Source organism: Astatotilapia calliptera, chromosome 3 (assembly GCF_964374335.1).
Source record: "Astatotilapia calliptera chromosome 3, fAstCal68.1, whole genome shotgun sequence".
Classification (NCBI taxonomy): Eukaryota; Metazoa; Chordata; class Actinopteri; order Cichliformes; family Cichlidae; genus Astatotilapia; species Astatotilapia calliptera.
Window position 1 is genome coordinate 72,992,280 of NC_137424.1, and position 60,948 is coordinate 73,053,227.

At 41.7% G+C, this 60,948-nt stretch overlaps 5 protein-coding genes across 5 annotated transcripts in view; 3 read left to right on the forward strand and 2 right to left on the reverse strand.

The window, feature by feature from the left end:
- Positions 1–4,975, forward strand: part of LOC113010578 (uncharacterized) — a 14,618-nt gene extending 9,643 nt beyond the window's left edge. The window contains exon 3 of the mRNA XM_080299191.1: positions 1,390–4,975. Within this exon, the coding sequence (XP_080155317.1) occupies positions 1,390–2,304 (915 nt within the window). The 3' untranslated portion in view covers positions 2,305–4,975. The remainder of the gene's footprint in view (positions 1–1,389) is intronic.
- Positions 4,976–39,797: 34,822 nt separating this feature from the next.
- On the forward strand, positions 39,798–42,073 carry LOC145425789 (uncharacterized). Its single transcript, XM_080299185.1, has 5 exons — positions 39,798–40,516; positions 40,648–40,760; positions 40,968–41,125; positions 41,216–41,348; positions 41,422–42,073. Exons 1-5 carry the CDS (start codon positions 40,378–40,380, stop codon positions 41,878–41,880), a joined length of 1,002 nt encoding a protein of 333 aa, XP_080155311.1. The 5' UTR covers positions 39,798–40,377; the 3' UTR covers positions 41,881–42,073.
- Positions 42,074–42,075: 2 nt separating this feature from the next.
- On the reverse strand, positions 42,076–48,427 carry LOC145425788 (uncharacterized). Its single transcript, XM_080299165.1, has 2 exons — positions 48,034–48,427; positions 42,076–43,644 (listed from the first exon to the last, which is right to left on the reverse strand). The coding sequence occupies exons 1-2, from the start codon at positions 48,057–48,059 to the stop codon at positions 42,405–42,407; spliced, it is 1,266 nt and encodes a 421-aa protein (XP_080155291.1). The 5' UTR covers positions 48,060–48,427; the 3' UTR covers positions 42,076–42,404.
- On the reverse strand, positions 44,068–47,447 carry LOC113018134 (E3 SUMO-protein ligase ZBED1-like). The gene is made up of 2 exons (XM_026161193.2): positions 46,015–47,447; positions 44,068–45,464 (listed from the first exon to the last, which is right to left on the reverse strand). Exons 1-2 carry the CDS (start codon positions 46,481–46,483, stop codon positions 44,434–44,436), a joined length of 1,500 nt encoding a protein of 499 aa, XP_026016978.2. The 5' UTR covers positions 46,484–47,447; the 3' UTR covers positions 44,068–44,433.
- A 1-nt stretch (position 48,428) lies between the features above and the next one.
- LOC113018137 (uncharacterized) lies at positions 48,429–60,593 on the forward strand. The gene is made up of 3 exons (XM_080299129.1): positions 48,429–48,922; positions 54,943–55,052; positions 55,751–60,593. The coding sequence occupies exons 2-3, from the start codon at positions 55,035–55,037 to the stop codon at positions 57,587–57,589; spliced, it is 1,857 nt and encodes a 618-aa protein (XP_080155255.1). The 5' UTR covers positions 48,429–48,922; positions 54,943–55,034; the 3' UTR covers positions 57,590–60,593.
- The last annotated feature ends 355 nt before the right edge of the window (positions 60,594–60,948 follow it).

Below are 60,948 nucleotides of genomic sequence, written 5' to 3' on the forward strand. Positions count from 1 at the left end.
TCACAGTTGATGTTATGTGATGTAACTGTACCCAGAATGTAATTTGCCCTGTAATATGTCACAAGGTAAATACAGGTAATTAGAGCAATCAAACTGTTATGTTAATCATAAAGTATTATTTTATGGTATGTAACTCTGAATGGAGTTTAAATATTGTTCAGAGTTCTAATTTTCTGGAGGCCCGTGAAGGTAGCATAAAATGGGACCTGTGTATCTGTTGCAATGGAGGAGGAGAAGAGAACGGCATAGAGAGATGCACGAGGTTAGCTGAACCAAAGTGAGAGACTGGGCTAGTTTTACTGAGGTTAACTAGCACAAAAGAGTGTGTGACTAGAAAGCTAACCGTGTGAGAGCTTCGCAACAGAGTGTGGGTGAAGTGACTTTTTGTTTCAACGGTCGCACCACCGTGGAGTGGATTTAGTGTGGGACTGGTGAACGGTGACCTACCGAGCAACGGAACTGTAAGTCAGACTTTTGTGCTCTTACTGGGGAGAAGAGGATTTTTCTCCATCATCTGGCGTGAGCAGAAACAGGCCTGCAACAAGTGTGAATGTGAGTGTGTGTGAGGCCCATGTGTGAATATTGTGTGTTTAGTGGATTTATATAACGTGTTTTGGAGTGTATATTAGTGAGTCACTTACCAAAAGGTGATAACATAAGTTGGGTTGTGTAATATAATTTGAAAGGGAATTATTTCATTTATACAGTACAGTGTATTTCATTTGGTTAAGGAATTGGAATATTATTTGAGTTTAAAAAAGGGAAGTGTTGTGATGTGTTCAGTAAACGTTTCGTTTGTGTTAAAGAGTTGTCTGGGGTCGTTTCTTTACTACTGGTTAAGTTTAACTTGTGTGTGGTTGAAGTATCGGTTTTTGTACTCAATATCTGCAAGTACTCAGATCCAAGTATCGGTATCGTATCGGTTTGGAAAAATGGGTATCGTTGCATCCCTAGTTACAATATTGCTCCAACTGTGTGCACAGCTGGTGTGTTTTTAAAAACATGTTAACAGCAGCTTTATCTTTTGCATCCTGGGCTCCTCCATATATACAGAATCTACATTCACAACCGAAAACCACAGAAGTTACAAGAAAATACAAAGATCATATTTTATAAGCACACCTTGAAACAACAATATCATCAGTTGAACTTGAAATTTCTTATGCGTAAAGGATTTTCTCTGCTGATCAATATTTCTTCAATAATGTCATTTTCATTACAACTCTCATTGTAGCATATCATTGTAATGTGATACTGTCACCAGAAGGTGGTGGAAACACACCAACAATGTGTTTGTTGACATGTTTGATTCCACTAATGGAGGGAGTTTCAGTTTGTTCCACGACTGCATTTCACTCACTGCCTCTGTTTGTATCTCTGTCACTGCAGGACCAACATGGAGCGAGAAGTCAGCGCTCTCAGGAGGCCGACAAACCTCACAGAAGAAAAGGAGAGAAAACCTACAGCTGTGATGAGTGTGGGAAGTATTTTACCCAGGCTGGAGACTTAAAAAGACACCAACTCATCCACAGTGGAGTTAAACCTTACAGCTGTTACTTGTGTGGAAAGTCTTTTACCGGGGGTGGAAACTTAAAAAGACACCAACTCATCCACACTGGAGTTAAACCTTACAGCTGTGACTTCTGTGGAAAGTCTTTTACCCAGGCTGGAGACTTAAAAAGACACCAAGTCATCCACAGTGGAGTTAAACCTTACAGCTGTGACTCGTGTGGAAAGTCTTTTACCCTGGCTGGACACTTGAAAAAACACCAACTCATCCACAGTGGAGTTAAACCTTACAGCTGTGACTTCTGTGGAAAGTCTTTTACCCAGGCTGTAAGCTTAAAAAGACACCAACTCATCCACAGTGGAGTTAACCCGTACAGCTGTGACTTGTGTGGAAAGTCTTTTACCGGGGGTGGAAACTTAAAAAGACACCAACTCATCCACAGTGGATTTAAACCTTACAGCTGTGAGTTGTGTGGAAAGTCTTTTACCCAGTCTGTAAACTTAAAAACACACCAACTCATCCACAGTGGAGTTAAAGCGTACAGCTGTGACTTGTGTGGAAAGTCTTTTACCGACGGTGGAAACTTAAAAAGACACCAACTCATCCACAGTGGATTTAAACCTTACAACTGTGAGTTGTGTGGAAAGTCTTTTACCCAGGCTGGAAGCTTAAAAAAACACCAACTCATCCACAGTGGATTTAAAGGACACAACTGTGAGTTGTGTGGTAAGGCTTTTGCTCTAAATAGCGACTTACACAGGCATCTAGTTACCCACTCTGGAATTAAGGCGTAGAGCTGCGACTTTTGTGGAAAAAGTTTCAGTGACAAACAGTACCAGAATATTCACCTACGGATTCACACTGGAATTGATGTTTCCTGCTGTGATCAGTGTGGGAAACTGTTTGCAACAGATGCACAGTTACAACAACACACTGAGGAGAGACCTTATAAATGTGACCTGTGTGAGAAGACTTTTAAAGCTCCAAATCAGCTGAAAAGCCACCAACAGATCCACACCAGAAAGTAACTCTAGAAGTGCAGTTACTGTGAGGATGTATTGATTTTTTATCTTGTAATTTTAACCTGATTGTTTGGAACAAATATGATCAGTAAACTTATGGAGTTATACTGAATGAACTGTTTGTAAAAATGACGACTTATTTTCACTCAGTAAGCTGAGTGTTGTAATGTAAACAGTAAAATGTAATTGGACGTTGGCAGAGATGCTCTTTGTTTCAGGCGACGTTCAGGATAAAAACATTGAAGGTATTCCCTGATTTACAATGTCTTTGTTTAGGAGTGGAGCAAAGAACATGGGAAAGCGTTTCTCTTTGACCTTTGTGGAAAAACCTCCAATCACGAACGGGACCTAAAAGCACATCAACGTGTGCCAAAATGAACTACTGCAAAGAATGTGGGAGAGGCTTCCACACACCAAATACTATAAAAATACATGACCTCTTCCACAGTGTGGTCAAAAAGCACATCTGTGACCAGTGTGGGTCATCCTTCACCACTGCAGGAGGGAGACCATACAAGTGCAGACACTGTGACAAAAGCTTCTCACAATCAGGTCATAGTAACAAACATGAACGTACACACATGGAAGTGAACTTCAGCTGTGACCAGTGTGACAAGAGCTTCAGGAATCTCAGTTCATACTCCGAACACAAACGATTTCACACTGTAAATAAACTGTTTCACTGTTACCAATGTGCAAAAACCTTCACTTCATTATCTGCTCTGTGCAAACACCAGCCTGATCATGCAGGACTGAAATCACTGGATCACAATGAATCTGAAGAGAGAGAAAGATCCTCTTCTGGTTTCAGGCTCAGACTTAAAAACCTTGAGATCAGGCTCCACAGAGTTCAGATGGAATCTCCTGTAAAGAGTGTCAGCTGATGCCACACTTGGATCTGATGAGGTAGCTCTGATTTCTGGAGCTGCAGTGAATAATTCTGAATGTTACATTTAGGAAGCTGCATGTATAGATATGCATATGCAATTTCAATCCTTCATTCATATTTAATCTGTTGCTGAGGTAAAATCTTCTCTTAAATCATTTTCTCCCAAACTACAAATATTTTCACAGCAGTTTCTCTTAAAACCTCACAAATGAACTAAATCTGTACACCAGCTTTGAAAAAACACCTGCCGTGACTTTATGTCCAGAAAAAAAAGAAACTCAAGCTGAACTGGTTTTGGGCTGTACTTCCATGTAATACCAGTTTGTACCAGAAGATGAACCAGTGAGGCTGTGTAACCTTTATTCAATTAAGCAAAGAACACAATCTTATTCACAGTGGCAGCAAAGAAATGTTGAAAGTTAAAAACAGCAGCACACATCAGAACCATTTTAAAGATCACAGGTGACTACTTTTACTTACCGTATTTCCTGGACTACAAAGCGCACCTGAATATTAGCTGCACAAGCTAAAATCAGGGGAAAATCCTGTTTTGTACATACATTAGCCGCACCTGACTAAAAGCCGCAGGTGTTTCAATGTTGACTTATCATATGTAAGAGAATATGCACAAAGGGAATTGTCAGGAACGGCTTTAACAAGAAGAAAAGTCAGTCATTCACCACCATCTTCCTGCGCACTAAAACCACCAAAGTCCTCTTCTCCAGTGTCGGAAACGAACAGGCTCAGGATGGCTTCATCATCCACTCTCAGCTCCTTTCCTTCGTTGTCACTTTCAAAACTAAACAAATCCTCGTTGTCAGTGTCGGAGTCGAACACCCTCAGAAGGGCCGTGGTGTCCTCCTCTCCATCATGCAGCAGTCCAGCCCTTCGAAATCCGTTGGTGATCATGGATGTTTTCACACTTTTCCACGCTGTCAGATTCCACCGGTGGAGTTGAGCATAACTTGCTTTTCGCAAGTTTATTGCCGCACATCACCCACGACTCCCGCTGAACGTGTAGCGCTACTTTGAAGTTTGTTTTTCACGCTACTTGTACGGCACTATGTTGCCTGGCGGATGGACATGTGACCAACATACCACTCTTGAACCTGATACTGTGTGTCTGATCACATGCCCTTCCGCCAGGCAACTTAGTGCCCGTACAACAGCGGAACAAACAAAACAAATCGTCTTACGATATGACAAAAATCATGGATAATCCATAGAAAAGCCGCACCTGACTAAAAGCCGCAGGGTTCAAAGCTTGTGCAAAAAGTAGCGGCTTATAGCCCGACAATAACAGTAATTCTAATTCTGTTAAACCTCTATTTTTTGCTCCTCCTTTCACTTTAGTGTATTTAGTCCTTGAAGTCCACATATTGTTTTTTTTAATGAATTTTGATCCACATGTTCTGCAGCTGTTTTCTTGTTGATTTGAAGTTTGTATTATGAAATCCTGATACTGTTAAAGTGTTAGTTATATTTGATGAAGTCTGTGTAGAGTTTATCTTATTAAACAGTTTGGTGTGGAAAAATAAAGAAATGGTCTCAGAACAAGTAGTTTGACCCATTATTTCCGATTCAAACTAATTTAACTGTTTTCAGTGGTTCATGTGGAGGTTTATCACAGGAGGCGACTTGGCTGTTCTCAACTCACACTGAAGAAGGATCCTGCAGCTCATTAAAAACTCTAAAAATGATCTTGAAGGAAAATATGTTTGATTTTTCTTAAAAACATGCTGTTGGCATGAAGCTTTGAGACAGTGTTTTTAAGAGTCATTGTAGTTAACATCTCACACATTCCAATAAAGCAGATGTTCCTGCATTGCAACAGCGGTTTGCAGTTGCAATGCAGGATCGTGCTGCTGCTCGTCTACAGGACTCTCATGGAGCACCACTTTGAAACTTTGTAACTCTCTCTGCAAAATACAATATATAAAGACCAATGCTGGGCAATTAATTATATAGTTACTTCTTCAAAAAAGTTACTGAGTATTGCAAACAACAAAGATTTTTGCAGCTGTTTACCTAAAAATGCTGCTAAGGGATTTTTTTTAAACAAACATTTCAAACTATTTACAGAACAATCAGGTGTTCTGCATCAAATCTGATGCCACACAAATTATTTGTGCCTCTCCAAAAAATAATTTCTGTCCACTATGAGATAAAGGAGAACATCAAAAGCCTGATACCTGCAGGCCTGACAACAGATGTATCACTCCTGTAACATTTAGCAGCCGCCTCATTGTTCTGACACACACAACAAAACTATTGACTACACTACACACTAACTATACAAGATTTGCGCTAAACGTTGCAAATCTCTCACATCTCAAAACACTGCCGTCACTCCTAAATTTTCCTCTTCTTAACAACTTCCATTTCTTAACAACCAAATGCCATGTTTTGATTGGTCGGCATGGTACATTTTTTGACCAATGGGAAAGGGTGGGGTGTTTTGGTTTTGTCTTTGCTCACAGGCGGAGAGTGCTTTATAACGTTTTCTTTATAAAATGCAGTTTTTACCATTTCTTCCCCCAGTAAATATAAACAACAATATTCTGGAAGAAAACCAAACATTGGATTTTTTTTTAATCACAACTCTGTTTTTTATGTGGCCTATCAACACAATTTGAAAACTGGTATAAAGTCCACTCTTTTTACGTCACTTGTTCCATCTGTCCTGCTCACATGTCCAATGGTTGTACACGTTGTCATTAACGTGGCTTCATTCCACATTAGTCACACCACTTTGCTCGCTAAAACACCGGTTTCACTTAAAAAAAAAAAAAAAAAACACCGGTTTCGGCACATAAGGACGCTGTCATAGCCTGTCAACGACGTTGATTAGCTGCGCATATACGAATTTCAGTCACGTGATTGGCTGGACTATGGGATGAGGTGCCATTGTTCTAATCCCATACTGGAGCAGCCAGTCACTTACTGACTAACACTGCAAAACAGAATTGTTAACGTATTTACTCTAATTTTATTATTTACTAGAATTTTATTTTATGTGCAACACGGATTTTTTCTGCACAGAGACCGTGCCAGCAGTGCGCAATTGAGCACACGCGCAGTTTAGAGGGAACATTGGTGATGATTATCAGAAAGTGAACAAGGTCTCATGGTTTGATGCTTGTCCAATGCCTGAGTTGACCTGGACTGGTTAAGCACTGCTTGTCTTATTTTATGATGCTGGATTTAACCAACGCTTACTGGCAGATTCCCTTATCTGCAGAGTCCAAAGACAAAAACGGCCTTCTCCACTCTGTATGGTTCGTACCAATTCGTCACACTTCCGTTTGGCTTATTTGAAGCCTCTGCCATTTTTTAGCACCTCATGGAGCGGTAGCTGCTTCCTCAAATTGCATATGCTGTTTTCTACCTGGATGATGTTGTTGTGGTACCCCTGTGAGGTACCACACAGTTAAACGGTTAAAGGAAACCTCAGAAGAATGGCAGCTAATTCCCTTTTTGCAGCATGCAGCCAACGAGGTATTTATTGATTTATCGTTGATGAGAGATTTTTTAGTTTTGTGATTATGCTTAGTTGTAGCTTCATTTAAAGGAAGAAGAGCTTGTGAATTGGAACCAACACAGGAAGAGAGATTGAAGCCATATGTGTAGAGGAATGCGGTGACATACGATACCATACCTCCTGTTTTAACAGACAAGCTGGCTCTCTCTCTCTCTCTCCCCCTCCTTTTATGGGAATGTCTGAATTTCTATACATACAAAGTTACCTCCTTTTTCAGCAGATAAGCGAAAGGTTTTCTCCTTCTAAGGAAAAATTATCAGTTCCATACATGCCACTCCTACTGCTGTGGAAACTTGCTTTAAGTGTAAATAAAGGATGTTCTGAATGCCCTGGGCGGTTTTTCTGTGTCACATCGGTTGAGCAGTGACCGCCCGTGCGCATGTAAAAAATAGATATCTGAGTTGTAAGTTTCTTTGCCTTCCAACAACTTTCTCCTCACAATCGTGTTTGTTGTACAGTGTTATTTTTAGTGCTGTGTCTTACGCCGAGTTTTATTTTGTTAATGCTGTATAGTTTTCACGGTAGCTTTGGAGAGAAGTCTTCAAATAAACCAGTGACAGAAAACCACTTGCGTCTGCCTGTGCTTCCAGGGAATTATACTCATGATGATGATGATGTTTGCTAGTTCACATTACATGCATTAATGTAATAACATGGATAGCGTACTCAACGTGAATTACACACGAACAACATTAAGCTACTCACGCAGAGAAGAACGGCTGCTGCTGCCATCTTCGTCTGTCATCATTTCTGCTACACTGGCAGGGCTAGGGGCCAGGACTCTACTCTTCGTGTTTTTGGGGGATGTTGCTAATTCCGGGTCCGATAACAGGCACCAAACCTGCAGTAGATGTACACGGTGTGAGGTCTCAGCAAGCTATCAAATACGGCGCATTTCTCGGCTTTTAAAAAAACGCTATGCGTCACCAGGCGTTTCATCAGATTTGAGGTGTTACCTCCTTTGACAGTATTGCAGTATCTGATTAAAGCACTTGTAGCAGGCTGCTGAGTTTGCATCTTTTGCTGTGAAGTACAGCCAGACTTTTGACCACTTCGCCTTGGGCATTTTTAATCTGTAGCTCTGATCTAAAAGAACGTACGTACCTGGACCCGCCTACTATCCTCGGAAACATAAAATGATTGGCTAGAATCTAAAGTGTATCACAGGTCAGGAAAAAAAAGCACCGAAATAAAGCACCGAAATGTGCGCTGCTTTTCTGTCTGGTTACTACCGTTTATGTCAGAAACGGTGCCATGATGGCACCGGATACCGGTATCCATCCCTAGTCATATATTTACTGTTTTGCTGCTTTTAATGGAGACCAGGGGTTCCATTATCTGGTTGGTATTGTTAGTGATTAATTGTTGGATTGGGAATTTAAAATAGTGTAATAAAGAAAAAACACTTGAGTTCTTATGGAGTCTTTTATTGGGTTTATGTGACATACAACTAAAATGACAGCTTTAAAAGGTGAAGAGACAGTGGGACTGGCCATCCTACCTGTGTCAGAGAAGAGCCAAGGTTAAAGCTGTTTACAGTTAATCATTTGTGAGTAACCTAAATAAGGTACTCACCTGTCCTGGTTGCTTCTTGCAGGATGTGGAGCATAAGAGTGAAAGCAGCTTAATCACCTGTTTAAGGGCTCTTGGAGCAGACCAGTGTGCCAGGTTAGGGAGTATGGATAAAGAGGGTTTTAATTTATATAGTAATGGGTGAAGCTTATGTTATTGGTTTGTTTATAGTACGTGTTGGAAATATGAATATGTTTGTGATGTGCTTTAATGTTATTGCATGTTTGTGTGTGTGGAGGGTTATGTTTTCATTTTGATTAGTTAACCCCCATACTTGGGCTATTCCGGAAGAGTACAAAAGTGGTAAATGGCCTGCATTTATATAGCGCTTTTCTAGTCCATAGGACCCCAAAGCGCTTTACACTACATTCAGTCATTCACCCATTCACACACACAGGCGATGGCAAGCTACATTGTAGCCACAGCTGCCCTGGGGCGCACTGACAGAGGCGAGGCTGCCGGACACAGGCGCCACCAGGCCCTCTGACCACCACCAAACATGGAGTTAGTATCTTGCCCAAGGATATTTGGCATGCAGCCAGGAGGCAGCCTGGGATCGAACCACCAACCTTCTGATTACTGGCTGACCTGCTCTGCCACCTGAGCTACAGCCACCCCAAAAGGAAGCCATTTTGTTTAGTTATAGTTAGTGTTCTTGTGCTCCTATCATGTTCCTTCATTAATAAAGTGCCAATCCATGGATGTCTTTTACTCCAGTCTTGCGTCATACTATTGGACAGAACCTATGACCGCCGGCCAAAACTGACACTGTTATTGAACTGTTTAGCCAGTAAGACCCTGTAGAAGACAATGTGATGTGTTTATTGATATGAGTAAGGAAAGTAACTGTTATGAAAGAAGATGTTAATTAGAGAAAATGAACCAGTAAAGAGAGTATATTTCACTGAGGATGTGAAATAAGTAAATGTAATTGATGTGAATGAGGAACCTGCTGAATTATATATTGAAAGCTCATGGTAGTGTTTATATAGCATTTGTTTGTGTAAAATAAATCAGACTCAGACACAATCTGGAGGAATACAGAGACACATGGTGTCTTCCTTACTCCGCTCTTCACCTGCTCTTACAGGTAACATATTTGTCATCATGGTCTTCATCCTTGGGACCCGTAACAAATCTTGGGGGCTCGTCCAGGATTGTCGACACTTTGCAGTTGAGACTGATCCAAAAATGACATCTGGGACAGGACGGGAGCTGATGCGAGCTGAAAGTTGGAGCCGAGACTGATCCATGGTTGCTAAGACGGTGGGTCCAGCGGGCCTGGGTCAGCAAGAGGTCGACGCAGAGAAGGCTTCCCTGATGCAGAGATAGTTTGTGGAGTGCTCAGGATATTAAGGCCTGGAACTTTTAAAGATATGTTAATCAATAAAGACTATTTGACTGTACTTGAACTGAAGGGGTTTCTCCATGCCCACCTGAGAGAGAAAAATAGTACAGAACTCTTTCAAGAATTAATGTGTGCCAGAAAAGATGAAAGTGAGATACCACAGCAGTTTCTCTACCGGGTGACAGGGTTGAAGCAGTGGGTCCTCTTCATATGGGACCCAACCTAACCTTAACAGTAGCAAACCAAGTCTCCCCTCGCCAGTCACATCAGAAGTAGTTAACCAGCAGCAGGGTGAGGCACTCGCTACATCTGGTGTTATGGCACCCCACACTAAATGTGGGGCAGTTGCTAAGCTAATCAGTAAGAAAGCTCTCATACATTGCAATTTGAATGGCTTAGCAGTGAAAGCAGTACTTGACACATGTGCTCAAGTTTGCATCATAAGTAAACATTGGAAAGACTGATACTTGCCTGACTTAGTCATGCAACCTCTATCTGAAATCATCAAGGAAATTGATGAGTTGAAAGTTTGCGCAGTCAACGGGGAAACCATATCATTTGATTGCTGGGTACCCATCATGATCAACTTACCCGGGAGTGAAGACCCCAGCCTCTCCGTCAGTATTCCGGTCCTCGTCAGTACCTTGCCTGTGGACAAACCATTGATCGGTTTCAATGTCTTGGAACAGATCGTTGAGGAGCAACTAGAGCAGTTGATACCTACTCTTGTTACCTTGCTGTGTAATGCCATCTGTCTTCCCCCTGAGAATGGTGAGGTGGTCAGAAGCTTCATTCAGACAGTAGAGCCAAACATTACACAAGGGTACTTGAGAACAGTTGAAAGGGATGTGATTATCCCTCCTGAACAGGTCACCTGGTTAATGTGCCCCGTTCCATCAACCATGAATCCGCTTGATTGTTTAGTGCTGTTTGAGGATGATGAGGGCAACCAGGCCCTAAAGCGGTTCTATGTCTTGACGGGGTTAGTTGAAATACAGAATCCAGCTAACCCATACATCACCATTGCTCTAAGTAATGACACCAAACATGATATGACCTTGACAAGCAAGATGGCCCTGGGCACCTTACAGCCAGTTGAACGTATTGTGGAAGTTGAGGCCTCAAGCGAGTGCCCACCTGCAATAACAGTTCGCAAGATAATGGTGGAGTCAGCTGGACCTCTCCCAATGTCGTGGTATCCGCCAGTGAATCTTGATCATTTGGAAGAGGAACAAAAAGAGATTGTCCAGAGAATGTTGTTTGATGAGTGCAGGGTCTTTGAGTGGGATGGGAACAATATTGGTTGTAATTCTGATCTGAAAATGGTGATAAACCTAAAGGATGACATACCAGTGAAGAGAGCATATACCTCCTTTGCGTGGTCTTGTAGACGGGGATACAACGTCCTCCCACGGATTCCTATCCTATTCCTGTCTAAAAAGCCCATCTGTGTCTCCTAAAGGATGACATACCAGTGCAGAGAGCATATACCTCCTTTGTGCGGTCTTGTAGATGGGGATACAACTTCCTCCCATGGATTCCTATCCTATTCCTGTCTAAACGGCCCATCTGTGTCTCCTAAAGGATGACATACCAGTGCAGAGAGCATATACCTCCTTTGTGTGGTCTTGTAGATGGGGATACAACTTCCTCCCACGGATTCCTATCCTATTCCTGTCTAAACCGCCCATCTGTGTCTCTGTTCCTGTCCGTGATGTGGCCTCCCATGATTTACGCACCGTCTGTGTGGGCCTGGATCCTTGTGTCATCGATTCACAGAGAGTTGGGGAATGGCTTTCAACTCTCTGTGAATGGTACTCATGGCCATTGATCAGTGTGCTTTGGTCAGTGGGCTTTGGTCAGTGGTTGTTCTCAATGGTCATGAGAATTTGTATATTAATGATCAAGGAACTGACCTCCCAGATCATTGTTACTTCAGTGGGCTGGTTTCAGTCATTATGCAAATGTACTGTTTATAAGATTGGGGAATCCTGCAGTCAACTGAGACTGAAGAAGTCACATGGATGAGTGACAAAATGTTTCTCCCACTGAAAACGTTACATCCAGATGAACAGAATCAGCTTTTGGAGATTTACTTAACTGCTTGATTGAGCATGTATTAAGACACTTTAAAATTTAGTTTTTACTATTACTATTACTAGGATATTACCAGGAGAAGCTCACAAAGCTTTCTGCTATACTTCAGTTTCTCATTAAAATAAATAAATAAAACTTTCAGATCTTGGTACATCACAAAAACAGACATAAAAAAGGCCATTCATTTGGTTTACATGTAAATATTTATTTAGCCGCAGCTATTTTATTTATCTGGAGATGCCCGGGGAAGAGGTTCATCACGTTGTGGGAAAGTGGCTTTGTGGTTTCCCCTTGGGTATTACACATTTCTTAATTAACTCCACCTCCTCCCTCCAATCAAGGCTGCTCACCGGCCCGGACAGCTGGTAAATTCACAGCCTGGTACGCCGGTCCCGTCGTCTACACCACCATTACCATCTGTTCAATCGTCTGCAGCTGCAATGACGCCGGAGGGACCCGCTCTGCCCGAGCAGGAAGTCAGCACAACGGAGGGTCCTGCATGTCGATGTACGGCACAGCGTCCAGCATGCAGGGTACTGTCAGGGACCTGGGCTCAAGCAAACCTGGTTCCCTGTGCACTTATTGAATTGAATTGAATGAATGCTTTATTGGCCATATGCAGGTTTCCCCACAGAGGAATAGGACCCCCCCCCCCTCCCCCCGACTTACACACACAACAAAGACATCACATGGGAATACAGTCGGAGATCGGCAGCGTTACAGAGAAAACACTGAAAAAAATTACACAACAATGGGAAAAGTACAAGAGGAAAAAAAGAGACCTCTTCTCATGCTGGGCACCTATGGGAGGACAGCATGAGAACAGGAATAAAAAAAAAACCTCCTCTGCACAGAGAGCACATTAATGTCCACATCACAACATTAGAGCACGTGACAAGCCACAGGGGTTGGATAGAGGGGTGGGGGGTAACACAGCAGTCGTCCTACACAGCGCTACCATTTCAGCACGGCACACAGACCCGCCGTCTTCCCCCACAGGAAACAAGCATCGAAGGCGTTTGGAAAGGGAGGGGGATGAGTGCGTGCTTATCAGTGTAAGTGTATGTGTGTGCGTGTCCAGAGTCCAGCTGAGACAGTGTCCTTCGCTCTATCAGGCTAAGTAAACAGTCTGCCAGCCAACCCAGGTGGCCTTGCATGGGATGGGAAGAATAGTCATCGCACAGTCGTTATCAGGGAGCTGTTAGGATGGGCTCCAGCCTTGGGCCTGAGCAGCTGGCGCCGTGGTGTTGTTACGGCTGTGGCCATAAGAACACTGTGTGGGCTGTTTGTTCTGTGTCTCTTTACTGTGTTTAAGACTCTTTACAGGTCCCTCCCCTAATGAAGAGTAGTGAGCAGCTGATTGGACCATGGAACAGGTGACCACATTCAAAAAGTCGCTCTGACAGCTCCAGGGGAAGAGAGAGAGAGAGTGTGGAACGAGCGAGTAGCCTGACAGCCGTCGCATTCCTGACCCTGGTTTTCCCAGCCTGTGCTTATCTTGTGTATTTGTGGGAGTGTGAATTGTGAAAGCCGCTCCTAGTGCATTAGTTGGGAGCTTAGGCACTCGTGGGCTGAAGCGGAAGGGGTGAGCTGCCTTTTCTTTTGGAATCGTTTTCTCCTGTTTTTCTTGGTCAGGGAGCGAGGGATAGCTCTGTCATTTGTTTGTTCTTTTTCTTTCCTAGGGTTTAGTTAGTCTTTTCTGGTGGGACTTAGTTGGTTTTGTTTATTATTTTGGCCTGGGCTCACCCTGGAGCTATGCTTCTTGTCCTTAAATAAAATCACCTTTCTTTACTCACAACTGGTTTGGATGTTTGGCTTGGGAAACAGGGCGGGGATTTGTCTCTCTCTCCTCCAACCTTATGTCTGTCCCTACACGCCTAGACTAGGGGCGTAACATAAATGGGGGCTTGTCCCTTTTCGTTCGTGTGATTGGTTCGTTTCCTTTTTGCGTTTGTGGTGGGGGGAAACGTTGTGCGCGAGTTTTGCGGCTCTGGAGTGCGCGGATGCGGTTGGGTGTCTGCGGAGTTGTGTTTTCCTTTTTTGCTTTGCTCGTGATGTCGTTTGACATGGATGATTTTGCACAACATCCCTCCATTGAAAAGTTGGAGCGGTGCACAAAAGCAGATTTGTTGGTAGTGGCTAATTTATTCAGGGTGGATGTTCCGTTGAATGCTAAGAAGGCGGATATTAAACAATGTTTGGTGGAGAGACTGGTGGACAGGGGAGTGTTTGGGGGGCAGAAAACCTCGCCAAGTGGGTCTGGGAGTTTGGAGACGGCAGTGGGGGCGGAAGCTGCTGGGGCCGTCCCGAAGCCTTCCAAGGGGCGGATGCCGTCGGGGGCGGAAGCTCCTGTCGCCGTTCAGTCTCCTGAATTTGACCCGGCTGGCCAGGTTGGGGCGGGTTTGGTGACGGAGGATCTCAGGCTTGCCCTTCGCTTGAAGGAGGTGGAGCTGGCGGCTAAGGCTAAGGAAGTCGAGCTCATGCATCTCCGCATTCGAGCTATGGAGCTTGATCGTTCTCGAGCGAGTGACGCTGCTCCCGTTCCTGTAAGTACACTCCCCGACACTCCAACCATAGACCAGTTTAACGCTAGCAAACAGATTGTTTTGGTACCTCCTTTTAGGGAAGGAGAGGTTGACTCATATTTCACTGCTTTTGAGCGCATCGCAACCACTTTAAAATGGCCAAAGGACGTCTGGAGTCTGTTGCTGCAATGCAAATTAATAGGAAGAGCGCAGGAGGTCATTGCGAGTCTTTCTATTGCTGACAGCTTGGATTATGAGGTTGTCAAATCCACTATTTTGCGGGCTTATGAACTAGTCCCGGAGGCCGTGCCTGTCGCAAGTTTGATAGTCAGACGTTTGTGGAATTTGCACGTGAGAAAACTGTCTTATTTGACAAGTGGTTGGCTGCCAGTCATGCGGAGGACTTTACTCAGCTAAAGGAGTTGATCCTGCTGGAAGAGTTCAAGACATGTCTCCCTGAAAACATTGTGGTGTATCTTAATGAGCAGAAGGTGGGGTTAACATCTAAAGCCGCGGTCCTTGCCGACGAGTTTGTGTTAACTCATCGTGCTGCACTTTCGACAGAGCGCCGTGAGTACACTTCCTCAACTCGTCCTGTCAGAAGTTATAGGGTTTCCCCTAAGCGCCAGACACGTTCTGCTGCTATTCCTATGTCAGATCGCAAATGTTTTTATTGTCATGAAATCGGGCACCTCGTTGCTGCTTGCCCATCACTACAGCGCAGGGAGCAGGCCAACACGGTGAGGAAGCCGAAAAGTGTGGGTTTCGTTCGTTCTATGTCAGCTTCCACTTCACCTAGCAATGGAGTGGGAAGTGAAGGCTTTGATGAGAGCTACCGCCCTTTTGTGTCGGAGGGGTTTGTTTCGTTGAATGAAAAAGAGTTGAATATTGTTGATTTCTCCTTTATGCGAGCAGCTCCGAATTTAGCACTCTGACACTGGTCTCTCGATCTCGCGTTGGAGAGCCGCGAGCCTCCCCATGATGGTATCAAACTTCTGTTCCGTGGTGTTGTCATTCTTTTGATTCTGAGACCCCACGACTGCAGCGATCCGTTCTGCGATGTGATCCAACTTTCGCTCAAGGGTGTCATTGTGAGCAGGCCCCTCTCTGATGTATCCCATCATACGCTCAATGGTGTTAGTTTGAGTCTTCACAGCAGCTGTAAGCATCTCCAAGGTGTTAACCATGCTGCGTTCGGTGTGAGAGGTCGCGCCTCGTCCCATCGCTTCAATTCCAGCGGTCAGCCTTGGTGGGGTTTGAACAGCTTTCACAGGGCGGAAACTGTGAAGAGAGTGACTGTGGTGGTACAGGCCAGGTACATGGAGCGACACAGAGACAAGGATCTGGAATTAATTGCAGGTACATTGGGAAAAGTGATAGAAAAGATCAAAAATGGATCAGGAAATTGAATTTCTAAAATGTTAATATTTGTCAGAGCAAAATCAAAAAATTCATCTAAGTGCTGCTCATATCTACCTGTAGCTGGAGGAGAGGTGACATTCACTGGCCCTGAAAGAGTGTCCTGTTTTGAGTCAGGTATCTCTGCTGCACCATCCACTGTGTTAAATAAACTATGGCCTGCTTCAAATCATATCAAAAGAACAACAATTATTACAAAACAAATGTCCCCTGACAAACAAAAAAGTGTTGATGAGGAGGATTTTTTTTGTCTAGGCTTTAAACCACATGTCTGTTCTTCTGAGCACTAATATACACACAAGAAATAGGCTTTTATCAAAACACTAAATCAAACACTGCTAACAGTGGGAATAAAGGAATTATTTTAGTACATTAACAATATGCCTATCGCTCTGTGCCCCGGGCAGCTTTGGGACATTCTGATCATTGCATGGTCCATCTTATTCCAGTTTATAGGCAAAAACTCAAACGTGCCAAGCCTGTAGTCAAAACTGTGAAGAAGTGGACTAACGCAGCAAAGCAGGAACACCACCACCCTCTCCAATCCAGACTCAACGACCTCCACCACACCTCTCACCCCCCTTTCCTCCTCCCTGAAACTCAGAATACACACTCAGGATGTGAGCCGACTATTCCAGAAACAGAAGCCCAGGAAAGCCCCCGGACCAGACGGCGTCTTACCCTCCTGCCTCAAAACCTGTGCTGAACAGCTGGCTCCCATCTTTACTCGCATCTTCAACAGATCCCTGGAGCTGTGTGAAGTTCCCTCCTGCTTCAAACGCTCCACCATCATCCCTGTTCCCAAGAAACCCACCATCACAGGACTGAATGACTACAGACCTGTCGTCTTGACGTCTGTGGTCATGAAATCCTTCGAACGACTGGTGTTAGCCCATCTGAAAGACATTACAGGCCACCAGCTGGACCCTCTGCAGTTTGCCTACCGGGCAAACAGGTCGGTGGATGATGCAGTGAACATGGGGCTGCATTACATCCTGCAACACCTTGACCGTCCGGGAACTTATGCCAGGGTCCTGTTTGTGGACTTTAGTTCGGCTTTTAACACCATTGTGCCTGAACTTCTTTCCTCCAAACTCTCCCAGCTCAGCGTGTCACCAGCTACCTGTCAGTGGATCACCAGCTTCCTGACAGACAGAAAGCAACAAGTGAGGCTGGGGGAGATCACCTCTGAAACCTGGTCCCTCAGTATTGGTGCCCCTCAAGGATGTGTGCTCTCACCACTACTGTTCTCCCTCTACACTAACGACTGCACCTCCAAGAACTCGGCTGTCAAACTCCTAAAGTTTGCAGATGACACCACTGTCATTGGCCTCATTCAAGATGGTGATGAGTCTGCAGTTGAGCGGCTGGTACTCTGGTGCAGTCAGCACAATCTGGAGCTGAACACTCTTAAGACTGTAGAGATGACAGTGGACTTCAGGAGACATCCCTCAACTCTGCTTCCCCTCACCATATCAGACAGCCCTGTGTCAACTGTGAAGACCTTCAAGTTCCTGGGTACAACCATCTCCCAGGACCTGAAGTGGGAGACCAACATCAACTCCATCCTCAAAAAGACCCAGCAGAGGATGTACTTCCTGAGACAACTGGGGAAGTACAGTCTTCCACAGGAGCTGCTGATCCAGTTCTACACTGTGGTCATTGAGTCTGTCCTGTACTCCTCCTTCACAGTCTGGTATGGAGCAGCCACTAAACAGGACAGGAGCAGACTGCAGCGGACTGTACGGGCAGCAGAAAGGATCATCAGCGCCCCCCTGCCCTCCATCCAGGATCTGTACCTCTCAAGAACCAGGAAACGGGCAGGGAAAATCATCACAGACTCCTCACACCCTGCACACAGACTTTTTGATCTGCTGCCCTCTGGCAGACAGTACAGAAGCCTGCAGACCAGGACCACCCGACACAGGAACAGTTTCTTTCCCCTCGCCATCTCCCTTCTTAACAGTTGACCTGCCACACTGCTCCCACTGCCAGACTGCAGCTGCACCTTATGTACATTTTGTAGTATTCATTCCACCTCATTCATTTCTGTATTTTATGTATATAAGTTTAGATTCGTTATTTATAGTTGGTTTACACAGCTTTGTGTATGTATGTGTAATGTGTATATATAGACTAGGGATGGACCGATCCGATATTCAGTATCGGTATCGGTCCGATATTGACGTAAATTACTGGATCGGATATCGGAGAGAAATTTAAAATTTTTATCCGATCCAGTGAATATCACAAAAGCACCTCAAAAACTCGCTAACATGGTATAACCCAGGTCATGACCTTAGCACGTCAGAGCAGTATGCGTCACGTGATCGAGCGGTTATCGTGTGGGAGAGCTCAGAGCCATCATGTCAGCAGTGTGGACTTATTTCAAACTAAAAGACGAAAAAAGCAAGACTGCCGAATGCAACTTATGCGATGCAAGTGTTTCGCGAGGTGGTAGCAGTGTGGGGAATTTTAACACCACAAACATGATTAAACACTTACAGAAACACCACGCAAAGGAGTACGCGGAATTTAGCCTGGCCTCCAAAGCTAAGCAGAAAAGTGTACCATATCAACAAACGCTTTTGGAAAATATTCAGAGACGTGAGAAATTCCCTCCGGAAAGCAATAGAGCGAAGCTGATAACGGAGAAAATAGTTGAATTTGTTGTGCTTGATGACCAGCCCCTTTCCGTTGTGGAAAATGATGGTTTTCGACGCTTAATTGAGCATTTAGAGCCTCGCTACATGCTGCCAAACCGGCATTTCATCTCGGAGGAAGCTATCCCAGGCAAGTACAAACAGGTGCGCAAGTTCATCTCCGAAAGTTTGGAAATAATTCCCACGTTAAGCATGACGACTGATATCTGGAGCTCGGACGTTTGTCCGTTGTCCCTGCTAAGCCTGACTGTACACTGGATAGACTCGAGTTTTACAATGCAAAAAGCAGTGTTGCAGGCCAAAGAGTTTCGTGGTTCACACACAGGAGAGTCCATCGCTGCAGCTATGGAGGAAATGTTAAATGCGTGGAAAATTCCGAAGAATAAAGTCCACGTTGTTTTGCGAGACAATGCCAGCAATATAAAAAAGGCAATGAGCCGGCTAGGTGTTGCAAGTTTGGGATGCTTCGCGCACACTTTGCAACTTGTGGTGAATGAGGGACTGCTTGCACAACGTGGTGTATGTGATGCTGTGACAGTGGGCAGAAAAATAGTGGGTCACTTCAAACACTCACCACAGGCATATTCGCGTTTGGAGGACATTCAAATGGAGCTGAACATGTCACCCAAACGTCTGATACAAGATGTGCGAACAAGATGGAATAGCACATATTATATGATCAAGACCCTCACAGAACAGAAGCGAGCCTTGTGTGCATATTCTGCAGAGTATGATCTGCCTGCCACACTTAGTGCACAGCAGTGGGGGTTACTGGAAAAGGTCCTGACAGCTCTAGCTCCCTTTGAGGAGTTAACAAAGGAGGTAAGCGCATCATCCTCATCTGCATCTGATGTCATCCCTATTGTCTGCGTCCTTAAGCGCGTGCTCTCCCGAGAAAATGAGGCCGACGATGGAATAAAGAAAATGAAAGGCACTCTTCTCGAAGCAGTTAACAGACGCTTCAGAGACGTGGAATCCGAGCCACTATACACAGTTGCAACACTGCTGGATCCAAGATATAAAGACAGGTATGTAAGGCTTCACTCATGTTATTTTAACAGATCAACTTGTTGTGTGTGTGTGTGTGTGTGTGTGTGTGTGTGTGTGTGTGTGTGTGTGTGTGTGTGTGTGTGTGTAAGTGATAGTGCATTAGAGAGAGTGTGTCAGAAAATGGTGAGGACATTCTAGATTAGTTGTGATAGACTTGTCATTCAGTCAGGACACCACCATTGCGCATTATAACATGTATTGTCTGATTCAGAGTAGTACAGCAAAGTATGTTGAGGTCTTTATAATGGGCATGGAATAAATAGCAAGAATGAAGAATGATAGTTTAATCACACTGCTGAATGATACTAATGATAAATTTAATGATTGTTTAATATTCAAGTTTGGACTTTTTTCATTTCAGGTACTTCACGAGTGTAGAAAACTCAAAACAAGCTAAAGATGCTTTGATGGCAGAGGTGAGGAAGATGGAGTTTTTGAGAACTACATTAAACTCCTCAGAGCCAGCAGAGGGGACATCAGCAGTCTTGGAGCCAGCAAAGAAGACTCCACGGGTGGAATCTTCCAGCCAAAGCAGACTTGAAAGTGTTTTTGATGAAATCCTGAAGGAAAACGCTCAAGATCCTGTTCCTCAGTTAGCCACGACAAGTGCACGCGTTGAAGTGCAAACTTACCTTAGTGAGCCAACCATTCAACGCTCAGATAATCCACTGCTGTACTGGCAAGTCAACAAACTTAGATTTCCCACTCTGGTTTCTACAGCAGCTAAATTTCTCTGTGCACCTACCACAAGTATTGAGAGTGAGAGACTCTTCAGTACAGCCTCTATTATCATTGATGAAAGGAGAAGCAGGCTGACAGCTGAGAAGGTTGAAATGTTGATCTTTCTGAAGAAGAACCTACCGCTCATGTTAAAGTGAAAAAAAAAGTTACAACTGCATTATTACAAGAATGTTGTTTGCTCTGCTAAAATTGCACCTTTTTTCAGTACCAAAGGGGTTTTGAAATTTGCATAAAGTTGCACTTCTATTTACTTGAATTTTACTTTAAATACTTCAAGATTTAAAATTCTGCATAATGTTGCACTTTTATTTTGATGAATGTTACTTTAAATACTTTGAGATTTAAAGTTCTGCATAATGTTGCACTTTTATTTTGATGAATGTTACTTTAAATACTTCAAGATTTAAAATTCTGCATAATGTTGCACTTTTATTTTGATGAATGTTACTTTAAATACTTCAAGATTTAAAATTCTGCATAATGTTGCACTTTTATTTTGATGAATGTTACTTTAAATACTTCAAGATTTAAAATTCTGCATAATGTTGCACTTTTATTTTGATGAATGTTACTTTAAATACTTTGAGATTTAAAGTTCTGCATAATGTTGCACTTTTATTTTGATGAATGTTACTTTAAATACTTCAAGATTTAAAATTCTGCATAATGTTGCACTTTTATTTTGATGAATGTTACTTTAAATACTTCAAGATTTAAAATTCTGCATAATGTTGCACTTTTATTTTGATGAATGTTACTTTAAATACTTTGAGATTTAAAGTTCTGCATAATGTTGCACTTTTATTTTGATGAATGTTACTTTAAATACTTCAAGATTTAAAATTCTGCATAATGTTGCACTTTTATTTTGACGAATGTTACTTTAAATACTTTGAGATTTAAAGTTCTGCATTATGTTGCGCACTTTCAGGATGGATATTTTGATAGTGGTGACAGCTAAACAGTGCTAAAGTTTAAATAAAGAGATATGCATTGTTGAACTGAGCAATATTTTGGGTGCAGTCTTTTTCTTGCATGCAAGTATAAGAGAATAGTTTTAGTGTTCTGTCTTTTTAAATTTGACTTTGAACTTATACAAAAACAGTTTAAAAAATAGATATATCGGATTCATATCGGTATCGGCAGATATCCAAATTTCTGATATCGGTATCGGTATCGGACATAAAAAAGTGGTATCGTGCCATCTCTAATATAGACGTGTGTGTGTGTGTGTGTGTGTGTGTGTGTGTGTGTGTGTGTGTGTGTGTGTGTGTGTGTGTGAGATTTACATTGCTGTGCTTGAGAGCCACCATCTACCGGAACCAAATTCACTGTATGTGTCTGCACATATACTTGGCCAATAAACACGATTATGATTCTGATATAACTTTATCATTAAATTGCATTAAACTGTTTATCACAGCTACTGGCATCAGATTAACATTTTTATTGCATGTGCAGCCATAATCATTGTATACACACATTTGCATATTGTGCTTAGTGATGGGCAGATGAAGCTTCATGAAGCACTGAAGCGTTTCATCCAATTGGTTCATCCCAGCGCAAAGCTTCTTAAAGCTTCATTTGCTCTAGTAGGACATCTACTGGACATAAAAATATTAGTTGGCATGAATTTGAAGAGTGTGGCCTTTTGCACACAGCCTGTAAATGTCAACAACAAAAGGAGTGTGTAAAACATCTATATTGTAGTGATGGCAGTACACTGTGTATATTTATACTGGCAGTATGGAAAATGATTATTTGGAAATGCTTAAAATGGAAATGATCATTTACTGTGAGGTGAGGTGTGGTTGGGGTGTGGACAGTAGTTGTGCTTTTGTAACGTTGAGGTATGGACAGCTACACACTGAGGCTTTGAGCCTCAGTCCTGCCTGTTCACATTTTATTCTGTAAAAACTAAATTTTCACTGCTTTTATAACCTTTATTGGGGAGAACGTAGCTAGGATTTAATGATTTAACAAATCTTTTGACTCCTTTGTCCTCCACAATGCTAAATGGCTGGGAGTCCTCAATCACCATGCTAACCAGGTCTTCATCTATTTGAGATTGTTCTCCTGAGGAAAGACAATAAAGATAAAGCACAAATATAAATATCACACACGTAACTTATAATAGCTGTATAATATTGTTATATCATTTAGTAACATTACTGCATGCTATATTATCATGGCATTTGATGGCTCACCTGGTCTTGCTCCACAATCGGTGTTCTCCTTATTCTCATGCAAAGCTCTGTAGTGCCTAAGCATGGATGAGGTGTTGTTGTTATATCCCAGCTCCCTGGCACATAGCAAACACTTCACCTTGTACAAAAGTAAAGCCGCTTAACATAAATTGTATTGCACCATCAGTATTATGAAAATACATCTTCTGTAGAAATTTACATACCTTGTTGGGAGGAATAAGATCAAAATGTTCCCACACAGGGGAGGACATCCTCCTCTTCTTAGCTGGCTCCATTCTCTCCAGACTTTCTCTCCTCACTCTCATAAACCTCCAAACTGTCTCCAAACTCTCACTAACCGCAACTCTCCATCAAACACCTACATTTTGAATGAAGTCTGAGGGGTTTATATCGCTGTCATATCTCGCGGCAAAGTTCGAACCACTTCATGAACCAGTCACGTGGTACAGCCGGGCAGCGAGGCTTTGGACGTCATCATTTTCAGCTCCTCCCATAAATGAAGCAAGCCTCGATACGCGCATCGTAGAAACGCCCCCTCCATTACTCGACACAAGCTTCGAAGCCTCGATACAGAACGTCACATCAGTAGTTGTGCTCATAAGAGTTGATTCTCAGTCTATTGAAGGTTTCAAGCTTTGTGAAGCGCGATGTCTTCGCAATCTATTGTGTAAGGTGATTTGGAGCAATGGAAGGTTAAAACAGCATTCACGCTTACAATTGAGTTGAATTGAGTTGTTTGGAGAAGATCTATGCTGATGAGTTGCATTGTACATCTTCCCACACGTGTACTCAATAAATCATCATTTGACTGAACTCTTCTGGGCCAGTGTTGGTTTGTTCCTTGCCTCAATATTTCGAATCGGGACACTACCAATACAGATCATTCACAGCTAGGCTAAAATAGAAGGATCTCAGTGATTGTGAAAACAGAGCTATTTAGGAGCAATAAGGCAGCGCAGCTAAAAGAGCCGAAGATCTCAAACACACTGAACACTCCTCACTCACTTGGAGAACCAACTTTCAGATTGATGAGCTTCAAAGGTTTTCCAGCTCTCTTGATGACATGACACTCGTATGTTCCAGCATCATCTTGTCTCACATTCTTCACTTCAAAATCAAAGACACGTCTCCATCAGCTATCTGTCTGTCCTTCAGATCCACCTGGTTCTCAAAAGATGGATGCTGGTAATCTGGAACAAGTCATCCATGCTGATATAAAAGGACAAGTTCTTCATCTTCCAGGTCAGTTCTGCTCCACTCTACAACTATGACGATGTGAGCTTGAGCTTGACATGTCAGAGTGACGTCCTGTCCAGACTCAGCTGTGATGATTTTGTGATCTGAAAAAGAGGAAACAACACCGCGCAGCGAGGTTAAAGGTCAAAGTAACACTGTTCACTCCTACAGCAGTCAATCAGAGTGATGATCAGACAGCACTAAACTGTACTTACACACAGAGAATTTTCAATAAACTTATCACAAAATTAATGTGTGCAGGCTCATGTTGCCTGCACACACACAGACAAACGGAATGAATATGAAATAATCCTACTCAATTTCTTTGTCTTTATCTATCATTGAAATGGCATTTATCTCCTAACAGGTAAAACTCACCTGCAGAGGTAAACATGCAGAGGCTGAATAACAACAAAGCTGAGCAGAGTGATGCAGTCACAGCAGACATTTCCTCTACCACAGATGGTCTTAGTTTGTTCTAAATGTCTGTATTTTCAGTGAATAACAGAACGTGAGTTTAAACCTGATTGCATCAGATTAAATTTAACGTTTACATAAAATTCAGTTTCCATAGAAATGATTCCAGGTTCAGATACTAATGCTGGATAATAATCACTAAGGCTTTTGAAATCTGTGAGCGAACTGGGTCCTCAGCAGTTCTGTGTGATTAGTAAGTATGTGTCTCTCAGCTTTCTACTCCAACTGGTCCTGTAATGATTTTTGCTGCGTGCGCATGTGTGTGTGTGTTTGTCTGAAACCATTTTTTCCCCTCTCTCTGTTCTTGTTTTTGCATGATCTGTTTGGTTGATAAGTGATTTCAAAGTTTCATGTGAGAGATAAAATAGCTGCGGTTAAATTAAGCTGTCTAAAACTGTCAAGGTTCAGCCCAGAGAGAAGAGCAGTTTTATTTTAAACAAGTTCCTCACACCAAGGGGTTTCAGAGGGGAATATTTCTGAAGCTGACACTGGACTCAGCACCCACAGAGAGAGGGGAGAAAATAATTAGGCTACATTCACACTGCAGGTCTTAATGCTTAATTCCGATTTTTTGATCAAATCTGATTTTTTTGTCTGCTTGTTCACACTATAAATAAAATGCGACAGCAAACGCGCTCTAGTGTGAACCCTCAAAGCGGCCCGCATGCGCAAAAGAAGACGTCACACACAACACACTCTGTTTAGACCCAGAGCAAACAATATTTCGTCTTGATGCATTCTCAATCATCCAGCAAAGTAAATCTCCAAAAGTTGAATCTGTTCATCTGGACGTAGCGTTTTGTGGGAGAAACGTTTCGTCACTCATCCAAGTGACTTCTTCAGTCTCAGCTGACTGCAGGTTTCCCCAAATCTTATAAACAGTACATTTGCATAATGACTGAAACCAGCCCACTGAATCAACAATGGGCTGGGAAGTCAGTTCCTTGATCATAAATATGCAAAGCTCTCATGACCATTGATCAACAACCACTAACCAAAACCCACTGATCGAAGACCACCATCATTTCCATCAGTAATGGGGAACATCTAAAAGCTGACGTGTACCGTAAACCTACGCATACGGATCAGTATCTAAGGTTTGACTCTCATCATCCACTGGAGCACAAACTGGATGTCATCAGGATCAGGACGCTACAATACAGAGCGAAAACCATCCCCACTGACACAGCGGCCAGGGATGCAGAAGAACAGCACATCAAGAAGGCCCTGAGCCTTCTTGATGTGCTGTTGGCTATCCGATTGGCCTCCCTGCTGCTGCAGAGCCTGGGACGGTCTGCTTGCCTCCACCCCGGGGGGAAGGGTAACATCTCTTGGGTCTGGGTTCTGTTTCCCCCTCTGGGGGCGAGGGTACCTGGACCCGGGGTGTAGAGTATGTTTGGGGAGTGTGATTGTGTGTACATGTCCATTTATGTCAGTCCTTACGTTGGGTGAGTGCTGAGTGTTTGTATATGTGTGCATGAGGGTGGGAACGCATGTTTGTGTCTGTGTGTGCCTGTTTGTCTGTGTCTATATGTCAGGTCGGGTCTTAGACTCCACCTCTCTGGGAACTCCCAGGCCTATGGGCAGAAATCTGTGCCATCAGAAACTGAATTTGAATAAGTTAAATTTGAATTTGAATTGCTCAGATTGAATCTGAATTGTAACTTGAATAAATGCTTTTGAAAACTGAATTTGAATTAGTCTAATTTGAAATTGAATTTATGGTTTGAAAATGAATTGACTTGCTTCGAAACTGCATTTTATCCTTTAAAAATTCAGCTCTCGAATAATTTCAGATTCACTTCTCACCATTCAGTTTCAGTTCTACAATTCAATTTCAGTTCCAAAATTCAGTTTTTTGGAACTTACATCCGGTTCCGGTTCAAGCGCAGATTAATAGAACTACGTTTTACTGGCGGACCGAGAGTGTTACTGACGGGAATCTACAGCGTCTTGAGCTGAATTAAGACTTCAGAAGTCATTCGTCATGTCGAATGACCAGCGGATAAACTCTCAGGTTGGTAATAAATGTATTACATGTATAAGAACAAGCGTCATGTTAACAAATGATAGCCGTAAGGTAACTTTTATGCTTATTGTAGCTGTTAGCTAAAAACGCTAATTTAGCGTAGTTTGCCCTGAATTCAGCTTTGACAAACAAATATGATCAACTGTTTCTAGTAGAATTCCAAAGTTGTCATCTTGGACCCTCTCAGAGTACCCCCTCTGTATGCTTGCAGAGACCCCTACAGTAGGGAAACATGCAAAACGGTGTCCAAACCTTTGTATTTTAGCTTTATGTCTTACACAGCATCCCAACTCTTTAGCTGACTTAATAACTTTAGCTAAAGTGAATAGTTAGTCTAATTCATTAGTGCAGCATTACTGGATCGTCTCTGTTTGAAGTGATATAATATGATATACAACTATCACTGTGTTTAACTACCATAATAATTCTTAGGGTACTGAGTGCATGCTTAATTAGATTATATATTTTTTTTAAACACACTGCTCCATTAATATGTTTGACAGGCTGAAGTTGTCGGGTCACCTCCTAAATCTACCATCTTTTACAGGTGTTTTGTACCAGAAATGGAGTGTCCACTGAAGACTGAAGATACTGAATCTCCACGCCTTGCCATCGATCCCTCTTGTGCCTTCATCTAGACAAGAGACATTAACTTAACCACTCTCATATGCTCTGTACCTACATTACCTTCCCTGACAGTCGTAGCTTGGCTCATCTGAGGGTGAAATTATAAGAATGTGTTATTTTGCAAAGTGCTCTCTAGGGTTCCTAAATAAAATATGGCATTGAGGTCATCTCTTTTGAATTAATCCCTTCTTCTGAAATATAAGAACCTCTCCTGGTTTTAATGGCACTTTCGATTTCCTTACTTTCTGTTCCACTTCCAAACCCAAATAGATGCTGACAAGCCGACACAGTAACATGGAAGAGGGAAAGACGCTGGAAAGGACTACTACAAATAAACCTAATGCCTAACAATGAAAAGTGTAAAATAAGAACAATAATGATAATAAAGATAAAAGATGAAGTAACAAGTTTTTAGTTTTTTTGTTTATTCCAAATGATCATCCAGATGTCTGTGACATGTGATGACAAACACCATAATGGAAGGCCTTAGTCATCACATGCTTAAACTCATCATATATTTTTTGCATATGCTGAACAGGCAGTCAGACATGCTGTAACTGTGGGGTAGAAAACTGCAGGAACACCATACGGCAGGGGTCTCAAACTCCAGTCCTCGAGGGCATGGAAAAGTTGCATGGCACTTTGACCCTTGAGGACTGGAGTTTGAGACCCCTGTCATATGGAATATGACAGGTGTGGTTGAACTGCATGAAGACTGAAGTTTCTCTTCTCTTCTGGCAGGACAGGAATGTGGCCTTGTCCTGTGAGCCACTGTAAGGATGTACTTAGAGTAGAACTGGACTGTCACCGGCCTCAGGCTCTTCACCCTTTTCAAAGACAAAGCAGTCATTTAGATAAAATATTAGATATTGTTTACCTGTAAATGCACAAAGTAAATTTAGAAATGTTATTATTGTCAAGAGTGAATAAGCACTGATAGTGTAATCTACAGCTGTGGCCAAACGTTTAGAGAATGAGAAGTGTTGTTTGCTTATTTACAAAGTTTGCTGTTTCAGTGATAGTTGTATATCATATTATATCACTTCAAACAGAGGTGATCCAGTAATGCTGCACTAATGAATTAGACTAACTATTCACTTTAGCTAAAGTTATTAAGTCAGCTAAAGAGTTGGGATGCTGTGTAAGACATAAATAAACCTTTTGCATGTTTCCCTACTGTAGGGGTCTCTGCAAGCATACAGAGGGGGTACTCTGAGAGGGTCCAAGATGACAACTTTGGAATTCTACTAGAAACAGTCGATCATATTTGTTTGTCAAAGCTGAATTCAGGGCAAACTACGCTAAATTAGCGTTTTTAGCTAACAGCTACAATAAGCATAAAAGTTACCTTACGGCTATCATTTCAATTCAATTCAATTCAATTTTATTTATATAGCGCCAAATCACAACAAAAGTCGCCTCAAGGCGCTTCATAGATACAGAGAAAAACCCAACAATCATATGACCCCCTATGAGCAAGCACTTTGGCGACAGTGGGAAGGAAAAACTCCCTTTTAACAGGAAGAAACCTCCGGCAGAACCAGGCTCAGGGAGGGGCGGCCATCTGCTGCGACCGGTTGGGGTGAGAGAAGGAAGACAGGATAAAGACATGCTGTGGAAGAGAGACAGAGGTTAATAACAGATATGATTCAATGCAGAGAGGTCTATTAATACATAGTGAGTGAGAAAGGTGACTGGAAAGGAAAAACTCAATGCATCATGGGAATCCCCCGGCAGCCTACATCTATTGCAGCATAACTAAGGGAGGATTCAGGGTCACCTGGTCCAGCCCTAACTATATGCTTTAGAAAAAAGGAAAGTTTTAAGCCTAATCTTAAAAGTAGAGATAGTGTCTGTCTCCCGAATCCAAACTGGAAGCTGGTTCCACAGAAGAGGGGCCTGAAAACTGAAGGCTCTCCCTCCCATTCTACTTTTAAATACTCTAGGAACAACAAGTAGGCCTGCAGAGCGAGAGCAGAGCGCTCTAATAGGGTGATATGGTACTACAAGGTCATTAAGATAAGATGGGGCCTGATTATTTAAGACCTTGTATGTGAGGAGCAGGATTTTGAATTCAATTCTGGATTTAACAGGAAGCCAATGAAGGGAAGCCAAAACAGGAGAAATATGCTCTCTCTTTCTAGTCCCTGTCAGGACTCTTGCTGCAGCATTTTGGATTAGCTGAAGGCTTTTCAGTGAGTTTTTTGGACATCCTGATAATAATGAATTACAGTAGTCCAGCCTGGAAGTAATAAATGCATGAACTAGTTTTTCAGCGTCACTCTGAGACAGGATATTTCTAATTTTAGAGATGTTGCGCAAATGGAAGAAAGCAGTCTTACATATTTGTTTAATATGTGCGTTGAAGGACATGTCCTGGTCAAAAATGACTCCAAGGTTCCTCACCGCGTTACTGGAGGCCAAGGTAATGCCATCCAGAGTAAGAATCTGATTAGATACCATATTTCTAAGATTTTCAGGGCCGAGTACAATAACCTCAGTTTTACCTGAATTAAGAAGCAGAAAGTTAGCGGCCATCCAGGTCTTTATGTCTTTAAGACATTCCTGCAGTTTAACTAATTGGTGTGTGTTATCTGGCTTCATGGACAGATAGAGCTGGGTGTCATCTGCATAGCAGTGAAAATGTATGCTATGTCTTCTAATGATACTGCCTAAGGGAAGCATGTATAATGTAAACAGAATTGGTCCTAGCACTGAACCCTGTGGAACTCCATAATTAACCTCAGTGTGTGAAGAGGACTCTCCATTTACATGCACGAATTGGAGTCTATTAGATAGATATGATACAAACCACTGCAGCGCAGTACTTGTAATACCTACAGCATGTTCTAATCGCTCTAATAGGATATTATGATCAACAGTATCGAACGCTGCACTGAGGTCTAGCAGGACAAGCACAGAGATGAGTCCACTGTCAGAGGCCATAAGAAGATCATTTGTAACCTTCACTAAAGCTGTTTCTGTGCTGTGCTGAGCTCTGAAACCTGACTGAAACTCTTCAAATAAACCATTCCTCTGCAGATGATCTGTTAGCTGTTTGACAACTACTCTTTCAAGGATTTTTGATATGAAAGGAAGGTTGGAGATTGGCCTATAATTAGCTAAGACTGCTGGGTCTAGAGATGGCTTTTTGAGTAAAGGTTTAACTACAGCCAGCTTGAAGGCCTGTGGTACATAGCCGATTATTAGAGATAGGTTGATCATATTTAAGATCGAAGAATTAATTAATGGCAGGACTTCTTTGAGCAGTTTTGTAGGAATGGGGTCTAAAAGACACGTTGATGGTTTGGAGGAAGTAATTATTGAAGTTAACTCAGAAAGATCAATTGGAGAAAAAGAGTCTAACTTAATATCAATGGTACTAAGAGTAACTGTAGATAATATTACATCTGTGGGATGATTATTGGTAATTTTTTCTCTAATGATAAAAATTTTATTTGTGAAGAAGTTCATGAAGTCATTACTAGTTAACGTTAAAGGGATGGTTGGCTCAAAAGAGCTCTGACTTTTTGTCAGCCTGGCTACAGTGCTGAAGAGAAACCTGGGGTTGTTCTTATTTTCTTCAATCAGTGATGAACAGTAAGATGTTCTGGCTTTGCGGAGGGCTTTCTTATAAAGCAGCAAACTATTTCTCCAGGCTAAATGATGATCCTCTAGATTTGTGACACGCCATTTCCTCTCCAAATTACGAGTCATCTGCTTTAGGGTACGTGTTTCAGAATTATACCACGGAGTCAGGTACTTCTGATTTGAGGCCTTAGTTTTCACAGGAGCTACAGTATCCAGAGTCGTATGTAGTGAGGAGGTGAAATTATTAACAAGATAATCGACCTCTGTTGGGGTAGCGTTCAGATAGCTGCTTTGCTCTGTGTTGGTACAGGGCATTGGAGATGATAACAGTGGGTGGATTATATTCTTAAACTTAGTTACAGTGCTTTCAGAAAGACATCTACTTTGATAAAGTCTACTCTTCACCGCTGTGTAATCAATTATTGTAAAAGTAAATGTTATCAGGAAATGATCAGACAGGAGAGGGTTTTCAGGAAACACTGTTAAATGTTCAGGTTCGATGCCATATGTTAAAACAAGATCTAGAGTGTGATTAAAGTGGTGGGTGGGTTCTTTTACATTTTGAGAGAAACCAATTGAGTCTAATAACAGATTAAATGCCATGTTGAGGCTGTCATTTTTAGCATCTACATGGATGTTAAAATCACCCACAATAATTATTTTATCTGAGCTCAGAACTAAATTAGATATAAAGTCTGAGAAATCAGACAGAAACTCTGTGTAAGGCCCAGGTGGACAATAGATGATAACAAGTAAGACTGGTTTCTGAGTTTCACAGCTGGGGTGGACAATGTTAAGCATCAGGCTTTCAAATGAATTAAAAGTCTGTCTTGGTCTTTCATTAATTAATAGGCTGGTGTGAAAAATTGCTGCCACACCGCCCCCTCGGCCTGTGCTTCGAGATTTCTGGTAGTTAGAATGACTCGGGGGTGTTGATTCATTTAAACTAACATAATCATCCTGCTGCAACCAGGTTTCTGTAAGGCAGAGTAAATCAATTTGTTGATCAATTATTAAGTCATGTACTAACAGAGACTTGGAGGAGAGAGACCTAATATTTAATAATCCACATTTCACTGTTTTACTCTTTGGTTCAGATGTGGATACTGTATTGTTCTTTCTTTGTAATTGTTTATGTTTAAGTTGTTTGTTGCTGGTTTTTAGTTTGTTTTTTGTCTTTTTGGAAGCTGACACAGTCTCTATGGAGATGGGTTTTTGGGGGGGTAGCAGGAGGAGAGAAGCTGCAGAGAAGCGTGTAAGACTGCAACTCTGCTTCCTGGTCCCAACTCTGGATAGTCATATTTTGGGGGGTTTAATAAATTTGTCCATATTTCTAGAAATGAGAGCTGCTCCATCCAAAGTGGGATGGATGCCATCTCTCCTAACAAGACCAGGTTTCCTCCAGAAGGTTTGCCAATTATCTATGAAGCCCACATTGTTTCTGGGACACCACTCAGACAGCCAGCAATTTAAGGAGAACATGCGGCTAAACATGTCACTCCTGGTCTGATTGGGGAGGGGACCAGAGAAAACTACAGAGTCCGACATTGTTTTGGCAAAGTTGCACACCGATTCAATATTGATTTTAGTGACCTCCGATTGGCGTAACCGGGTGTCATTACTGCCGACGTGAATTATGATTTTACTGAATTTACGTTAACCCTTAGCCAGCAGTTTTAAATTTCCTTCAATGTCGCCTGCTCTGGCCCCTGGAAGACAATTGACTATGGTTGCCGGTGTCTCTAGCTTCACATGTCTGAGAACAGAATCACCAATTACCAGAGTTTGACCCCCGGCGGGTGTGTCGCCGAGTGGGGAAAAACGGTTAGACACATGAACGGGTTGGTGGTGTACCTGGGGCTTCTGTTTAGGACTATGATTCCTCCTCACCGTGACCCAGCCTCCCTGATTCCCCAGCTGCTTGGGACCTGCCGGGGAACAGCTAGCGGGGCCTACGCTATTTTCGGCTGCACCAGCTACAGGGGCCTGGCTAGCTATGGGTGAATGAAGGGTGCGAAGCCGAGTCTCCAATTCAGTAATCCTGGCCTCCAGCGCTGCAAATATGCTACATTTGTTACAGATATCATTACTGCTAAAGGAGGCCGAGGAGTAACTAAACATCTGACACAATGAGCAAGAAAGTGCAGGAGGGACAGGTGAAGTAGCCATGGTGCTAATGAGTCGGCTATGAGCTAAGCTAGGCTAGTGAGACAGTACAGAGACAGTGAGTGAATACTTTGGCTATAAATTAGGTAGTGAGTACACAGAAAGTGTGCTTCGGATGAAGCACGTGAAGATTATACTATGAAAGAAGAATGTATTTAAAAGTTGTTAATTAAATCGCTAAGCAAATAAGCTACTCAGAAACACCACTGTGTTTGAGCAGGAACAGGAGGTGATACTCTACCACAGAGCGAGCGAACACCAAGTGACAGCGCCACCAAGAGTGTTGTTAGTGTTGTTAACATGACGCTTGTTCTTATACATGTAATACATTTATTACCAACCTGAGAGTTTATCCGCTGGTCATTCGACATGACGAATGACTTCTGAAGTCTTAATTCAGCTCAAGACGCTGTAGATTCCCGTCAGTAACACTCTCGGTCCGCCAGTAAAACGTAGTTCTATTAATCTGCGCTTGAACCGGAACCGGATGTAAGTTCCAAAAAACTGAATTTTGGAACTGAAATTGAATTGTAGAACTGAAACTGAATGGTGAGAAGTGAATCTGAAATTATTCGAGAGCTGAATTTTTAAAGGATAAAATGCAGTTTCAAAGCAAGTCAATTCATTTTCAAACCATAAATTCAATTTCAAATTAGACTAATTCAAATTCAGTTTTCAAAAGCATTTATTCAAGTTACAATTCAGATTCAATCTGAGCAATTCAAATTCAAATTTAACTTATTCAAATTCAGTTTCTGATGGCACAGATTTCTGCCCATACAGGCCCTCCAAGGCCTATCTCCCCTCACCACACTCCCTGCCGGTGACTGATGCTCTCAGGGGTCGGTGCATTGCTGGCGCCTGTTGCTCGGTCAGGCCTCCTCCGGGGTGTGGGGGGCCCTCTGGGCCTCCGGCCTCTGGGCCTGCGGCTCAGTTCACTCTGGCACAGCTGGCTGCCGGCAGAGCCGGCGGGCACGCCGGTGCAGCCCCCTCTAGCTTCTGCTCAGTGGCTACTGGGTGACGCCTCGTCTGGGGATCCTACGCCCTTCCCATGAGGGTGGCACGGATGCTCCTCCGGTGGTCCTCCTTGGGCTCTCGTGCTCTGGGGCCTCTGGATGTCTGGGGCCTGGATCTCCTCCATGCCTGCTTCATGCCCTGGGGGACGGGGCTACATGCTCTTGCAGACGATTACATGTGGAAACCATTTGAATACAAGCGCGCTGATCCACACAGGTATGCACACGGATGTTCACTGCTCGTAGACTTAAATTACACCTTTCTTGGCTGCTACTTCAAAGCACATTGTGCGCTGTCTGTCCTGCGTGCTGCACAACAACACTGAATATTTAGTATTTACTGCTGTTTACACTTAGCTAGATTAATGTGATGGTGTTGTGTTTAGTATGTTTGCTTTGGGTTTTTTTTGCTTGTTTTCTATTCTTTCTCTCTCAACAGGTGATCCAGGAGATTTTATTTTATTTATTTATTTTTTTCCCCTTTCTCACTGTCCCTCTCCCCTTCTGTTTTTCTTTTCCTTCCTCTTTCTCTCTCCCTTTCCTATCCCTCACTCATGTCTGTCCCATCTGTAACAACTGAAAATAAAATAAAATAAATAATTAAAAACAAAGGTCGATCAAATGGACCAACACAGCAATGCCACAATGATCCATTTGGCAAAGTAAATCCATTGGGTATCCTTGTTGGTCTTCAGACAACAATTCTGATGGCTAAAGAACCAAATGGGACAGGCAAAAAAAAGAAAAAAAAAAAAAAAGAATTTTCCCTTTCCAGTTCACAATCAATCCCACCCCTAGGTCAAAAAATATGTATAGGACAATTGGCGTAATCTAATATTTTGTATGAACCTGTCCAGCTGTCCATTTAGTTGAATGTAGGATTAACTCATAAGTCTTGCTGAAGTACCTTGTATTCTGATTCATCGCAGCAGCAACAGCAGCAGTTTGGTTGGATGATGTTAGCAACTGTCAGCAACTGCTGACCGAATAATTTCATCCTCCATAATCTGAAACAAACACATAAAGACAGAAACAATTTATGAATTAACGTTCGATAAAATCTAAGAATGTATCATTTATTAGATAACAATATGAATATGTCTAACAAAAAACTTTGTGGAGCAAAGTTACATTCAATCAAGATGGTCTGGCATGCTACAACTTTATAGTTGTTAAATTCAGGGTATACATACCCAACTTGTACACGTTTATTATTATTATTATTATTATTATTATTATTATTATTATTATTATTATTATTATTATTATTATTATCCTACCCAATTACATGTTTCTTTTAATCAGAGTATGCTGTTTTAATGACTTTACAATATCATTTACATTGCGTTCCTTACATTTTCCCAAATTGTATGTTATATTAATCCTATATTTCCGTTTTAATATTTCTAATGTTTGCCTTGTTTTCTTCACTGTCTGGTCTGCCTCTGTCTCACCTGTATGGATGCATTTACACCGAAATGTCCCCAACAAAGGATGTTTTAATTCGCCACTATTCCAGTGAAACACGAGTCTCCCATCTTCCTGCTACCGGTCTGGAGTTTTTGTTCACCAAAGCACACACCAACTTCATACTGATGGACAGATCACCGCCCTTTTGCCGCCTTGTCTGACCGTGTTTTCTGGCTTTGGTTCACTTCACCTCACTCTTCCCCATTCTTGTCATTAAATCAGGCTGTTCTGCAACCATGGCAGCCATTCACTCTATGGCTTTATTCATGGTGTATTTTACCCCTTCACCAAAGGCCGTTCTCGTTTCCAACATTATATTTGCAGTGTTCGTCTATCTATCAATATCTGCGGAGTATTTTTTTAACGAGTATCCTATTTTCTAAAGCACAGCATGTAAATGGTAGCTCGGTTAGCAGGATGCTAGCATGTAGCGCTTAGTGAGACACGCCTCAGACGAGTTGAGCAAAGACCCCGTCTGTGTACTTTATACGTGAGCAACGGATTTAAATAAAGTTAAGGTTTCAAAAGACAAACTTGAAGATGAAAAACAATATACTTACCGGAGAGCCGCCAGGGTTTGCCGCTGCCATCTTGGCGCTCCTAAATTCAAAACTGCCTCTGCAGTCAGGCATGGGAGGCGTGGAAATTGTCATTGAGTTAGTCAAACGTTTTCCTTAGTTCGAGTAGATGATAAAATAAAATAAAAATAACTGGGATTTTAAATAGGACTAGGCGTTCTGTAATGATCTCTATTTAGGAGAAAAACTTAATCACTCGCCTTTAAACAGCTCTCTTTTAGGAAAAACACTGCTGGCTAACGGTGTCATGTGATCAAACAGCGTAATTTAATTGGCTGAGAGCCACTCGACTCGATCTGGTGCTGATTGCTGTGGCTTGGGTCATTAAAGTTCATCACTTTTGCAGTTGAATTTTTGCAGATGAATTTTTTTCAGGTGAATTTTTGCAGGTGAATTTTTTTCAGGTGAATTTTTTGCAGGTGAATATTTTTGCAGGGAAATTTGGAGGATAAAAATTCAGTGTCTGATTCTGATGATACTATATTTCTTCCATACATTTGCAGTTTGGACGCACAGGTGTGAACATCTCCCACAGCAGGGGGAGGACTATCCTCCGCCCGTAATGCTGCAAATAATGGTCGGCAAAGTCATGTGACATTAGTGATGTTTGTACTAACTTGATTTAAAAGTCTTTACTTTAAAATATATGCTGTTCAGTAGTCGACCTTAATCTTACAGAGAATGTGATCATTTTATTGATAATTAAAGTCAGTCATATATCCACAAACACAACAAGATGAAAGTCAGTGATGCTGCTCGGTTTTCAGTCCTGAATATCACGGCACAAGCAGGATTCACTGCACTGTTAATGTTAGCTGTGTTATATTGCTGTCTCTGTTCGGTGGTGTCGAGCCAAATGGACTTTAACGTGTGTTTGAACGAGCTGACGGTTCACTCGTTAAGCTGAAAGAAAGATGCTTTAATCACAGCAGTCACACATGTGTCCACTGTATCATCTGGAAACTCTTCTTGTTTTGTAATAACACAAACTAAATCCTCCTTCTTTTGTGCTGTTTTGCAGCAGTGTGTACACCTGAGACTGTCACCTGTCTGTCCTGCACTCTCTCTCTGTTTCTTTCTCTCTGATTGTGGAATAAAAGTATGAACATGTGTTTATAAGTTACACTTGTGTTTGAATCCTGCAGCTTATCACACATTTGATTTCCATGTGTGACAACTGCAAGTGTCCAGAGTGAGGACAGACTGAGGGACCCACTGCTGCACATCATCTGTGAGGCTTTGCACCCCTGATGATCCACCAGGACAAACTCAACAGTGTGAGGAAGAGGAGGAGGAAGAGCCAGCAGCAGCTGACAGATGGAGAGAATAGACAGACTGTTTCCTGTTTGTGAAGGACTGCTAGATAAGTTTAAAATAATTAATTGTCTGTCCTGAATCAGTCTTATTAGGTAATGTTCAAATAATTTGATCATTCCAGTGTTTTCAGTGTGGGAGAAAGTACTTAGGGCCTTCAGGTTACACACTATGAAAGGCAGCAACAAGTTTAATGTTCAGAAACCTAAAGTATATATCAGCAGCAGAATGGAGCTAAAAATAAATGTTTGTTTCAGTTATATGAAGCTTTGAGTATTTTGGATCAGTAGCACTGCTGTGTTTGTTGTATCATATTGCTGTGATTGTTTATATGCTTTATATATTCTGAGGTAAGTTGATCTATAATGTTACATCATATTCTATAAGGATGTTATGTGTTTGTAGACTTTCTGCCCAGTTTGACCCATTTAGTAGAAGTCAGCCTGTTTAAGGCTCTGATATCTATTCTGTATGACTTGTAACTGTCCCTGAGACAGTTAAAATAAAGTTGGTTATTTCATGTTTCTGTGATAAATTCATGCTTAATTTAGTTCATTTATTTATAAGATAAGATGATAAAAGTTTAACATTAATTAAAAAACATGTCTAAAATATGTGATTACAAAATATGGGTTTGTTAAATATGTAAAGTGCTGTAAAGTTTGTTTGAGGTGAAGTTTGTAATTGTCACATGACCAGAGTTTGGTTGAGAGCACAACCATGGCATTGTGGAGCTAGCATGGATACATGGCCACTGATGCATCTACAGCCTCAGCGTTAATGTTATTCTGCATGTGGTCCAAGAGGCGCAAACGGTATGGTTTCGTGTATATTGTTTGTATAATGTTGCATACGTGTTCTACAGTGGTAATGAGAGGACATTTTTGTGATATCCATTATTGTGCATTTTCTCTGTTCTGCTTGCACAAGACTGTTTATGGACACTGATATGAGAGACTGATAAGCTCAAAACATTTATGTTGTAAACTTTGTGTTTCTTCAGTTTTCACGGTGTCTGAAGACAATAAGAGTGAGAGAGAGAGAGAAATAAATTTCCGAAGACATCAGTATGATGCGTGGCCATTCTTTGTTGGACCCCTGTAGTTACATGACTTAAAGCAGTTATGACATGGTCTGATTTTCTCACCCAATAAAGGAATATTTAATATATCAGTCTACTCTTCATTCTATCAGAAACAGTTATCACAGCTCGTACATTTTCATTTTGCACATATATGTAAGCATTGAGCCAAATTTAGTAATGCCAACAAATTAAATGAACAATATTTGTCTCTTACATATGATACATCTATACGTATTTATACACTGTAAAAGATTCTTGTCTTTGAGTGAAGATTTATGGTGATGGGAAATATAAATAACTGAAACTTGAATCTTTACTGAAGCTCAGTGTTTGACACAGAGTTCACTCACATGTGCTGTACCAGTGTACCTGGGGTGGCTGTAGCTCAGGTGGCAGAGCAGGTCAGCCACTAATCAGAAGGTCGGTGGTTCGATCCCAGGCTGCACCCTGGCTGCACCCTGGCTGCATGCCAAATATCCTTGGGCAAGATACTAACCCCTACTGGTGGTGGTCAGAGGGCCCGGTGGCGCCTGTGTCCGGCAGCCTCGCCTCTGTCGCCTCTGTCAGTGCGCCCCAGGGCAGCTGTGGCTACAATGTAGCTTGCTATCACCAGTGTGTGAATGGGTGAATGACTGAATGTAGTGTAAAGCGCTTTGGGGTCCTATGGACTAGAAAAGCGCTATACAAATGCAGGCCATTTACCTGCACATGTGACAATAAAAGTGAATTGTTCAAGTTCACTGCTGTAATAACTAATAATGATTAATATAATAACTATAATATTGGCCATATTATATTTACACTGACTTTAGTCTCATGAACAACATAATTTTTATTTACTAGCTAATCTTAAAATGACTGTTCAGTACAGAAATGAAGCCCAACAATCATGTTTTACAGTCATGTGGTCTCAGCCTCAGATACTTATTAAATCACACAAAGCTCGTGTAGAAACAAACGAACAAATGAACAAAATATGTTCTCCTTCATTTCTCTCAAACAAAGCTGTATGAAACGTTTCCAGCGGTTAGTATCATGGTTGCTAGGCAACCTGGGCAGCGCGACGGAGATCGACCGGTATTTCACAAGCCTCGCACTTCCGGCCTTAGCGGTCTTTGAGTACGCGGCCCTTGTGGACCGTTAAGGCTGCGTACTTTAGGGCTGCCAAACCTGAATAGCTAGGTTTCATTTGACGTAGACGTGACGTCGACGTAAAGCGCGAAATTTGACTGGCGGTCGGAAGTGAAAAAGATAAGTGCAAAATCACAGACAGACAGTACGCAAAATGCCTATGTCCTGTTGTGTTTACGGATACTCCAGTAGGTCGACCAGAGAAACTGATAAACGGTATTTTAGGGTACCAAAAATAGCCCAACGAAGAGGAGAAAAATGGAAAATTCTAACCGAAAAACGTAGGAAAAAATGGATTTTAAATTTACGTTTACAGTCGGGAGGAGCAGAGTCTGCCAATGCCCGTGTCTGCAGCGACCACTTCGTCAGAGGTAATGTTATGTTTGCAAACGAACTTATTAGCATTAGGTTGTCGTTAAATTCTCGTTTACTTAGTGCTTTTAAGTTAGTAGTCTAATATTGACTTGATTGGGACTATCCGGTTGTTCAGTCAGACGTCACGGATGACGTTGCAGGTATTTCCGGGTCTAAGTGCTCCTCAAGAAACAACGATGGCGGAGCCAGTGACTTTGTTCACGATTACCTCCTTCTTTAGCGAAGTACCAATTAGGGTTAAAAAGGGTCTTAATTCCTTCAACTCTAGTAAAGTGGTCAGTGTAACCGTTCTCCCAGGCGGAATTATAAAGGGAAGTGTCCAGGCATCCATGAAAAAGAAGATTTACAATGTTGAGGTGAGCTAGGAGTAAGCTAGCTAGCCGACGATTAAACATGAGATATTCTGTATTCTGATGTATTTCATAAAGCACACACACGTACAGCAATGCTATAACAGTGGAAGTAAACGAAGATGAAAATCTACATAACATGGAGGTTTTGGAGAGTTAGTAATGTTAGCCTAGTACCAGTTATATTAGCCTAGTTAACCTAGTACCAGTACACAGAGCAGCGCTGCAAGTGTTTGTTAGAATGTTTAGGGTAAGCATTAACTTTCTTTCAATGTAGGTGCATGTTGAGGGTCAGTCAGTCAGGTTCAGCTCCTGTGAGTGCCCGATTGGCAATGATAAGTGCCATCATATGGCGGCATTGTTGATTTGGGTGGAGAAGAATGTGTCTCGCACTGACGTGGAATGTGTGTGGAAGAGGGTAAAATCATGCAAAGCAGAAGAAATTACTGCCAAGAGAGTGTCTGTGATGACACCCTCAACAACACAAGGTCAGTTATTTATTTAAAATTTGTCCTTTGAATTAATTATAATAATTATTTTCTTAACTTTTTAAAAAGCATTATGTTTTATATGCTAAAATTATTATTTATACAGATTACTAAAAGTTTTTTTTTTTCAGCTGGAATCGAAAGACCTGTCTCCCAGGAGGACAAGGAATGGGCAGTGGCATCCCTATCGAAATTGCAACGTTTTACTGGGATGGGTTGGATTTTGAGTCCTGAATGCTCTCAGGTACTTTGATATTTACTTTAACATGTGGTATAAATTGTACATGTATGTAAACTCTTGTAAACTACATACAGCAGACTGTTTGCTTCCACTGTCCCCACTTTATTTTTTACATGTATTTTATATACTCTGTACCTGACTTTGTCTATTCTGTGGTCAAAATTTCTTGGTTCCATTAAAACCTTTAAAATCCTTTTGCTTTAAATCTAGGCTAAACCAGCCAAGACATTTGATGAAGTGCTGAGGAACCTGGGATTTCCCCAAGCAGAAGACAAGGCTCGTTATCTCTTGGCATCACTGGCTGTGTCTGACGAAGAGAAGAAACAGATTGAGGAAGCAACAGTTGGGCAAACGAAGAATGCATTGTGGTAAGAAAGTGCTTTGAAATTTATTCTGTTAAGTGTTAAGTAGGACATTTTAGTTAACTGTGTCTCTTAATTTGTGTTTCTTTATAAAAGGTCAGCATATCGCAAGAAGAGAATCACAGCCAGCAACTTTGGTTTGGTCCTGAGTGCAGTCCAGCGGCGCTCATACCCCCCTTCCTTATTTAAGACTCTGCTTGGACAGTACAACCTGACAGAAGGATCTAAAGTAAGTTGTTAGTAAAAAGGGTCTGTGCATCTAAGAATTCCTTTATGACTAAGTTGTATTTTCATCCCCAAAGGCATGTGATTGGGGGATCCTTCATGAGCCAAAGGCCAAGCAGTTGTACACTGACTGTACTGGTGCAGCTATCAAGGAGAGGGGACTGTTTTTATCTAACAGTGGCCTGCTTGGTGGTTCTCCAGATGGGACTGTCTCTAATGAGTGCATCATTGAGGTGAAATGCCCATGGTCAGCCAGAGCCAAAACTGTATTGGAGGCTGCAGAAAGTAAGGACTTTTTCCTACAGCTGGATGAGGCAAGTGGTTCCCTGGTATTAAAAAAGAATCACAACTACTGGCATCAGATCCAGGGCAACCTCTATCTCACAGGGGCGAAAAGCTGTCACTTTATTGTTTGGACTCCATGTGACTTTTTCATCTTGCATGTGGATAGAGAACAAACTTGGGCTGTTAACATTGAAGCGTTGGAAACGTTCTACCGGGAAGTTTTTTTACCCCATATTTTATCGCAGCTTTGAATTCATATCAGCATGAGTAATTTATCAGTCCAAATGTTTATAGTTAATTTTAAAACTATTTGGAAATTGTACATTTTTTGTCATTGTAACTTTGTAAATATATTCAGATAAATTCTTAAATTATATTAATTTTTGATTTGAAAAAATAAAATGTTTTGGACAAACTGTTCCTGAAAATAAAGAGTAACACATGTATCTGGTATTCTTCATTTTAATTGAAAATGCATAGCAAGAAAACTAGGCAGTAATCAGGAAGCTGGAATGGAATGAAAAATGTAACAAGCCATTGATAAAAACAGAGTAAAACATTATACGAATCACAAATGAGACCATTCTCAATTTGAAACTATGCAACTAAGTTGTTTTTATGTTGTAACATCCTGAGTATACACACAAAACAATCCAGAACACTTAGGAGTTATAAATAATAAAAGTAAACTTGTTCAACAGTTGTATTTTCTGGTCCACAAGTAGTTAGAAAATGACACAATGTACTTTTACCTCTTAACTCTCACAGGTATAATTTATTCAATTTCACGGAGAATAGGTGTTTGTAAATTTGTAAGACACACACATGCTTTCAAGATCTTATTAATATTTTTTTTTAACTGATGTGGGATGTGATGCAAAATTGAGAAAAGTTTCAGTCTTTGAATGGAACGCTCTACATGTATTCTTGCACAGGAAATCTTCCTGTTGTTGTTCACTTCCTCCTGTGTGAATTGTCCGTTGGTGAGGAAGGACGGAATGTTCAGTGAGACCCCTTCTGGTAGGATGTCCCGAATTGTGAAGCCCTTATCTGCAATGACCATGTCACCTGGTTGTAGATGTTGCAGTACTCCACAGTCAGCTGTTATGGCCTTATCTGAGGCACTTCCACCGTACAAGTTGCTTACAAAGGTTATTACACCATTAGGAGCCACACCAATTAGAGCCTTTAGTGTGGTCCGTCCTTTGTACTGGCTGTACAAATGACTTTGTGTGTCAAGTCTCTCTGTGTTACAAACAGAAACTTCCGTGCAGTCAAGCACAATCCTGCAGTTAGGAAATGGTTGGAAGCAATCTGGCAGCGATGTTTGATTCTTGGCTCTCGAGGGAATGTTGTTTTCCAGCATGCCAACATACAAAATGTCATACAGTGCACTAACAATTGTTGTAAAAATATTAGTTACTGTGCCTCTGCTGCAGTTAAACCTTATTGAAAGGTCTTCATGACCAAAATTAAGTTTGAGCTTGATCAGGGTTAGAAATAACTGGTCAATTAGGGGCATCATTTGGACAGTCCAATCAGAATGATATTTAAGATCAAATCTGGAAAGAAGCGCTTCTAAAAACAGGACAGAAGCAGCATCGGGCAATCCAGTATAGTACTGGACCCTTTCAGGATTGTCAGATATTTGACTGAATGAGAAAGTCTGCTTCTGCTTCTCTACTTGTTTTTTAAGTTTTTCATTCTCTATTCTTAGCATGTCATTCTGAATCTCTAGCACCAGAAGACTTTGGGAAGAACTTGTGGAACTTGCAGTATCTGTCTGTGTAGCTGCATTGTTGGAATGATGTGGCTCATCTGATATTTCACTCTGATTTTCACCAATAGCTGGGACCTGCTCTTTTTTCTTCTTTTTTCTAACAGGGTTGTGGTCATCTGGGAACTGAAAAGACTTCCCGTCGTTCCATGCAAATCTTGTTGGCCCCGCAGCTTTTCCTTGAGGGAAGTGCCAACTGCAGACTCTTGAGTTGCAGTTTGGGGTGAAGTTTTCACGTCTGTGGAAGTGTTTAAAAAGACAGAGAGAAATTTCAGATCATACGCTAGCCCTCCATTAGTTATGATTAATACAAAAAAAAAAATAGAGATAAATAATAGAGAGAAGCTTCTTTCATCCAGATGAGAGAAGCTTCAAGAAACTTAAAACTTAAAGAAGTCCAGATGCTTTTCTTACACATCGTTGTACTAATTTGCTTTTAAGCTTACCAGAAAGATAAGTACTGGCAATAGAGCTGGGCGATATGGACCAAAATTCATATCTCGATATTTTTTAGCTGGATGGCGATATAAGATATATATCTCGATATTTTTTTAATCCCATAAAGTAAGAACAAAAAGAGAGTTCTTGGTCAAAGGTACTTGTCCCAGATGTCACACATGTAACTTTTATTAAGATACAACTGTAGATGTACACGAAAAAATTGTCAAAAATAAATTGTCAGCATTTATTAAATAATAATGCTCCATTTTTTTTCTTTTCATACATAACAAAAAGCTAAAAATTGTAAACTAAATGTAAAATGTAAACTAAAAAGATGCAGATCTAAAATAACAAAGGCATCTTGCTCTTTAAAAAGTGCTTACACTGAATTAAAGTTTTCTAAAGTGCTTCTTTGTGTGTATTGCTGAACAATCATCTGGTACTTTGTGCAAAAAACCAAACATGTAAACAGATTGAATGAAATTAACAAAATTACATTCTTTGGTCAGTGGGTCTTTGTGCAAATCTCCAATGACAATAACAATATAGAAAGAACACAAACAAGCAAGGCCAACAACTGTACAGCTTACAGATTTTGTGCCAGGAAAACTAATCTGTCAACATTATCAGGCTTCAACGATGCCCTGTGGCAGGTTACAATGTTTCCACTGCAACTAAAAATCCTTTCAGAAGGGGAGCTGGTAGCTGGCGCACAAAGATATTTCTTGGCCAGGAGGCTCAGTGCTGGAAAGGCAACTTCATGTTCCTTCCACCATTTGAGAGGGTCAGCATCACTCTCTACACAAACTGACAACAGGTAGCTAGAAAATTCATTTTCGATTGCTTCCCTTTTTGTGAAACCAGTGTTGGTGGCTGTGCTGTGCTGGAAGAAGCTTGCCAGTGATCTCTTTTTTTTAGCTGTGTGTCCTACTGCTGCTTCTTCTTGGTCTGCAGACTCAGGCACGGCTGGATCAGTCAGCTCAGACAAACACGTACCCTGATAGCTGAGCAGAGACTCTGCCTCCAAGATGAGTTTATGTTTTAGTGCATTAATCTTCTCACTAGGGATGTATTTCGCCCTGAACCGTGGATCCACAAAAGAAGCCATGTCCAACAGGTCACTGGTGGATGGATCTGCATATTTATTGTTGAGGTAATCCACAATGCGGGTCTTGATGGATTTACACAGCTCACTATCCTCCTCTCCAGGTGCCAGGAGACTAGTGTTAAACAGGTGTAGCACAGGTCTGACATAGGACAGGGTCACATACTTCTCTCCTGAAAGTGCATCAGTGAAGTCCTGACAGGGTTTGAGAGCTTTCTGAACTGCTTCCAGGACCTCTATGTCCTGCCAAGTAGGGACTAGAGGTCTGGTTTTCATGTCGACAGAGAGGACTTTAGAAAGTGCTCTTTCCTGCTCCAGAACTCTCTCTATCATGAGAAGCCTTGATCCCCAGCGAGTTGTTGCCTCTGTGAGTAGCTGGTGACTTGGAAGACCCAGCTGTATTTGCACTTCAGCCAGCTCTCTTCTCTTCCTCCAGCTGTAGGAGAAGCTGCTGACGACTTTCTTACACAGAGAAATAGCCCGGGTAATGCGGGCATCATCCATAGCATGTCCTGTGACACACAAAATACAAACTTTTAAAATCACTTTAATTGTTATGTTAAGATGCAAATCACTCAAAGGCAAATTAACATCCATCTCAGTTGTATAGAATGTGATGCATAAGACTTAACAATATTTGCAAAATGTGTCGTGTATTGTATAACCTAGAAATGGTTCTAGTTAAACTATCTTGGTAAAATCACCAGATCACCAAATGATTAGAACATGTTTTTTTTCGGTTTTTTTACACCTTTTAATCTCACTATGTATTTAAAAATGTATCCCTGTCTTGTCTCAGCTGTGGTCCTCATTTAGTGTCACAACTCAATCTAATACAAAGACAAATACACCCCAATACGTTTATTGGATTTAATAGGGATAGTTTATTTATTTGTTCAACTAACTTTCGATTTCTAAGTGATAGATGTATATGCTGGCTATGACTTATAAAAATATTTGTCTTGTGGTCCATAGGCATGTTTAGCTCTACAAGAGACTCTATACACTTTTCATTTATTAGCGTTTTTTTTTCCAAATCAAAAAATTCAGTATTGCACTTACCAATGGCCAGATGAAGCCTGTGACCAAAACACTGGATCCTCGACCACTTGTTCAGTTGAACCGCCTTGACAATATTAGCCCCGTTGTCAGTTGTTATAGCAACCAGTCCCGTCGGGTTGAGCTTCCAGGTTTTGAGCACATCCTGCAGGGCTTCAGCTATATGCTCTCCGGTGTGGTCTTGAGGAAAGTAGCTGGTCTGGAGACAGGCAGTTTTCAGTTCCCAGTCTTCCATGAAATGTATAGTCACACTCATATATGGCTCGCATGTCCTGCTGGACCACATGTCGGTTGTCAGTGCGAAGTGAGACACTTTGGTGAGCTGGGCAGCGAGACTCTGTCTAACATCAGTATACATTTTTGGCAGTGCTTCTCTGGTGAAGTATTTCCGGCTAGGTAACTGGTATCTTCGGTCAAGAGTTTTTAGCAGCTGTATAAAGCCCTCTTGTTCCACAGTTGAGATGGGGACCATGTCTTTAGCAATATGATAGGCCACTGCTTTAGTAATTTCCCCCCACTTCTCACTTTTTGTATCATATGGCACATGAGTGTTGTAAGGTGGTCTGTTTCACGGCAGGAACCTCGGCAGACTTTGCGGTCTGGGCTACAGCACGCAATTTCACACACTCTTCATACTGCACTTTATGGCGCAGTTGTAAATGGTGGTAAAGATTAGTGGTGCTCGAACCTTTCGTTGCGACGCTTTTTCGACATTCTCTACAGAATACATTATTCTGCTGCTCATCTGACACTTTGAACCCGAACCATCTCCAAATAATTGAGCCATTGGTTTTCTTTTTTCCGACGAGCTCCTCTTCGCTAGCTCCTGTGTCCATCTTGTTGCCAACTGGAGGTTTAGCGATGGGGGAGGGGGTTTGTGTTCAGTGAGGGTGAGAGGCGGGGCAAACAAACCCAGACGAGAGAGAGGCAAAATAGCGGCTCCACAAGTGTAATTATAACGCAACATAGACTATATCGATATAAACGATATTGTCACAGCTTATGTCTTGTATAAAAATATATCGATATTTTTAAAAAAATCGATATATCGCCCAGCACTAACTGGCAACCTTTGCTAGCTATTTGTTGGTTAGGTCTTTATTTTGGTAATTAACTGGCACATAGGCTGGGGATTGTAATGTATTTTCTTACATAGACATCGCTTTTTGGACGTAATTTTTATTCCTCTGAGCGTCGAAAGCTAACTAAGGTTCATATATATAGCGAAGTGACCCTTAGCTCTCAATCTTTGCTTGGAGAAATAAAAATGACTTCAAAAATGCAACAACGTCTTTGTATTAAAAAAAACACAATAAAATCCATTGTCTATATAAGTACAATTACTGGTAAAAGCCAGTTTGTCTTTTAGTAGCGGGTTTTAATTGTTCATCACTAGCTATATTAGCTAACTAAAGTAAGAGCCCACTAGCTCTTATCTTACAAATTTATTCATTCACTTACGAGTTGTAACATACCTTATCAACTTCAGCCACTTCCTCTTCTCTCTCTTTTCACAAGGAAACCGGTAAAATGACAGATTAGACTGTTGTTTTGAGCCAGATTGGTTAAAACAACCAGGAACACAGCATTGTGTCATATTGAACACAGGAGAGTTTAGACCCGGAAGTAGGATTCGTCGGATTCGTCGCGTCATCACTGAACAACCGGATAGGCTGCCCAAGTGCTTTGGATGACGAAGAGTCGGAGGACTGGGCTCCGACGGTCAATCTCGGCTACGAACGAAACCCAGATCGGAATCAGTTCTCAAACGAGAGAAAAGAATGAAGCTTAAGGCAGAACAGCATCGATGTGCAGAGGCGATTTTGGATATGCAACAGACGGCTGAGAGCCCGAGACACCCTTCAGAGGTGTCTCGTTAGACCGCTGAGAATGGTTTACCTTGAAACAAACAACTGTTACTCTAACGAAGTCCTAAGGATGTGGCATGTTTGTTGACGTTAAAGCCGCTACCGCTAACTGTTAGCGTGTTTAAGATAAAGCAATATAAGAACAAACACTCACCCTTGCAAACACCAAACTGTATCCATCACGGAGACGTTTTGTTCCAAGGTTGTGGACCCACACGCTGACAAAAAAATTGTACGCCTCCAGACTCTTGAAAGCTTTCATTTGCTGCCTAGTGTAGTAAGAAGTCTGGAGGACCAAGTAGTTGGTGATATCCACAGCCTCGATAGTAGGCAAATCCTTTACTTCTGTGGTGTATTCGGACATTTTCAAAGAATACGGATCACGTCCGATATATTTTTTTAACTGTCTGTTTATATCTCTCCCGAGAAACAGGGTCTAAAGTTGCACAATAGCTGCTCTCCTGACTCTCCACAGTGTCCTCCATGTTTACTTCCGCCCTCCACTCAAAAATCGCGCTGCCTCCGCACGTCATCAGAACCACGTGACCGCAACCCAACAAGTGGGATACAGCCTAAAGCTGTTCCAATTCTCAGCACCGGTCCTCTCTTTCCCTGAGTCCTTAGCAAATCTCCTTCCCACGATGACGTTTCCATCGAGGGCAAGAAAAAGAGTTAAGGAAAAGGAGATAGGCGCTACTTTTGAAATAACACCCCACATGGCTACGTTGGTCTGCTTAGTCACGTGACCGCACAGCAACAAATCACAGCAGAGCCGGAAAAGGAGGCGGAGCAAAGTGTGTGTGCAGGAGAGGAGTCGAGCAGAGAGAGCTGCTTTTTCATGAAACGGGAGTAAGGTAGTAAATTTACAGGAACATATACCACTGCCAACGTTGGGATTAATTTCTGCATCGATCTGCACACCCTTGTGTCCTGGATCGTAGCCGAGATCAGCGTGAACCACGTGGGTCTCTGCTCCCTGATCTGTTTCTTAAGACTTCCAGCTTCATCACGGAGTTTCTCTCGGTTTGTGGGCTCATATAAAGGTAAGCACCGAGCCAACTTTAATGTGGGTTCAGTTTATGTTGTTGCTGTTAAGAATAATAGATTGCTTGGTATACACTGGAGTTAGACAGTCTGTAGAGCAGAGGCGGAGCCAGACATTTGAAACGGCCGGGGCTTAGCCCTAAAGGGTAGTATGCATGTGGGATTTTTTTAATTTATTTATTTATTTATTTATTTATTTTTTTTTTTTTGGGGGGGGGGGGGGTAGAAATGACTGAAAGATTAATAGGCTCTGTTTTGAGTTTTGTTCAGAAAAGAATGACTTCATATAGCGAAAAATATATATCTCATATGCAGAACACCTTAAACTAGTTTTTTAATTGAGCAGCAAGGCAGAACAAAGTCGGAGTTGTATCAAGACACGAGGACTAAACCCCAATTCAACCAGACCCAGAACTGATCCAGAATTAAAACTGGACTACAACAGTTCAAAATCAGGACTATATAGGATTTAACCAAGACAGAACAAGAATCAGAACTAGATGATAGTAGCACTAAAAAATCATCATAGACCTGCACTACACTTGTTTTTTTAATTCTACCAAAGTCCACTATTTAGATTGAGAAAAGTTTATATAATTATTTAGCCTTGTTGTGCAAACAAGCCTGCATAACTTAATAAATGTAGAATTTGAAAAATAGCAAACCTAAAAAGAAACACTAGGTACGAGATACATGAGTACCTATGATACGGTGATACTTTTGGTAAACAACCATTTGACTAACATGTGTGTCTCACCTGCTCTTGTTCATCTCTGTTCTGTCCTCATTCTCCTCTCTGTTCCTCTCTCTCTCTCTTTGTGCTGACAATCATCAAATATACAGTTGAAACCAGATATTTACAAACTCTTCAGATCAAAACAAACACTTTTTTAATTGTAACATCAAATCAGACTAAATGTTTATTTTTTTAGATTGATAAATAAAAAAACATATTTGTTAACTTTAAGAGGAAAGAGAGAAATTGTCTGTATTTCTTAATTGCAAATGGCACCAAATTGTATTCAAAATTGAGCCACACTTATGGAGCTCCACAGTTCTTTTTCTGGTTTGGTTGACATCTGTTGATTTTACCCATTTCCACCAATTTACTCACATGGACTCTACTAACCTATCAGAAGCTTCTTCAGCTCAGAATGGAATCGTCTGGAGTTTTCTTATTAATTAACAATAAACTTAGTGTATATGTACTCCTAAATTTGATCAAAGTGATAAAAAATAGACAGCTGTCTCTCTTTATTCTGACATTTAACTAATTCAAAATATATTTCAATATTTATCTAAAACAAAAGTTTAATCTAAATTGATGTTGTACAGTAAAAATGTTTTATGTTTTCTCCCTAAAGTGTATGTAAATATCTGGTTACAAATGTGAATATCCTGCTGTGTACTGAAATCCCTCTTGTTTTGCATAGAAATATACTGAACAACATACAAAACATAACATATAAAATAACAAATAACACAGAGGGAGCAATCAGGGAATGGGTAACAGGAGGGAAACACAGCTGGGACAAATCAGAACTGACGAGACCAAACAAGGAGCCAGAAACAACAAAACAAAACAAAAAAGTGCAAACAGAACAAAACACAGAAACAAAGTCCAAAACAACAGTATAAATAATATCATAAACTCCAAAAACCCTGGGTCGACGACCCAGGCATCCTAACAAGTAAAGCTGTGGGTTGTGGGAATGAACCATAATGTTTTATCTAGGGGTGCCTGTAGTGCACTGCCATGTAAATAATTTGCATTTACTGAATATATACTGACTGAGTCCCACTGTTCAAAAGTTGAATAAAGAAACAAACTAATTTTTGCCTCTTTTTTTTAATTTTATTGAAACCACCTTATAGAACATCACATCAGTTACAATGTAGAATCCATGTCATTTATCAGAATCAGAATCAGAATACTTTATTCATCCCGAGGGAAATTAGGGGTTACAGCAGGCAGCACGCTAATGGCGCATGCGCACTCACAAAGGAACCTTCTGACCAACTTTACACAAACATCACATTGGGCAGACATGTCAGAAGGTAGGCTGATAGGAAAAAACAACGAAAATACACTACATGAGGTAAGAGGAGGAGAAAAAAAACTCCACTCAGACTGAGCTCCTAGTGGGAGAACAGTTTGATAACAGAAAAAACACCTCAGCACAAAAGCACATGACTATCAATACACCATAGAAACACGAGACAAGCAACAGGGGCGGGTAAAGGGTAAAAGAGAGCCGGTGTAGACAGCGCATCCGGTCCTGCAGCATCTGTGCTGGTCCAGTTGACTGCTATCTTCCCCGGTAGGGCACAAGCATCGAAGGCGTTGGAAAGGGAGGGGGGATGAGTGAGTGCTTATCAGTGTAAGTGTGTGTGTGTGCGTGTCCATAGTTTAGCTGAGACAGTGTCCTTCGGCCTATCAGGCTAAGTAAATAGTCTTCCAGCCAATCCAGGTGTCCTTGCATGGGATGGGAAGAATAGCCGTAACACAGTCGTTATCAGGGAGTGATTGTTCGGCTCCAGCCTCTGGCCTGCAGCTGGTGCCGTTATGGGGGTCCGCAATCTCAATGTTGATTTTGTAAATTTCCATGCGAGCAGCCCAGGAGAATTTTTGGCTGCCCTAACACTCCGACACTGGCCTCTCGATCTCCCGTTGGAGAGCCACGATCCTCCCCATGATGATATCAAACTTCTGTTCCATGGTGTTGCCATTCTTTTGATTCTGAGACCTCACAGCTGCAGTGATCTGTTCCGTGATGTCGTCCAACTGTCGCTCAAGGGTCTCATTTTGAGCAGGCCTCTCTCTGATGTTTCCCCCCATACGCTCAATGTTGTTGCTTTGAGCCTTCACAGCAGCTGTAAGCATCTCCAAGGTGTTGACCATATTACGTTCGTTGTGAGAGGTCGCGCCTCATCTCATCTCTTCAATTCCAGCGGGCAGCCTTAGGGGGGTTTGAACAGCCGGTTCCGCTCTCTTATTTCTCCGATAAACCAGGGCCAAGCCAACTCCGATCAGCACGAACCCTGTTATCATGGTTCCGAATAGATAGATATCTTCAGCGTCCTCGATCGACAGTCCCGCCAGACACATGACTCTCCAGTTCTGCCACCCGTCCATCGTGTATCCGGCAGGGAAAGTCCCTCCAGGGCACTCGGGCTCTCCCGAGCCCAGACTTCTCGTTGAGAAAAGGGTGTCAATAGCATTCAGAGACCAGTTAATCAAATCCATAATTCTCTTTTAGGTTTTAGAGAATGACCGTGTGAGTCTATTCCAGGGAAAGTAATGCACACGAAACAGACAAGGACATAGAGGCTAAGCAGGGAAGATAAGGGTGAGGAGGAGAGGAGAAAAGTGCGACCGCCTTCGCTGAGAGCCAAAGAAGAAAAATGATTTTATAGTTTACAAATGACAAAATGTTTACACAAAATCACGAGTGTTTACATGATATCACTCACTACTAACATTACTTTATTTACTGTATCTTTTGAAAAAATACAGCAATTTTAACAGCACAAGACTTAAGAGTATTTAACAGGAGCAGGTTTCATTTTTCCCTGGTTTTATTATCACACTGTTCACCAAAACGCAGCAAACCTTCACCATCTTATCCAGAAGGGTCACCTCTTCACCCTCACAAGGAAGAAGTAATCTGATTGGCATGGTGGTATGTTTGAAGCAGGTCCCTTGTGTAGCACTGGAACCCAGTCACGATGTGATTCATCCATTTAATAGGCTGGTTTGCTGCAATAATGCCAAATAATTAGCAACTCTATAAATAGAAGGTAGTTCTGCAAAATCACTCAGTAGAATGTTTGTTGTCATTTGCTATGAGCTCAGAGCGCATAGAAAATAAAACTAATAGGCTATAAAGATTGATATGAACATATTTAGAACTTACCGGAATGAAAATGTCTGGAGCACCAACAGATATTTGGAGATGGAATAGAACTGCACGTCAGCTCGTCTCACAGCTGCTCTCCAGGCTAGACGCCTTTGTTTGGTAACATCGATACACGAGCTGCCTCGTGTTGCTTCCAGGTTGGGAAAGAATGAAAAGATAAACCATTTTCAAGCTTATTTTCTTGCTGGTCGTGCGATCGAACATTGCAGCCGACCACACAGCAAATACGAACCATGGCTGTTGTCTGTGCCTTCGCTCCCTTTTCACTTTTGCGCTAGACCCCCAAAATGGCGGATCGGGCCAAAATCCTTTCCACGCCCACCCCCGTGACATCACGCTCCAAAGCCCTATTCCATTACAGAATACAGAATACATGCCCCAAAATGTATTCTGTAACGTATTCCGTTACGTTACTCAATGACATTAACGTATTCTGAATACTTTGGATTACTTAATATATTATCATGCTTTTTACAACAACATGAATGTACTATTGCTGGGTGATTCATTACTATTACTGAAGGTCCGCGACTCCGAACTATAGTAAAGGGACCTCTGACTAATACGGCGGGGTCCCTGTCGGCTCGTAGCCGAAAAATAGCTTTACTTTGTTGTGTGGGTCAACTTTTCTTGCGAGAGACAGAGAGAGGCGTTGAAAGACTGCTCCAACAGAACTTATTGTTTTCGGAGGAAAACACGAACACGGTGTACAGTCGAGTCTTAATAGCTTACTTACAACTGGGCTCGTCAGGCTCTCTTCTTGGCTGAAGTGGTTATTATTATATTTACATGCTTCCAGCTCCCATTTTTCCTCGATGACAGCTCGTACTTTTCCACTCCCCCTTTTCTCCCTCCTCGCGCTCACAGACCCATAATGTGTATGGCAGTCCATTCTCCCTGCAACACGGACTACACTGCCCATGATGCTACATTCTTTAGAGCTATGCTTGTAGCATTCTGCCTGTTAGCTTAGCACAACAACAACAACAACGAAAAGGCGCTCTCTCACCCAGGAAACACACAGTCGCAGAGAGCAAGAGAGCGTCGCCCTGTAACCATGGCAACCGTAACGCTGCCGCCTGGAACAACAGAACGTAGCTGTCAAACAAAACCCAAACAGTCCTGACCCGCGACAAAATGAAACAGGAAAGTACCGCAGTGTAATCCATTTATTTCAACAAAGTAACTGTATTCTGAATACCACCTTTATAAACGGTAACTGTAACGGAATACAGTTACTCATATTTTGTATTTTAAATACGTAACGGCGGTACATGTATTCCGTTACTCCCCAACACTAAAGGAAGAGGAGCTCGTGAACTGGAACCACCACAGCAAAAGAGAGTGAAGCCATATGTGCAGAAGAATGCAGTGACATATGATGTTCCTTCTTCCTGATATTGCTGTCATTCGGAACCGCTACGTTGATCACTACGGCCGTCTTCTTCTGTTTGTCTACCAAATGGTGGTTAGCCACCACCATTTTGTCCGTCTGTATCTGGAAGTCCCACAGGATCTTAGCTCGGTCATTCTCCACCACCCTTGGGGGTATCTCCCATTTTGACCTCGGGACTTCCAGGTTATACTCGGCACAGATGTTCCTGTACACTATGCCGGCCACCTGGTTATGGCGTTCCATGTATGCCTTGCCTGCTAGCATCTTGCACCCTGCTGTTATGTGCTGGATTGTCTCTGGGGCATCTTTACACAGCCTGCACCTGGGGTCTTGCCTGGTGTGATAGACCCCAGCCTCTATGGATCTGCATATATATATATATATATATATATATATATATATATATATATATATATATATATATATATATATATATATATATATATATATATATATATATATATATATATATATATATATATATGCTCCCAGGCCTCTGGTAGAGGACCCAAGCTTGAAGGATAAACCGCCCGCAGGGGCGTGCTGGGTGTTATTATTTATATATGTGTATATATATATATAGACATATATATGTATATGTATATAGACATGTATATATGTATATGTACATGACAGCATTGCTGTCCAGCATTGTGTTTATCAAAACTCTTTTTACAAATCCTGCTGTGTGTGTGTCCCCCAGGTGATTAACAGGAGGAGAAGAGTCTGGTGGTGCAACGGAGGAACAATTTCATCCATTTGGACTCAGCTCAGCCACTACAGAGGAAACAATCAATGACTTCAACACAAAAGGTGAGAAAAATATCACAGTTACAATTAGGGATGCACCGATACCGTTGCTGGTATCGGGTATTGGGGCCGATACTGTAAAATGTGTGTGTACTCATATTCGTAAAAGTTAAGCGATACCATGAACCGATAATAATGTAGCCCGGATGGGAATTTGGGAGTAGATACTCATAATTCCCATGGACTTAAACGCCACGGTAACATAAGGTGTTCACAGTTGATGTTTTGTGATGTAACTGTACCCAGAATGTACTTTGCCCTGTAATATGTCACAAGGTAAATACAGGTAATTAGAGCAATCAAACTGTTATGTTAATCATAAAGTATTATTTTATGGTATGTAACTCTGAATGGAGTTTAAATATTGTTCAGAGTTCTAATTTCTTGTAACAGAAGTTACAAGAAAATACAAAGATCATATTTTATAAGCACACATTGAAACAACAATATCATCAGTTGAACTTGAAATTTCTTATGCGTAAAAGATTTTCTCTGCTGATCAATATTTCTTCAATAATGTCATTTTCATTACAACTCTCATTGTAGCACATCATTGTAATGTGATACTGCCACCAGAAGGTGGTGGAAACACACCAACAATGTGTTTGTTGACATGTTTGATTCCACCAATGAAGGGAGTTTCAGTTTGTTCCACGACTGCATTTCACTCACTGCCTCTGTTTGTATCTCTGTCACTGCAGGACCAACATGGAGCGAGAAGTCAGCGCTCTCAGGAGGCCGACAAACCTCACAGAAGAAAGGGAGAGAAAACCTACAGCTGTGATGAGTGTGGAAAGTCTTTTACCCGGGCTGGACACTTAAAAACACACCAACTCATCCACAGTGGAGTTAAACCTCACAGCTGTGAGTTGTGTGGAAAGTCTTTTACCCGGGCTGGACACTTAAAAAGACACCAACTCATCCACAGTGGAGTTAAACCTCACAGCTGTGACTTGTGTGGAAAGTCTTTTACCCAGGCTGGATATTTAAAAACACACCAACTCATCCACACTGGAGTTAAACCTTACAGCTGTGACTTGTGTGGAAAGTCTTTTACCCAGGCTGGACACTTAAAAAAACACCAACTCATCCACAGTGGAGTTAAACCTCACAGCTGTGACTTGTGTGGAAAGTCTTTTATCCTGGCTGCAAGCCTAAAAACACACCAACTCATCCACAGTGGAGTTAAACCTTACAGCTGTGACTTGTGTGGAAAGTCTTTTATCCTGGCTGGAAGCCTAAAAACACACCAACTCATCCACAGTGGAGTTAAACCTTACAGCTGTGACTTGTGTGGAAAGTCTTTTACCCTGGCTGGAAGCCTAAAAACACACCAACTCATCCACAGTGGAGTTAAACCTTACAGCTGTGAGTTGTGTGGAAAGTCTTTTACCCTGGCTGGACACCTAAAAACACACCAACTCATCCACAGTGGAGTTAAACCTTACAGCTGTGAGTTGTGTGGAAAGTCTTTTGCCTGGGCTGGAGACTTAAAAAGACATCAACTCATCCACAGTGGATTTAAACCTTACAGCTGTGACTTGTGTGGAAAGTCTTTTACCCTGGCTGGAAGCCTAAAAACACACCAACTCATCCACAGTGGAGTTAAACCTTACAGCTGCGACTTGTGTGGAAAGTCTTTTACCGAAGCTGGAAGCTTGAAAAAACACCAACTCATCCACAGTGGAGTTAAACCTTACAGCTGTGACTTGTGTGGAAAGTCTTTTACCGAGGCTGGAGACTTGAAAAAACACCAACTCATCCACAGTGGAGTTAAACCTTACAGCTGTGACTTCTGTGGAAAGTCTTTTACCCTGGCTGGGAACTTGAAAAAACACCAACTCATCCACAGTGGAGTTAAACCTTACAGGTGTGACTTGTGTGGAAAGTCTTTTACCCAGGCTGGACACTTGAAAAAACACCAACTCATCCACAGTGGAGTTAAACCTTACAGCTGTGACTTGTGTGGAAAGTCTTTTACCTGGGCTGGAAGCTTGAAAAAACACCAACTCATCCACAGTGGATTTAAACCTTACAGCTGTGACTTGTGTGGAAAGTCTTTTACCCAGGCTGGACACTTGAAAAAACACCAACTCATCCACAGTGGATTTAAACCTTACAGTTGTGACTTGTGTGGAAAGTCTTTTACCGAGGCTGGACACTTGAAAAAACACCAACTCATCCACAGTGGAGTTAAACCTTACAGCTGTGACTTGTGTGGAAAGTCTTTTACCCAGGCTGGACACTTGAAAAAACACCAACTCATCCACAGTGGAGTTAAACCTTACAGCTGTGACTTGTGTGGAAAGTCTTTTACCCTGGCTGGACACTTGAAAAAACACCAACTCATCCACAGTGGATTTAAACCTTACAGCTGTGACTTGTGTGGAAAGTCTTTTACCCAGGCTGGAACCTTAAAAAAACACCAACTCATCCACAGTGGACTTAAAGCACACAACTGTGAGTTGTGTGGTAAGGCTTTTGCTCTAAATAGCGACTTACACAGGCATCTAGTTACCCACTCTGGAATTAAGGCGTAGAGCTGCGACTTTTGTGGAAAAAGTTTCAGTGACAAACGGTACCGAAATATTCACCTACGGATTCAGACTGGAATTGATGTTTCCTGCTGTGATCAGTGTGGGAAACTGTTTACAACAGATGCACAGTTACAACAACACACTGAGGAGAGACCTTATAAATGTTACCTGTGTGAGAAGACTTTTAAAGCTCCAAATCAGCTGAAAAAACACCAACAGATCCACTCCAGAAAGTAACTCTAGAAGTGCAGTTACTGTGAGGATGTATTGATTTTTTTATCTTGTAATTTTAACCTGATTGTTTGGAAAAAGTCTGATCAGTAAACGTATGGAGTTATACTGAATGAACTGTTTGGAAAAATGTAACCTGAGTTTTATAGTGTAAACAGTAAAATGTAATTGGACGTTGGCAGAGATGCTTTTTATTTCAGGCGACGTTCAGGATAAAAACGTTGAAGGAATTCTCTGATTTGCAATGTCTTTGTTTAGGAGTGGAGCGAAGCACACTGATCCATTTCTCAACCCTGTCGTCACTGTGGTGGTGGGAAAGCGTTTCTCTTTAACCTTTGTGGAAAAACCTCCAATCACGAACGGGACCTAAAACCACATCAACGTAGCCACACTGGAGACAAAATGAACTACTGCAAAGAATGTGGGAGAGGCTTCCACACACCAAGTACATTAAAAATATGTCTGTGAAGGTTCTCAGTCATCCAGGTCATCGTAGTCAAAGGAGCTTGCAAAGAAAAGCGTCTGGACTTCTTTAAGTTGCTTGAAGACGTTTCACCTCTTATCCGAGAAGCTTCTTCAATTCTAAGGTCAAATGGTGGAGAGTCCCAGATAAAAACCTAGTGGGAGTAACCCCCCACAGAGGGACAAAAGGACCCCCTGATGATCCTCTAATCGCCTGAGCCAAGGTGTGAAATTGGGTGTGGGACCCAATCAGCCAGAGTTTTGGGTGTGTTCATTGTGAAACCTGGCCCCACCTTGTCATGCGAATTCCTGAGGTCAGATGGCCCAGGATGTGAGTGGGCGTTAAGGCGTCTGGGAAGGGATCTCAAAACTGGATTATAGATGGCAGAGAGTTGGTGTCGTAAACCCCCGACTCTATTCAAAGATGGTCGCTCACAGTGGACATTCTTCTTTCACTCCTCTTTCAAACCATCTGTCCTCTCTGTCCAAAATGTGAACATTGGCATCCTCGAAAGAGTGTCCTTTATCCTTAAGATGCAGATGGACTGCTGAGTCTTGTCCTGTGTAGCAGGACAAGACTAACAAGACCACAAGACTAACAATGAACACACCCGAAACTCTGGCTGATTGGGTCCCACACCCAATTTCACACCTTGGCTCAGGTGATTAGAGGATCATCAGGGGTTCCGTTTGTCCCTCTGTGGGGGTCACTCCCACTAGGTTTTTATCTGGGACTCTCCACCATTTGACCTTAGAACTGAAGAAGCTTCTCGGATGAGAGGTGAAACGTCTTCAAGCAACTTAAAGAAGTCCTGACGCTTTTCTTTGCAAGCTCCTTTGACTACATTAAAAATACATGACCTCTTCAAAAAGCACATCTGTGACCAGTGTGGGTCATCCTTCACCACTGCAGGAGGGACACCATACAAGTGCAGACACTGTGACAAAAGCTTCTCACAATCAGGTCATCGTAACAAACATGAACGTACACACATGGAAGTGAACTTCAGCTGTGACCAGTGTGACAAGAGTTTCAGGAATCTCAGTTCATACTCCGAACACAAACGATCCCACGCTGTAAATAAACTGTTTCACTGTTACCAATGTGCAAAAACCTTCACTTCATTATCTGCTCTGTGCAAACATCAGCCTGATCATGCAGGACTGAAATCACTGGATCACAATGAATCTGAAGAGAGAGAAAGATCCTCTTCTGGTTTCAGGGTCAGACTTAAAAACCTTGAGATCAGGCTCCACAGAGTTCAGATGGAATCTCCTGTAAAGAGTGTCAGCTGATGCCACACTTGGATCTGATGAGGTAGCTCTGATTTCTGGAGCTGCAGTGAATAATTCTGAATGTTACATTTAGGAAGCTGCATGTATAGATATGCATAGATATGCATATCAAGTTTTTTTTTCCTTTGGGGGATTTTAATTCTCTAAAATTATCTCTGTTACATTTTAATCTTTGTTCCCTTAGGACACAGTAGTGTTTAGTAGTTGTACTTGTTACTGTATTATTAAAGTTATAGGAATGTCTTTTTTACCAAACCAATAATGTATCAGAATTGCAGATATGGATATATATTTCAATTTCTTTTATTTGAACTTTCTTAGTGTTTCCAAAATTAACTTAATGTGGGGTAATGTATTCATTTAATGTGTTACCTCTGTTAAATTTCAATCCTTCATTCATATTTAACCTTTTGCTGTTGTAAAATCTTCTCTTAAATCCTTTTCTCCCAAAACTACAAATATTTTCACAGCAGTTGCTCTTAAAACCTCCAAAATGAACTAAATCTGTCCACCAGCTTTGAAACAACACCTGCTGTGACTTTATGTCCAGAAAAAAAGAAACTCAAGCTGAACTGGTTTTGGGCTGTACTTCCATGTAATGCCAGTTTGTACCAGAAGATGGAGCAGTGAGTCAGTGTAACCTTTATTCAATTAGGCAAAGAGCACAATCTTATTCACAGTGGCAGCAAAGAAATGTTGAAAGTTAAAAACAGCAGCACACATCAGAACCATTTTAAAGATCACAGGTGACTACTTTTACGTAATTCAAATTCTGTTAAACCTCTATTTTTTTGCTCCTCCTTTCACTTTAGTGTATTTAGTCATTGAAGTCCACATGTTGTTTTTTAATGAATTTTGATCCACATGTTCTGCAGCTGTTTTCTTGTTGATTTGAAGTTTGTATTATGAAATCCTGATAATGTTAAAGTGTTAGTTATATTTGATGAAGTCTGTGTAGAGTTTATCTTATTATCTTATTAAACAGTTTGGTGTGAAAAATAAAGAAATGGTCTCAGAACAAGTAGTTTGACCCATTATTTCTGATTCAAACTAATTTAACTGTTTTCAGTGGTACATGTGGAGGTTTATCACAGGAGGCGACTTGGCTGTTCTCAACTCACACTGAAGAAGGATCCTGCAGCTCATTAAAAACTCTAAAATGATCTTGAAAGAACATATGTTTGATTTTTCTTAAAAACATGCTGTTGGCATGAAGCTTTGAGACAGTGTTTTTAAGAGTCATTGTGGTTAACATCTCACACATTCCAATAAAGCAGATGTTCCTGCATTGCAACAGCGGTTTGCAGTTGCAATGCAGGATTGTGCTGCTGCTCGTCTACAGGACTCTCATGGAGCACCACTTTGAAACTTTG

Excerpts from the sequence above, each read along its gene's own strand:
- LOC145425789 (XM_080299185.1), top strand. The coding sequence starts at position 40,378 with ATGGCGGCATTGTTGATTTGGGTGGAGAAGAATGTGTCTCGCACTGAC. Across the intron at positions 40,761-40,967 it reads TGAGTCCTGAATGCTCTCAG|GCTAAACCAGCCAAGACATT; the intron begins GTACTTTGATAT and ends CTTTAAATCTAG. Across the intron at positions 41,349-41,421 it reads ACCTGACAGAAGGATCTAAA|GCATGTGATTGGGGGATCCT; the intron begins GTAAGTTGTTAG and ends TCATCCCCAAAG.
- LOC113018134 (XM_026161193.2), bottom strand. The coding sequence starts at position 46,483 with ATGGTCCCCATCTCAACTGTGGAACAAGAGGGCTTTATACAGCTGCTA. Across the intron at positions 45,465-46,014 it reads CAGGCTTCATCTGGCCATTG|GACATGCTATGGATGATGCC; the intron begins GTAAGTGCAATA and ends TGTGTGTCACAG.
- LOC145425788 (XM_080299165.1), bottom strand. The coding sequence starts at position 48,059 with ATGGATACAGTTTGGTGTTTGCAAGG. Across the intron at positions 43,645-48,033 it reads ACAGTTTGGTGTTTGCAAGG|ACGTGAAAACTTCACCCCAA; the intron begins GTGAGTGTTTGT and ends ACACTTCCACAG.